This window comes from Xyrauchen texanus, chromosome 26 (assembly GCF_025860055.1).
Source record: "Xyrauchen texanus isolate HMW12.3.18 chromosome 26, RBS_HiC_50CHRs, whole genome shotgun sequence".
Taxonomy (NCBI): domain Eukaryota; kingdom Metazoa; phylum Chordata; class Actinopteri; order Cypriniformes; family Catostomidae; genus Xyrauchen; species Xyrauchen texanus.
In genome coordinates this window covers 36,928,356-37,000,444 of record NC_068301.1, presented here as the reverse complement: position 1 = coordinate 37,000,444, position 72,089 = coordinate 36,928,356, and the positions used below count along the sequence as shown (strand labels likewise).

General features: G+C 42.2%; 1 protein-coding gene across 1 annotated transcript; it reads left to right on the top strand.

Annotated features, from left to right (window-relative positions):
- The first annotated feature begins 24,955 nt into the window (after window positions 1-24,955).
- LOC127619539 (G2/M phase-specific E3 ubiquitin-protein ligase-like) lies at window positions 24,956-35,788 on the top strand. Its single transcript, XM_052092388.1, has 12 exons — window positions 24,956-25,002; window positions 32,130-32,261; window positions 32,370-32,447; window positions 32,984-33,031; window positions 33,118-33,243; window positions 33,401-33,571; window positions 33,681-33,976; window positions 34,064-34,374; window positions 34,504-34,682; window positions 34,805-34,977; window positions 35,087-35,301; window positions 35,467-35,788. Exons 3-12 carry the CDS (start codon window positions 32,430-32,432, stop codon window positions 35,718-35,720), a joined length of 1,791 nt encoding a protein of 596 aa, XP_051948348.1. The 5' UTR covers window positions 24,956-25,002; window positions 32,130-32,261; window positions 32,370-32,429; the 3' UTR covers window positions 35,721-35,788.
- Window positions 35,789-72,089: the final 36,301 nt, after the last annotated feature.

The following is a 72,089-nucleotide window of genomic DNA, read 5'->3' as shown; positions in this document are numbered from 1 at the left end:
TGACAGCATCATTTACAAAATATCTACATTTACCTCTCACCTGTCAAGAAAACATAAAAATTCAACTGAGGTAAATCTGACTGAATCCATTGTTACCACAGCACATGTGACTGAAGCTGAAAGCTTTCAAAATATTGACAGTGATATGATAACCGATGAACATATTGATGTAGTTGGAAACAGAGAGCATTTGGAGGTTAGTCCAGAAAATATTGATGAGACATTATTTTTGAAGAATCTTGCTCTGTTTTATCTGAAATTACAGGCAAAGTTACTGCTTCCATCTTCAGTCATTCAGACTATAATTGAAGATATGCAGTCAGTTTATGATGTCAACCAGTCACACGTACTTTTCAAACTAAACGAGAAGTTGGTTACACTTGGGGTTCCAGAGGCTTCAATTAATAATGTAATGGACAGTCTGAAAGCAGACGATCTCTTACAAGATGCTAAGCGCTATGGGGAACAATCCTAGTTGTGACCGAGCTGAATAATGTGTGTAACACGTCAATGAACATTGACCGGAATTTATAGCCTCGGCTGATGTAATCATAGATGCACCTGCGGCCAGGCTATAAATGGATACGTCACCAGGTGTCGTCAGATACTTCTTTTTAAAGAGCAGTCCTGGGACATCCCAGTGCGGCAAAGAAGCGCAGCATCTCGTTCCGCTTTTTTCAGGGAACATGGGTTACACATGTAACCCGAGACGTTCCCTTTACAAAAAGCTTCACTATGATGCTGCGCTGCTAAGCGCTATGGGGAATGCAATACCCACGCCGCAGCACTTGGGGCTTTCCGGACCCCTACGGTTGTGCGGTGTACTCACAAAAACGCAAGAGGTCTCAGACATGAGCTTGAGATGTCGACTCAAGGGCATAAGAGCCCGGAGTAGCATAAACATCTAAACCATTACATTTTGAAGAATGTGTGCAGAGAGGACCAGCCTGCCGCATCACAAACTTGTTTAGGCATGGGCTGAGATGTCGACTCAAGGACATAAGAGTCCGGAGTAGCAAAGCATCTAACCCATAAAGGTGGGCACCCCGCCCACCAAGCTGTGGCAAACCGCAGTGGCCACATAGAACCTGGCAGTGGCGACTCGGGGAGAAGTAGAGGAGAAATTGCGCTATCAACAGAGGCAAAGAGGTCTTCTTCTGCCCTGTAAAATCTACCCAGATCAGTTCCAAGTGGAGGGAGCCCTAGCACTTGAAATGGTCTCGATAACCTCAAGAGAAAACCCTGTGAACCTCATTTGGTACCCTTGGGGGCCAGACATGAAAGGTTTCACAATTCGGGCTAAGGATGAGAAGGTCCTCCCTGTTCGGAATCGCCCAAGGCGAGCTGTCGAGGAGAGGAATTAACTCCGAGAAACATATCCTGTTCGGCCAGCGCAGCGCCATTAATAGGACTGTAAATCTGCTCCCATATACGGGCATCCAGACCCTTGCTGGTGAACATTGCTGTAGCGTCTGGAGGAATCAATGAACGGACAATCATGGACTCGGCTATTTTGGAGACAAAAGAGCCTCTGTAAGATCACGGAAATGGTCTGTGTTAGTACAATGAACTGTTGACAAAGAGGACAAAGAACTATTGACAGAGAACCGCATGTGACATCCGCATGCTCACCACGTGCTTATCGTGTGGAAATAAAGGGGGAAACTTTGAACGTAAAAATGTGTGTGTCTTTCTTATAAAGCCTAAAAGGGCTTATTTTTAATGAAATATGTTTTAATCCCTGTGTACTGTGTATCTTTGGTGTTAGATCAAAATTAGTAGAATTGTTTAGTAGTGTAGTAAAACTCATTATATTTAATAAGAGGCTTTATATTTAATAGCCTGAGTGTAAGAATGTTAAACCCACTTTTAAAGGTACCAAATATACTTTTCTTGGTATCAAATTAAACCTTACGACTTGCCCTAGCCGAATATAAATATAAGATCACCTTAGAACTGTGTTCTGTTAGGTTTTTACCATCTTTTGAGTCATTCAGCCCAAAATCTCTTACTGTCATAAACCCGGTCATAAACATGCAAATGAGCCTTGACAAAGGAATCATTCTCCGGCCCCAAAGGAATGTTAGAGAGTGCAGACTCTCACTGCTTTCTTACTGAGAAGGAGAAATGAACACCTTTTAATCCTATATATTCGATATATATATATATATAATCCACGTGATAAAAATATTGACATGTATCTAATGTGCCATCTCACATTTTCCCTTAAATGTGCTTGATCTATGTTTTCTTGCAAACTCTAATGGGTTAATGTTTCAGACGTTGCATACTCTGGTTAACCGAAATCATATGTGTGGCATATTTGGTCTCTATAACTTGGTATTTTGAAGATTGAAATGACTGTGTACATGATATGTCGATAACAACAACATATTAGTATTACAAGAAGATTTTCTAGTTTATTCATCGGCTGCCACCCCTCTCAGAACAAAGGGGCAATAAACCAAATTCCCGCCTGAAACTTCCACTCTTCTTATTGGTCGAGCCAATGAGAGGTGGGACACATTTTCTAAGGGCATAAATTGCACCAACAACGGACCTTCGCGCTCTTCTTCGAACGCTCCGATCTTCTTCCTCTCTCTCTCTTGCTTCCTGCACTCTTGCTGAATGATGCTGAACTAGGAAGCCCTCAAGGACTCCCAAGCGTGCGCCAGGCTACGGCCTTGTCTTTCCAACTCCAAACTTCACTTCTGGACCTCCCTTGGACTTCCCCTGGATCTCTTCAAGCCATCTCACACTCTCTCACTTCTTCTCCCGATCTTCTGCAACTCCCCGGAACACTCGTCAACTATTCACCTCCACGCTCTGGAAACACCGCACCGAAGTCCTCTGTCTCAAGAACGCCACGAGGACACGCAGTCTCGCTCAAGCAACACAAAAGGTCTAGTGTGCAAGTATGATTTCACCTGAAATTCCAACGCGTTAAAGTGTGTAATTCCAGTTGCTGGCTCTTAAAGGGTTAATTGTTGTAATAAGTTTTGCCATACCTCCAATAATTCTTCACTTTCCCTTACTGCATTTATTTCGTTTATTTTATGCTTATTCTGTGTTATATGTATGTTTGTCAATTGTAAGTGATATATCATAGTGCCTTGTATTAAACTCAATTATACGCGTAATTGTCTGTGTGTGTTGGTTACAGAACAAAGCCTCTTTAATGTGCGATTTTAAGCTACGAGCTGATATTATCAAAGTGAGTTAACGTGCTTTTGATGAGTAAGCTTATAACTAGGAATAACCCCTCTGGAGAATTGATCAAAGTACCGAATAAAGTGGTTCGGCGGACGAACTGACTGGTTGCGTTAGCCTACGGGTCAATTCCATTACGGGGTTATTAAAATTAATAGCCTGTCTGCATAGAATATATATTCCTAATTAAATATAATTCATTGTGTTTAATTATCTATATATTTTTGAAGCAGAATCTTGGACTATATAAGCCCGTTTGGGGCGTTTTTACATGTATGGGTGTTCGGGTCACACTGTATGATTAATCATTGATTTCGATCAGTAATATTAATTGTACATTCCCCAAACCTGACCTGTTAACACCCTACATTGCTAAGACTCCCAGGAGCAGAGAAACCGGGGAAAGAAACGCATAGACGCATTCTGGGTCATGTATGTGTCTTAACGTCCAGACCCAAGGGGGCTGGGTGATTTCAGGGAGAAGTAGAGGAGACATTGCGCTATTCATAGAGGCGAAGAGGTCCTCTTCTGCCCTAAGATCTCACCCAAACTTGTTCCAAGTGGAAAAAGCCCGGCATTTATAAAGGTCTCGATAACCTCAGGAGAAAGCCCTGTGTCCCTCAGTTGGTACCCTTAGGGGCCAAACATGAAAGATTCCACAATTCGAGGCAGGGATGAAATATTGCCCTGTGCCTGAGATAGAAGATCCTTCCTGTTCGGAATCGCCCAAGGCGAGCCGTCGAGGGAAGAGATTAGCTCCGAGAACCAAGCCCTGTTCGGCCAGCGCGGTGCTATCAGTAAGAGGCAAAAACCCTTGCTGGAAAACTCTGGGCAACTACTACCTTAGGGTGGATTTCTTAACTCCCCCGTTGGTATTTTCTGTCTGAACCGTAAATCTGCTCCCATATACGGGCATCCAGGTATATAACTCACCTGAGTGACAGGAGCTTGTCCTAGGCCCTAAGGAGAATCCGATGTGTCAGAAATACAGCTGACAAGAACGTGGGTCTCCTTGATGATTTATGTAAGAGGCTACCGCTGTATTGTCCACCCGCACCAAGACATGGCAGCCTCAGGAGGAGGTATTTCAGGGCCAGAAATACAGCCATCAACCCGAGACAGTGACTGTGACAACCGAGCTGACGACCCTCCTATCCCCTTAAGCTGGACGACCACTTAAGGCCGCTACCCCGCCCGTCAGGTAGGCGTCTGTCGTTAGCAGCCTGCGACAACAAGACGGACCTAGAGTGGGACCCAAGGCAGAAAACCGGGGTCTGAACCACATAGAAAGGGAACGAAGCCTGAGGCACGTAACCCTTTTTAGCCTAGGGGTTTTGGCCCTTGGAAGAAATCCCCTGGCTTTTGGCCAAAACAAAAACGGTCTCCTTGACCTAGCCTGACTTTGCTCAGGGTGATCTGAATGGACTCAATCCTAGCGGGAAACAGTTGTGCCCGTATTGTGATTGAACTCCATACGATGCCCCGATAGACAGTGTTCTGAGTGGGAGAGAGGACGCTTTTCTTGGCGTTGAGCCTCAACCCCAGGGAAACGGATGAGCTTAGACGATGTCCCTGTGCTGAACTGCCAGTTCCTGGAACTGCACTAGGATCAGCCAGTCGTCTACATAATTCAGAATGCAGATGCCCCGGAGTCGCAAGGAGCCAGCGCTACATCATGCATTGTGAATGTGCGGGTAAAAAGGGCTAGGCCGAGTGAAAGAACCTGACACTGGAAGACTTCGCCCCCGGAAGCGAACCTCAGGAACTTTCCATGTTGTGGCAGAACTTCTAAATTATGTATAGAAGTGCGTCATAAGATCGATGGTGACCAGCCAAACGAGTTGTAGGGCTTGAGACACGACCGTCTTGACAGGCATCATCTTGGGCAGTTCAAGCTTTAAGATCTAAGCCAGACGCCACCCCTCACCCTCCATGGGAAACGGGAAGTATTTAGTGTAATAACCTAACTCTCTCTCTGGAAGGGGAACACATACCATGGCCCCTTTAACCAGGAGATTGAGTTTTTTTTTTTTACATAAAAAAGAAATCCGGTTTACGGTAGTGAGAACACGGAAAAGTGGTGAGTGAATTAAATCCTGACGCCCTTATAAGACCCACAGAAAAGAATATATCTGGCAGAAGTTTCCACGCTGCCAGGATCTCTGAGATGGGTATTATATTTTAACACTTCCTGTTGAGGGGTTGTCGAGTGTTTCGCGTCCTGAATAAAATGCAGGAACAGCGAAAACACCCAATTTTGACGGAAGCCTCTGCAACCCGAAACACCAAGAGGTGGCGGGAATGGAGGTGCTTCGAGGGGGTACCGGGAAGGGTGAAGTGAAGCACGCGCCCCGTCCCGAGGGGAGCTACCCCCTAATCTAGGCGCAAGACCGTCAGGGTTTTCTCTTACTAGAAATTATAGTCCTGAGGTCTTGCTTCGGGGGCTGGCGAGGGCGGCGAGACTGTCCCCAATCCCTGGGAGGAGGAGCACGACTCGCCACGCTTTGCTTTTGAGCCTCCCTTCAGACAGAACCGAGGCGAGTCTGAGGCTTGCTCGTCAAGCGCAGAACCCACACTCAGGTCGTCCAGGAGGTCGGCCTGGTACGCCTGTAAAACAGCATAGTGTGCAGAGCAGCACCAGCCTGACCTGCTGCTTGATAAGCCCTTCCCACTAAAATGGAGGTTGTCCTACAAGGCTTTGAGGGGAGAAAGGGCTTCTTAAGTGACGATGCCGAGCCCGGCGAGAGATAGCCCGCAAGCGTCTCTCTGACCAGCGGCATCACTGAATACCCCCGTGCCTCAGCACCCACGATAGTCGAATATAATGACGTCGAGAGTATGTGAACACGGGAAGAAAATATATATATATATATATATATATATATATATATATATATATTTTTTTTAGGGGTTCCTCCATGAGCGAAAAAGCTCTTCATGGAGGTTATCAAAGAAGGAAGGGACTCATGAGGCGTTCCATTTCTTAGACTGGAAGGTAAAATCTATCCCCTAATTTGGAGGGTTTGGGGTCTCTTTTTCGCGTGGCCGATCCAATCTGGCAACCGCACGAGTAACAACATCGAGCAATTCCTCCGTAGATTTTTTATCGCGGACGGACAGCTCGGAGGCAGGAAGAGAATCGCGATCCTCCTCATAATCTGAAGAAGCGTCGGAACGCGCTTCGAGATCATGTGAAGGACCAGCTGGGTTTGGGGAGAAAGCGAGAGAAAGGGATCAACCCGTCTCTTGCTCCTCAGTCAAATCCATGCAAGAGCCCCACGAACGATTTTTTTTTTTCGTGAGTGCTGACTCCCGGAAGCATGCGAGGCGAGCGCGTAGCACTTTGCCTGTTAAAGCAAATCGCAGTGCTCGCACCCGCCCTGCTGCAACGCGAGAGCAGCGTGCTCTTACCTCCAAACAAACAGAGCAAAAACTTATGCAGTGTTTGCGGCTTTCAGTCATTCTCTCTTTTTTTTCTTTCCTTTTTTTAGAAATATATATATATATATATAATATTTTCTAAACAGAAGAGAAAAGAGAAAAACTTTTGTTTTTTGTTGGAGTGGTGGTGGCGTAGTGGCTAAAGCACAGGGCTGTTAATCAGAAGGTCACAGGTTCTAACCCCACGGCCACCACCATTGTTTCCTTGAGCAAGGCACTTAACTCCAGGTTGCTCCGGGGGGATTGTCCCTGTAATAATTGCACTGTAAGTCGCTTTGGATAAAAGCGTCTGCCAAATGCGTAAATGTAATGTAAATGTAAAACGTTCACTGCACACTGTCTATCCAATTCTAACTCCTAACAGAGGAAAGAAAGTTTTGACAGGGTTTGTAAAACACACAGAAACAGAATCGCTCTGCAAAAAGAGTTTCTGGTGATGTATCCATTTATAGCCTGGCCGCAGGTGCATCTAATGATTACATCAGCCGAGGCTATAAATTCCGGTCAATGTTCATTGACGTGTTACACACATTATTCAGCTCGGTCACAACTAGGATTGTTCCCCATAGCGCTTAGCAGCGCAGCATCATAGTGAAGCTTTTTGTAAAGGGAACAGACAATTGAGGCACTTTTTCACTGTGAGTCTGTGTGGAAACAGTAGAGAGAAGTACACGACCGTTTGCAGTTGAAGGATATTTTTGAAGATGTGTGGGATGGTGAAATCATCACAGAAAACTTGGCCCAGACAAAGAGGTCCTCTTTAGGCTTGATACTTTATCAAGATTCATTTGAAGTTGTGAACCCACTGGGGTCAGGAAAGAAAAAACACAAATTTCTGGCTATGTATCTCACACTTGCAGACATACTGCCACACAACCGCTCAAGTACTGACCAGATGCCAAGTATTTTGGATGAGCGCAGGCAATTTAAAAAAAGAAAATCCTTTTTTGGTCTGAAAAATAAAGAAGGGCATATGGCGCACACCAAGGTGAGTAAATAATGACTGATCCATTCGTTTTTCTTCAAATTAGCACAATTAGCAAATTTAGAAATGACTGTCATTATAAGATCAAATTGAATCTTTGGCCTATCTAAAGATAGATGGAGGATAAAAAACCACCAGTCTGGCTTTTTATCCTCCACCAACATGTTCCATATATCGTTTCCCAAAAGGAATACATTTTTCTTGGAGACGAGGTCTTTGAACGAATCTGATATAATAAGAAGAGTAAAGTTTAGCCTACAACTGCTACCAATAAAGTGACACAATAACGCAATTAAATAGTTGAAAGTGTACACAAGAAATAAAAAAACAGGCTGCCAAACAGCAGGACTTTAGCAGGCACCGTCTTCTCCGGTTCTTTACGAGTAGGCCATTTTATTTCTGGCCAATTATCATCTCCATCAAGGTCAGGTTTTGACGTAACTTGACTAAGCTGATCTATATTAGCTAGAAGGATTGATGTACTCTCCACTTTTAACGACTTACAATTAAGCAATAAATTGCAAATTGGAACGGCATCGTGTCTATGTAACGTCTCCTGCTGCAAATCCTCGTGTTAATGCGGGAGCTTCAAGTGAAATGAGAAGCATCTGCAGCTCTGCAGCACTTGGCTGAATTCAACACTATGACACTTGATTGGGCACACACCTTGGCACCAATTTTCTCAAAATCAAACCCGTAGAATACAGTAGAGTACCCTGAAATCATCATGGCAACAAAACGAAAGTATAAGACACATTTGAATTCCAGGAGGTGATCTCCGTGCGCAAAATAAATAAATAAATATATATATATATATATATATATATATATATATATATATATATATATATATATATATATATATAAAGAAGTTATTCACGCTGTGAATTATTATTTTTTTTCTATGCTGCTGAAGCGCCCAGGGGTGTGTGCTCAGCACAACGTAGTGTGCGAGGGGGAGAACCGCTGGAAAGCACCGTAGATCCAACAGCGTGGCGAGATGAATGGATGCAGAGGAATTCAGCTTGTGGCTTGCTCGCTTGGCTCCGAAGAAGATATCTGATGTGTGTTTGCAGCGTCACTCCTTTTATACCCGTATGTCCGTGGGAGTGGCATGCAAATTTCACACGTCAATTTCCATTGGCCTTTTCTCAATATCAGAGATGTCTGGGCTCCACAGGATCGACCCCTAGTGTCAACTCATCGCCACAATGTCGAGTGAGTGAAAGACAGGGAACAACGTATTTAATTTAGTTGAATGAACTAAAGAAATCCTAGTAAAGTCACTATTACATACTATAAATATACATTTACAGTTTACTTAATGTTATGTTGAATTTACAAACATTTAGTATGCAATAAACTTTTGTTATGGATTTCATTTACATTGTAATTATAATACTTTGCCATACAAGTGTACAAGAAAACCATTAAATAATCAGACACATATTTTGCAGAAACAAATTGCTTTTTATTTGCAATACAGCCAAGCCTTGTAATAAATCGTTTTTTAAAAGAACCCCAAATACCCCAAAAAGTTGTTTTGAGCCCTTATTAAAAGGTACATTTGTGGCATGTATTTTTGATCAATAAAATAAAAGACTGTATTAGCCATGTCTCTCTCAGCTTTCTCAAAGTCGACTTCCTAAAACAAGGAGAAAAACAACAACAACAACAACAGTTAAAGAGTTTTCATTTTATTGATAGAGTTATTAATTAATCTACTATTGCACATCATTTCTTCTTATGTTTTTATTCGTCTATCATGATGTGTATTCCGAGTATATAGTGTTTTGTCCTTTAGTATATTTTCATTTATTTATTCATTCATTTAATAATTTCAATAATTAAATTAATATGCTGTAACTTTAGACTAAAATACTGTCATTATTCACTGTCCATGCCCCAAACCTGTATGATCTACCTCTTTAGTGAGCAAGGAAGCTCGAGAAAAGAGTTCAGTTTTGGTTTCAAGCTGTTTTACTGGTAGATGACAGTGTTTGTGTACATTTTAAAGAAAGAGATCAATTTATTAATAGAACATTATTTCATGAAAGAGAACTGAATGTTGACTGGCACTGTATCAGAATGTAAGTTGGGTTTCAAATACAAGTGAAGAATTGACTAAATGATTACTTGCAAGAATATAAGGTAATAGGTATGTGGATTAAAATGACATATCACAGTCTAAAGTTTTGTCATGTTTTCATTTTAGGGTGAACAATCTGTCAATCTGTTCCAAATCACAAAAGAAATATTATTGTAACAGAAACAATGGCTTTGTTCAACTGATAGTCTAATCAATAGATCATCGAAATGTAAACTAAATGACTAGATTTACTGACCAACTTATTTGTTACATAATTACTTACTAAACATTATTATTTCAAAACACAATGTGCATGATGTTCTGATTGCTGATGGGTACCAAGTTCTGAAGTAATTCATCTAAACATTAAAAGAATCATTATCCCAAAAATAAACATACTGTCATTAAAATTACTGGCAATTTTACAATTTTAACTAACAACCTACAGGGCTGAAATATCATTTTTTGAAAATACGTTCACACTTCCGTATATCTAGTGGATAATGAATTTTCTATGATTAGAAAGAATGCCTGAGAGGACTTACTATATATTCCTTCATGAGCTTCTCATTGTCTTCATGAAGATACACAGAAAGTTATTTGAGAATGCAAGCTCTCCGAGTTCAGGTAGTGTCATCCTGTAGAAGAGTTTGGAGAGACTAAACAGAAATCAGATTTTGCGTCCTGCAGCTCCTCCTTTATCCTGAAGACGTTTGCCAGTTTTTAGTGAAACCGTCCAGTTTTGACATATGTCTGAATGGAAGGGTGGTGATTCGAGTGAACTCAGTCGACATCTAGAGATTAAAAACACATAACAATAAGACGTAAGGATAATGTAGCTTTTAAAATGACACCGATCGTTAATCTATAGAAAACAACATTTAGCCTAAATGAGCAAGAAAAAAAGAAACATAATGTGACATCAGGGAGGCTAGTTACTATTAACAGAGTAAATCCAGTAATTCTATCAAACTTGCCTGATTTTCACAAAACAGAGCTGGACATCTGCTTTTGAATTCGGCAATGAAGGACATGTCTTGAACTACTTCATGTCGTCTGTAGGCAAACGTTTTGTCCATTTTATGTTTAATAGTTTGATGGTTGTCCTTTTTCTGGATTTCAGACAGCAGTGCCAATCTCTCTTTCTCTAGACTTTCTTTGTCTTCTCCAGCTGATAGTCAGGATAGAAATGAACTTCTGCTTTCTTGAACTGAATTGAATGTGTGCATTCACCATCTGCTCTACTACGATTAAAATAGGCATGCATTAATCTGTAATGCTTCAACAATTGAGATCGAGATTGCACTGTTATCCTACAGTCCTTACATTGCCACGTGGTCTTGAAAATTTCACATAACTGATTCAAATTGAAAAAAATTCATAACCTGAAGTACAAAAACTATTTGGTCTTCTGCATCAGTTTATTGTTATTTTTTGGCAGTATTTGTCAGGATGTCAAAATATTAATACCTTACAAAGTTTCTGAAATAATCTGTTCAATCTGGTTCATCTGTTTTACACAGCTCATCTACATGCACAATGAAAGAACATGTACAGTGGGTACGGAAAGTATTCAGACCCCCTTACATTTTTCACTCTTTGTTATATTGCAGCCATTTGCTAAAATCATTTAAGTTCATTTTTTTCCTCATTATTGTACACACAGCACCCCATATTGACAGAAAAACACAGAATTGTTGACATTTTTGCACATTTATTAAAAAAGAAAAACTGAAATATCACATGGTCCTAAGTATTCAGACCCTTTGCTGTGACACTCATATATTTAACTCAGGCGCTGTCCATTTCTTCTGATCATCCTTGAGATGGTTCTACACATTCAATTGAGTCCAGCTGTGTTTGATTATACTGATTGGACTTGATTAGGAAAGCCACACACCTGTTTATATAAGACCTTACAGCTCACAGTGCATGTCAGAGCAAATGAGAATCATGAGGTCAAAGGAACTGCCTAAAGAGCTCAGAGACAGAATTGTGGCAAGGCACAGATCTGGCCAAGGTTACAAAAAAATTTCTGCTGCCCTTAAGATTCATAAGAGCACAGTGGCCTCCATAATCCTTAAATGGAAGACGTTTGGGACGACCAGAACCCTTCCTAGAGCTGGCCGTCTGGCCTAACTGAGCTATCGGGGGAGAAGAGCCTTGGTGAGAGAGGTAAAGAAGAACCCAAAGATCACTGTGGCTGGGCTCCAGAGATGCAGTCGGGAGATGGGAGAAAGTTGTAGTAAGTCAACCATCACTGCAGCCATCCACCAGTCGGGGCTTTATGGCAGAGTGGCCCGACGGAAGCCTCTCCTCAGTGCAAGACACTTGAAAGCCTGCATGGAGTTTGCTAAAAAACACCTGAAGGACTCCAAGATGGTGATAAATAAGATTCTCTGGTCTGATGAGACCAAGATAGAACTTTTTGGCCTTAATTCTAAGCGGTATGTGTGGAGAAAACCAGGCACTGCTCATCATCTGTCCAATACAGTCTCAACAGTGAAGCATGGTGGTGGCAGCATCATGCTGTGGGGGTGTTTTTCAGCTGCAGGGACAGGACGACTGGTTGCAAACGAGGGAAAGATGCGGCCAAGTACAGGGATATCCTGGACGAAAACCTTCTCCAGAGTGCTCTGGACCTCAGACTGGGCCGAAGGTTCACCTTCCAACCTTACAATGACCCTAAGCACACCGCTAAAATAACGAAGGAGTGGCTTTACAACAACTCCGTGACTGTTCTTGAATGGCCCAGCCAGAGCCCTGACTTAAACCCAATTGAGCATCTCTGGAGAGACCTGAAAATGGCTATCCACCAACGTTTACCATCCAACCTGACAGAATTGGAGAGGATCTGCAAGGAGGAATGGCAGAGGATACCCAAATCCAGATGTGAAAAACTTGTTGCATCTTTCCCAAAAAGACTCATGGCTGTATTAGATCAAAAGGGTGCTTCTACTAAATACTGAACAAAGGGTCTGAATACTTAGGACCATGTGATATTTCAGTTTTTCTTTTTTAATAAATGTGCAAAAATGTCAACAATTCTGTGTTTTTCTGTCAATATGGGGTGCTGTGTGTACAATAATGAGGAAAAAAAATGAACTTAAATGATTTTAGCAAATCGCTGCAATATAACAAAGAGTGAAAAATTGAAGGGGGACTGAATACTTTCCGTACCCACTGTATATTGTAATAGAAAAGCAGAGCCAGACTATGACATAAACTTATATCCTGAAGTAATAAACATATATAATGTAGTACATATGATTTTATTGGCAGTATTTTTCAGGATGGCAAATGATTTAAACAAAATATTCATACCTTACAAAATCAGCAATTTAATCTCCTCAATGTGCTTCACACTGCCAGTGTTGCCAAATAGATTCAATGGAAAGTAGCTAAAGCCTGCTCAAAGTCGCTAAATGACGTCATATGCTAATTAACTGACATTCGTGACGTCATCGTGTCTCATTTGTATTTTGCATAGTGCACGACCTTTGGACTTCTACAGTAATTTTCTTCTTACGCCATATGAACAACGATAACTTTCATCGTTTAATGATGTGCAGTGTTCATTTGTGAGACGTTGCAAGAAAACTTTCTTACGCTTCGAATTCCCTTCTATATTTGCTATATTAATTTATATAATGTCGGAGAAGAGACCTGCAAAGAGCAAAGACAAAGCGACGCCTGGGCGTGTAAAGGTGTCTCCTGATCAGATGGACGTGCACCCATATGCACGTAAAAGTGATAATACAAGTCTCATACCCCTGCCTGAATCTGAGCCTTGTACTCCGGACTCTAAGAGAAGTCGGCCTAAACCCACACTCGGGGAGGTACAAGATAATATCGTCAAGATATTAGTGGAGAAGATGAGTCAGAATACTGCTGTTCGTAATCAAGAAATAAAGCAAAACCGAGAGCGTGTTAATTCTTTGAAGGAGGTTACAGAATTTCTTTGATGTAAAGGCAGACAGCTCCAGTATGAAAACAATGGCTGAAGACCATCAGAAACGGATAACGGAACTGGAGGACAAGCTCAACGAATCAGAAAGGTACCAAAGAAGATGGAACTTGAGGTTGTATGGACTGGCAGAACAGGAGGGCGAGGATGTTAAAGTCCGGGTGGTTGAAATCTGTCACTCTGTCATCCCAGAAAAGGAGGAGGCCTGTACAAAGCACATTGATGTTAGCCACAGAGTTGGTAGGAAGAGTGCAGAGAAGATTCGACCAGTTATCATCAGGTTTGTAGTCAGGTCAACAAGAGATCTCATTTGGAAGAACGCTACAATATCGGAATAGTTGAAATCGAGAAAGCTGCGGTTTGGGGAAGACCTGACGATAAAAGATAAGGAGGCTCATAACAAATAATGGCCCCAAATCGATGCTGCACGTAAAGAAGGGAAAAGAGCATTTTATGTGGGAGCTAAAGCTATAATCGATGGAAAAGAAATTCGAGTATAGTGAGCAATAGCTGCTCTGTACGCTGTACATGTTTGTTAAACATTTTATCTTTGTTTGAAATATTCACCTTGAAGCTCCTGTATGGGTTTTTTTTTTTTTTTTAATTTTTTATGAGAGTTGGACTCTAAGGTAAACAACATTTATTATGTCTCACATTTCTTTGATAGACATTTATGGTTATAATAACAAAGCTGAGAATCAAACTTTGTTGCAGAGTTTTGAAGAGGAGATTTCAGAAATGTTGTTAACTTTTTCTAATGCTAATTTGATTTTGGGTGGAGACTGGAACACCATCAGTTATCCCTTATTGGACAGTCACGATATGTTAGACAGTATGTTTATTTGTCTTGATGAATGGAGAAATAGGAATCCTGGTAATAAGGATGGTTCCAGACAATCCAGAATTGATTTTTGGCTATTTTCTAAAGAATTGGCACATAAAGCTAAAAAGATTGATGTAAAGGGATCAATGGAAAGGAGGAGGCGAGAACCGGCTTGACAATATAAATAATAGTTTTAATAATAAACTGAAACAAAGGGCAAACACACACATGACGGACATGTCCGTAAACGATCTCTCTCTCCCGCACGATCCTCTGCAGTCGACCTTTATCCCTCTCGGAGGCTTAATTAGCCTAATACGGGACCGGGTGTGTAGGATCACGACCCGGCCCCACCCTCCGGCCCTGCCCTCCGCCCTGCCACAATTGATAGAATACCTTCCATTCTTACTGATCTTAAAATGATTAATGTTATGATTAGTTTTGATAGTTTTGCTGAAAAAAGATCTGGGTTTTATTATTGGAGGTTAAATCTCATTGAAAATGAACAATTTCAAAAAGTTGTTAAAGATATTATAACAGATTTTTATAGTAAGGCAAATTCTTCAAAAATGTATGGGAAGCATTGGGAATTTATGAAGTATTCAATAAGAATGTTTGTTATTAGGTTTGGAAAGGAAATTGCAAAAGCCAGAAGGGTTAAGGAGGATTCCATCATTAAACTATTTTTCACTAAAATATTTTTATATATGGAAAACTTAATTTGTCTCAGATAGATAAAGACATCTTAGTTAAATTACAATTAGAATTGGATCAAATATTTGAGAATAAAGCTAAAGGAGCATTTGTGAGGTCAAGGCGTAAATGGTTGGAAGGAGAGAAGAACTCAAAATATTTTTTTCAATTTGGAAAAGAGAAATACTGAATAGTCCTCTTTAAAGAGACTTCAATTTGATGCTAAAGTTTAAAGTTATACACAAAAGATGAAGGCATTGGAGATGCAAAATATTCTTGGATAATATTAAAATAAAATCTACTATAATAGACTATAAAAAATTTGTGATAGGGAAATAACAATGGATGAAATTCATAAAAATATTGCCAAACTGAAGAATAATAAATCACCGGGTAATGACGGTTTAACTGCCGAATTTTATAAAACCATTCAGGAAAATCTTTCTGTGTTGCTTTTACATGTTTTTCAGGAAATATTGGAAGCTGAGAAAATGTTGCCTACAATGATTCTAAGTTTAATAACTCTTATTCCAAAATCAGGTAAAGACCCCCTAACTATTGAAAACAGTTGCTTCGCCATGATGGTCACTTAATTTCATATGGAGAATTTCTAGATAGATTCAAACTTCCAATATCTGCAAAAGAGGCGGCTGACTACGCCTCTAAACGAGTGTGTCTATTGGTGTAAGATGGCGCCAGTGTGTTTGTCGGCTTGCCGTCTACTCTGTCTCATTTCTTTATTTTTTATCTGCTGTTTTATTTGTTAGATCTATGTTTGCCTTGTCTGTGTTATGCATATTGACGCTTTTGAGTGGTGTTGAACCGGTGATGACTTATGACCGGCAAACTTTAATCCAGATCAAATACTCTATGGAAACTCATCTCCTTGAATGCCCTGCTCTACACGATCGCCACAATTGTGGAGTCTATACATCAGCCTCCTTGGTGCATTCCCCTTCAAAGGAAACGCCGCAGGAAGAGGGGAAATCGTGGTGGTATTCACGTGAGGATTAGTAGGGCAGTGAGTGTTTCTCTTCTGTAAACTTCGACTGACCCTCCATTGCATAAAACAGTTTATGAGGATCTTCATTTGACTCGTCGTTCCCTGGATTTTAGATACTCATGCCATCTGGTCATTACCCCGGATTCGACTCGTCCACCTGTTCTCTCTGCTCCTCCACGGCCACGTATGCAAGGTGGAGGAATACATCTGTCAAATATTCGTCCACTTGAGTTTGTGTGTTGGCATCAGGCTCCGGTGCCTCATTCCTGTTTAAAGCTGGCGCTGGTAAACGCCAGGTCGGCATCCAATAAGACTTTCATTTTAAATGACTTTTTTATCCGTCGGGATTTGGACTTTCTATTCCTGACGGAGACGTGGGCTTCTCCTGGTGAGTCAGCAATTTTTGATGAACTTTGTCCATCTGATTGCTGTTTTATAAGTACCCCTAGGAGTGTTGGAAAGGGTGGCGGTGTGGCTGTGGTTTTTAAGAACTTGTTTAAACTCCAAACAGTTTCTGTCGGGTCATTCTCTACTTTTGAGCTGGAGTGTGTTCTAATGGAGTCTGCCTCTACATCTATTTTTTGTGCTCTGGTCTACAGACCTCCTAAGCTGGACAAGGACTTCATAGTAGAATTCTCTGAATTCTTATCTCCTATAGTCTCACTGTATGACCGTATGTTGTTGCTGGGGGATTTTAATATTCACGTGTGTTGTCCCGGTAGACCATTGGTTACCGAATTTAATAATGTTTTGGACTGCTTTGGTTTTAACCAGCATATAACGAGCCCCACTCATGTTCTTGGACATACTCTTGATCTTATTTTGTCTTATGGAATTCCCGTTGATAATATTGTTATAGAAGATGCATGTTTTTCAGATCATAAGCCCATTGTTTTCAAGGCGATCTGTGACAAATTCATGACTTTTTTCCAAGAGAAAATTAATACCATTCGCTCGTCTTTCACCAATACTCTGTCAGGTATTGTATTTAATTCGGTTACTGGTTCTGCTGTTTTCTCTGGTTTTCAGCATGTCTCTCTCTCTGATCTTAGTAAAATGATTAGTGATATGAGGCCCACTACCTCTCCACATGATATTGTTCCATGTAATGATTTAAAAACAGCTTTCGCAACTATTGGTCCAAGTATACAAATAATTATAAATTCTTCCCTAGAAAATGGTATTGTCCCAGGATGTTTTAAACATGCAGCAGTGAAACCTCTACTTAAGAAACCGGGCTTAGATCAAAATTGTTCAAATAACTATCGGCCTGTTTCCAAGCTGCCATTTCTGTCAAAGTTATTAGGGAAGGTGGTGGTATCCCAATTACTTCCATTTTTAAAGTCAACAAAAAATGGAACTGATTTTCAACCTGATTTGAACCTCTACAATCAGGTTTTACAGCTTATCATAGCACAGAATCAGCTTTGCTGAAAGTATTTAATGATTTACTGTCTACGGTTGACTCTGGGAAAAGTGCTGTATTAATTCTGTTAGACCTTACTGCTGCTTTTGATACGGTGGATCATAGCATTCTCCTTGCGAGGTTGGAACATTGGGTTGGTATAAAGAGCACAGCACTTCAGTGGTTTAAATCTTATCTTACAGATAGGGTTTTTTCTGTTAGTATGGATTTCTGTCTCTTCATCTGTAGCTCCTGTTCTCTGTGGGGTTCCTCAGGGATCCATTCTGGGGCCAATTCTTTTTAATTTGTATATGCTCCCTCTTGGAAATATTATTAGGAGACATAATATTTTGTTTCATTTTTATGCTGATGACACACAACTTTATCTGCCATTGAAATCAGGTGATTCTGTTCAACACCTCTTGGAATGTATTGAAGACATAAAAAAGTTGTTATCGAGTAACTTTCTCCAGCTAAACAATGATAAGACTGAAATTATTATTTTTGGTTCTGCTGAATCTAGAATCGCTCTTGCTAACAAGCTTGGCCAACACTTCCACCATGTTAATTCGCATGTGAGGAATCTTGGTGTCATTATAGATTTTGACTTGGGCTTAGTCTGACAAATAAATTCAGTAGTGAATAATAGTTTTTATCAGTTACAAATGATTTCTAAATTTAAATCAGTTTTATCTTTTCAAGACCTGGAGACTGTTATTCATGCTTTTATCACCTCTCGATTGGATTATTGTAATTCTCTTTATGTTGGTCTTCCTCAATCCTCTCTTTTCTGTCTTCAATTGGTTCAAAATGCTGCAGCCAGATTTTTGACATCATCTAAAAAAAGGGATCATATTACACCAATCCTGGCCTCTCTGCACTGGCTTCCTGTTTATTTTAGGATTCAATTTAAAATACTGTTGTTTGTTTTTAAGGCTCTTAATAACCAGGCCCCATCATATATTAGGGATTTAATACAGCCATACTTTCCAACTAGGTCTTTAAGATCTGAAGACAAAATGTTATTGCATATTCCTCGGTCACGTTGTAGGCTATACGTAAGGGTGATAGAGCATTTGCAGTTGCTGCCCCTAGGCTATGGAATCAGCTACCACTTGACATTAGACAAGCTTCATCACTGTCTATTTTTAAACGTAGGCTTAAAACACATTTTTATTCTCTAGCGTTTTGCGGTATTAAATGAGATTGTTTTTTTGTATTTTTTTTATGACGAGTTTGTTTTATTAATGTATTGTATATTCAACTGTACAGCACTTCGGTCAGCTTTGCTGAGTTTGAGTGTGCTTTAGAAATACATTTTACTTACTTACTTTTACTATTACGCAATTGTGTTTGATGCCATACCTTCTGGATTGTTGCATGTTGCTGGGTTGTTGATTTGAATGTAACTATTCACTTTAACTTAAAATTGGATGGTATAAGTATTGTTGATAAAAAAATGCAACAATAACTTCATTAGACAGATCTGTCTGTCTTTTAGGGTACCCCCAGCTAAAAGTATCTGGAATTCATGCTTCCAGGACATTGAGTGGGAGGAGACTTTTATGGTTTCCAGGAGATACTGTGTCATCAATAAGATTAGAGAGATTTCATTTAAAATTATTCATTGTATTTATCCAGTAAATCAGGTTATACAAAGATTTAAGAAAGATATTGATTTGAAATGTGTGTTTTGTAATTTCAATGAAGAGAGTATTTGTCATCTTTTTTTTTTATGCATTTGCTACAGATTGTTCTGGTGTGATTTTAAGGTCTTTTTTAAGGAGATTTCTGGATCTGATATTACTTTGGAGGACAAACATATTTTATTTTTTTACAATAGGCCTTTAGAAAAGAAAGATTATTTTGTTCTTAATTTGTTTATTATTTTAGGGAAATATCACATTCAGAAATGTCGTTGGTCAAAAAGTACACCTAGTTTTGTACAATGGAAGTTTGAGCTTTGTCAGTATCTTATAGCATTGGAGGGTGTGAGGAACACTAAAGCTAAAAAGACTATAGATTATTATTGTAAAGCCTTGAAATATGATCCTTTTTAAGGATTTTTGTATTTATTTTGTAATTAGGGATATGTTTTTGATTTTAATACCCCTATGTATATAGATCTTAATTCTGTTATTTTGTTGTTAATTTATTTTATTTACTTGTAATATTTTGTATTAATATTGTTTTATTTTTATACTGTTCTTATTGCAATTATTGTTATTGTCATTCTGTATTTGATTATTGTGTGATTTTGATACCAAAAAAATAAAAATAAAAAAATAAATAAAATAGTGCATCACCTTTACATGTGTTTGCTTCCCTGTGCTTACCGTACATACTGTAATACCCGATTAATTCTCTATATACAAATGTAACTAAATGTAAAGTTTGTTATGTGTTTGAATAAAGTACAATGTACAGAGCTGTCTAATTAAGTGTCTGAATTCAGAAACAGGAATTAACAACCGTCTAAAAATCTCCTGTGATTAAGTGCATGAAAATAATAAAAATAAACAGTCAAATTAAACTCTTTAAATGTAAAACTAAAGGGAGCAAACAATACAGATTCGTGATTGGTCCTTCACAACGCGTTTGCACATGCGCAGCTCATTCACATCTACGTCAGCTGCCGTGTGATCAACTGATTGTGCTGCTCCTATGGCAAGCCGTTTTAACTTTTATTCATTTCCAGGATATGAATTTTTGATATCAACAATTAAATTCTTGATATCAGAAATGCTGATTGTTGATATCAGGAATTAAATTGTTGATATCAAGAATTGAATTCTTGATATCAACAATTCATATCCTACATGTGTTTTTAAATGTTAAAAGGGCGACAAATATGGCAAGCCGTTTTAACTTTTATTCATTTCCAGGATATGAATTCTTGATATCAACAATTCAATTTTCACTAGTTAAAATGATAGTTATTGATATCAGGAATTCGATTTCCACTAGTAACAATGCTAATTCTTGATATCAACAATTACATTTTCACTAGTTAAAATGCTCATTCTAGATATCAACAATTGCATTTCAACTAGTAAAAACTATAATTCTTGATATTAACAATTTATATCCTGGGAATGGCAATAGGCAAGCCGTTTTGACTTTTAATCATTCGCAGGATATGAATTCTTGATATCAACCACTACATTTTCACTAGTTAAAATGATAGTTATTGATATCAGGAATAACATTTTCTCTAGTAACAATGCTAATTCTTGAAATCAACATTTACATTTTCACTAGTAAAAATGCTCATTCTAGATATCAACAATAGTATTTCAACTAGTAAAAACTATAATTCTTGATACCTGTAATTGTATTTTCACTAGTGAAATGTCACCATAGGCTGCCATTCAAAATCAATTGTTGATATCAAGAATTGATTTCTTACTAGTTGAAATTCCAATTTCACATATCAGAAATACAATTCGTACTAGTAAAAACTTTTATTTTTGATATCAAGAATTCAATTGTCACTAGTTGATATGTCTATTCTTGATATCAACAATTGAATTGCTACTAGTAAAAATGTTCATTTTTGATATCAATAATTCCATTTTCACTAGTGACAATGTTCATTTCTGATATCATGAATGTGATTGTTACTAGTAAATAAGACATTTTAGATATCTGAAATTATGTTGATATCATAAATACATTTTCAGATATCAAAAATTTACATTTTTACTAGTAGCAATTTAATTGTTGATATCTAGAATAGACATTTTTACTAGTAACCACGTAATTCTTGATATCAAGAATTCACATTTTTACTAGTAACAATGTAATTATTGATATCAACAAACCAAGTTGATATCTGAAATTGCCATTGCAACTAGTGAAAATAGAATTACTGATATCTTAAATAATATTTTAACTAGTAAAATAGTATTACAGATATCTAGAAATGTAATTTTTACAGATAAGAATAGCTATGGTAATGAATTTATGAATATTAATGAGTAGGGGTGTGACTAGATGTGGTGCCACGAGCTCTCGCCAGAATAAAATGTGACGAGATTTCTCGTGGAGTGAAAAGCTATCGCCATGACAGAGAAATATCACGTTTCATTTGATTGGCCACCACCAGGTCAAAAAAATTTATGTTCTCATTTTTTGTCTTCAAAACGAAATAAAAAAACATTAACAAAGCATTAATTTAGCCTATCACATATTTTGCCCTTCTCGTGAACATTAATAAACCTCATGGCTTTTTTTTTTTTTTTCATTTATTTTGTTGTTTTCTTCACACTTTGTTCTAATGCATCAAATGAAAATACAGTACAACCAAAACGCATTTTTCCTTTCGATTAATAGGTCTATTCATTTAGGCTAAGTAGCCTATTCTTATCATTCTTTCTTCATTATATTACTTTTATGCAATGAATAGGGCTGTAGAAATGTACTTAACCAAGGTTTAAAAATGCTTTAAAATGATAAATTAATTTTAAATATATGTCATGTTAATATAGGCTATAGACAATATTATTACCAGTGTTACTGATATAACTAAGCAGGATAGACAAAGGTTTTCCAACTAATCTAACTTCTAGAAAAAACGATTTTTTTGTTTGCTTTCTCTGGCTCTTGGTGTTTTTGTAGACAAATTTCAGTGCAGTAATTTAATTTATTTTATTTATTTATACTGAATATAACAGAACTCTGTATAATGTAAGGGTCTTTATTTAATTGTTTTTTTCATAACGAGCCGGAGTCTGTTAGACAGATTTAAACGCTACCCTTTTTAACAACGTGGTAAAGACAGAACATAATGTGTAGCCTAATGCGTACAAATTTAAAGCAGTTTTACTGGACAATGTTTCAAGGCCGCTGCTGGCCAAATGGGTGCCCTAAGCAGCATTGTAGCCTGTGGGGCTGTCCCAATTTAATTGTATTTTCTCTATTGAAATGTCACCATAGGCTGCCATTCAAAATCAATTGTTGATATCAAGAATTGAATTGATGATATCAAAAATTGCCATTGTTACTAGTAGAAATCGAATTCCTGATATCAATAACTATCATTTTAACTAGTGAAAATACAATTCTTGATATCAACAATTCAATTCTTGATATCAACAATTCAATTCTTGATATCAACAATTGATTTTGAATGGCAGCCTATGGTGACATTTCACTAGTGAAAATACAATTCTTGATATCAACAATTTAATTCTTGATATCAACAATTTAATTCTTGATATCAATAATTCAATTCTTGATATGAACAATTTAACCGTCAGCGGTTTTCCCATCAGATGCTCTCACTTTTGGCGCCTGAAAAGCAGTCCGTGTAAGATGGAGGAAGAAACAGCTTCATCAGAGCAGGTAACGCTAGATGCGGCAGTTTCTGCCTTTGAAAGAATTTTTAATGTCGCAAATAGAGCAAGAATGGAACTTATGCAGAGTTCATCGAACGAGAATTTGCTTGCTGCTACAAGGAGGCTTTTTCGACGGTCTCGAAATCGACATTCAGGTAAGTAGGCCTTTTGCGAAACATGTTTCTGAGTTTCGAAAAGCTTTCTTTTTTTCAGTTGCTAGCCTTCCATTCATACACATTGGGATGCATAGCCTACGCTTTTTCTCCATTCAATCTCATTACAATTTGATGTTGGTTTTTTGTTGTTGCTGGAGACACTTGACATAGACCTAATACTATAATATTAAATGTACCCGATTATGTCAAGAATTTGGTAATTGATGTGCAAATAAAAAATAGTCCCACAATTGTTTGAAAATGATTTTTAAAAATCGGCATGTTGTGAATTCCCAGTAATAGGCTTGACCAGGGGCGAGTTTCCAAAGCATTGCAAAGTTGTACGGGAACACGTCTCATTTCGAAAGCTGTTGCTACGTAGTACGCAACCTCTGCAGGCTAAAGTAAAAGTACAAGTGCCCTGATGAGTCTTCATTGGTGATGATGAGGGCTTTCGAAGCTTCGAAAACGCTTCGAAACCTTTACGAATATTTGTTTTCGAACAAGTGATTCAGAGCCCGTATCAAACTGCCAAAGTCACGTGATTTAAGTATAAACGATCTCTGAAACCATGAGCCAGTGTCTATATTATTTTGTTTATAAGTTACCTGATCTCGGATTATAAATGTGTTGACATTCAAAGCTAAGCCGAAATCTCATTGACCAGTGTTAAACTAAATAAATAATAATAATAATAATAAAAAAAATTAAAAATCGTTATTCCTTTTCAAATAGGATATCAAACTGGTAAAATGTACACGTTGATCAGAGGGTTTTCTTATTTCATTTATTCAGTCTTTAATGTTCTGTTTTATAGGTACAGCCGGAAGACGAGAAAACCTTTGTTGGAATGTTGGCCTGTTTTTGCTTCCTGGCCCAACCTTTACAAAGCTACCTACAGTGACAGAACGCAGAAAAATGACACAAACTGGATTTGGTAATGGCACAGTGAATTATGAGATTTTTTAAAATTATTATTATTTTTTATAATAATACAGTAATATTATTTTTTTTTCTTTCAAAACATCTTTAGGTAGCCCTGTGGATGACACAGGTAAAGAAAAAGTCTCCCAAATCCAAATGAATTGGAGTTTGGCAGATTTCAAACAATGTATCTGTCAAAGTTTCCCAGATGTCAGCCTGAATTTGATTGGATATGAATTAGCCAAGGCTGACAGAGGAAAGAAATTACAGAAGCTTCAGGTTACTTCTGTCAAAGAATTAAAGCAAGCTCTTGGCCGAAGTAGGCTGTACATTCTGCCATTAGCAGAATTATACCAGGTTTGTAATAATTTTCTTTGATAATGCTAAAATGTAAAAGTGTGTTGTTGTGTAAATGACAACAATTACTGTAGTATATTTTTTATCAAGTTAAATTGTTGTTTTATACCACAGTTATGTCTGAGGAGCAAACATGCAGTTTACTGTGTGTAAAGGCCTGTGACGTGATGAATGTGTGCTCACATAGGTTTGACTATTTGACTTTGTGTGCAGAAACATAAATAGCATTACTTAGGGGGGAGAATTGATCTCTTCCAAAGGACATTCTGTTACTTCTTAATATGGTCAAGACCAGAGTCAATGAAGAGCATGATAGATAATACATGTAAGCCCCACCTTGTCTGAGGAGATGTATTTAAGTAAAACCAAACCAGAGATGCTTTAGTTGTTGTTGGTACTGTGGTTTCACCGTAGGCAACTCGGCTTTATTGTGTGATAATAAAGTCTATTCTTCTGAAATCAAAACCCCAAAGATGCTGGAGTGATTTTTCACAAAATTGGCATGAAAAACTACTACAATTGGCGCCCGAACAGCGACAGAAGAGAGCAGAGTCGTTACATCGCGGGCTGGCTGGGAAAGCAAACACAAACACGGTGGCCACCATTAAGAGGTAAGCATATTTTGCTTATAAACGTTTGTGTTACTTGCCAGTTTGCCTGTGGTGGTAAGAACGCTCAAAAAGCTCTTCTAAACCAATAAAGAAAGGAAAATAAGAATAAAGGGTTTTGATTCCAGAAGAAATAATTGCATGCAATGATGCATGCAAATAAGCTGTTGCATGCAATGATGCATGCAACAGCTTATTTGCTGTTAAGGGCTTAGATGAAATAACAGTAAATAAGGGCAGATAAAGTTTAAGAAAATATTAATATAGGCATATGCGGATACCGCTCTTTGGAAATATTAATATAAGAGGTCTGAATAGGCATATGCGGATACCGCTCTTGGGAAATATTAATATAAGAGGTCTGAATAGGCATATGCGGATACCGCTCTTGGGAAATATTAATATAAGAGGTCTGAATAGGCATATGCGGATACCGCTCTTGGGAAATATTAATATAAGAGGTCTGAATAGGCATATGCGGATCCCGCTCATGGGAAATATTAATATAAGAGGTCTGAATAGTATGCGGATACCGCTCTTGGGAAATATTAATATAAGAGGTCTGAATAGGCATATGCGGATACCGCTCTTGGGAAATATTAATATAAGAGGTCTGAATAGGCATATGCGGATACCGCTCTTGGGAAATATTAATATAAGAGGTCTGAATAGGCATATGCGGATACCGCTCTTGGGAAATATTAATATAAGAGGTCTGAATAGGCATAAAAGATTAAAAAGTAAATAGATAAATTACTAATAATAAATCCTGCAGGTCACCTAAGAGGGGTGAAAAGTTGTCGTTCACTGTGTTAAGGAAGTGAATCAGTGATGGTAAAATAGGGGTGTTTTAGAATTTTAGTGTATCTTCTGAGAGCTCTGTGTTTATAAAGGCCTTGTGTTTGTAATAAGTGTAATATTTCTGTGCTTGTAAGAATAATTGTGGTTCAAAGAGTGTGCAGAGTGAATGTGTATGAAAAAGTATGACTGAATAAAAATATAAGTTCGGTACAGGGATTGGAATGTGTGATTAGTCGTTGACCATAAAAGGAACACTGTGTGGATGTAATATGAGCCCAATAAATAAATAAGAGACAAAGCGAATGGAGTAAAGTTGTTCAATAATGAAAGTGTGTCATTTATATGTTGAATGAATGTTTGAAATGAAAGCTGTCTCATAAAACTGTGGAAGGAAATTTCCGTTGTTAAAATATAGAAAACTAAAAATGTTCCAAAATATCAGCCTGTGCTGCATAAATGGTAAGGTGTATATATGCAATTTACAGCAGGGAAAATATATTTGGGCTATTTTCAACCTTCCATCAATATATGGAGGCAGAAGAGAGCTGATAATTACAGGCAGAGAAGGCACCTAATAAATATTCTAAATATTGCAAAGTGGAGATAAAACCAATGATAAGGATATATAGATAGAAACATAAATTTAATAAAGTATAAACAAATAATAAGAAAAAGAATAAAATAGCTGAAATAATATAGATGTAAAACGAAATTAGGAAAAAAGAAATCAAAAAGTTAACTTACAACTGGCTGGAAAACATTTAGTCTTGGCCGTTCTTAGTCTAGCAGCTGTTGATTGGAATGGGCTAGAACATAACTCCTAAACTAGACTGTAGCATAGAAATGTATTTGACTTCATGCAGATAATCTATACATTCAAGAGATATTGTAGGGTGTGTGACCAAGTTAGAGAGACTCAGCTTTGCTGCGTAGACAGAAAGTTAACTCTCAGCTTGTGAGGTTTTTTTAGAACTAGCAGCTGGCAGTGAAAATATGCTTAACTTCTGAACTGGTCAAATCACAGAAGAGAAGTAAACTTCATATAGAAAAGTTATGAAGTCAGAATAAATATCTGTGCTTAAAGTTTAACATTTCAAGCACAGGGACAAGTAACAATAAAAAATTGAAATTGAAATAAAAAATGAAACAACTGTAAAGTAATTAAAATCAGTTTGAGAAATCAAAAATAAAATAATAAATAATAAGAATAAGAATTAAAGCTTTAAGTCCAGTGTATTGCATTTAACTGAAGTCAACTAAGTAATTGGAATTTAAACAAAGGTTGTATTTAAGATAAGTGTTGTTATATTACATAAGGTAAAACTCCAGTGGAAAGAGTAAAATCTAGAAGTCCACTGTGTAAAATCTCAAAGAAATGAGAAAGCACAATAAAAGTATTAAAAAGTAAAGGTGAAAGAAATCGGGAAAATTGTTTCAAAATATTGCTGTTGAAGATTAGTGTAGAAGGAAATACATTTAAAGAAGAAATAAGAGACTAATTTATTCTCTAAATGTATTGATTTATCTAAATTAATGGTGCTAAAATAATTTTTCATTTTTATATGCCAAGCAAAAATGAAGAAGGAACAAGTGGAGAAATAAGAACTAAAATCTAGATGAAAACCGATCCTAAAAATTGACAAACATATAGGAAATGTATTCATGTATGGGGTATAATAATTCATATATTAGAAGAAGATAAGGAAAATGATTTAGAAAGACATTTAGATTAAAATGTAAAAAAATAAATAAAAAGATAAGAGTAAAAACTAAGAACAGGAAAAATAAAAAGAATAAAGTAAGAGCTATATCCAGAAAATTTAAAATTCACTGAGGAATATGAGACAGGGCAGAGAAAAAGCTGAGAGATGCAGAGGAGGGTAAAAGGACAGGGTTCTTTTTAAAAATACCTCCCTATGTGACCCCAAAGGTCAGCTCCCAAAGGTCAGCTCCCAAAGGTCAGCTCCAAATACTTTGGATAGAATGTGGATGTCATTTCACGTATTGTGGCCAGTAGTTATCAAAGCCACAGAAAATGGGAAAGGGAGATTAAAAAAAGGATTTTGAAATTGGAATATGAAAAGTAAATCAAATTCATGTGTCTGTTTTATGTTCTGTCTAGTCCAATATGAGAGAATAACATTTTTAACATTATTAAATTAAACTATAATGTCTTGATATATAAATGTTATATAAATGTATATAAACCCATGATTATATGTTTTATTTTTGATGTGTTTAAATATGTCTGGAGAACAATGTACATGTGTGTGCAACTTTATTGGTGTAAACTTGATCAACCAACAAAAATAAAACAGATAGTGTTTATTATTTTTGCTAGGAATGTCTGACTGGAGAGATTGAGTGAAACCTAAGTGCTCTTAATAGAAACCGATCCTGCACTCTGTAAGGAGAAAGAGCAGGAGGGGTTCAACCTGGTGTCTCTCATGGTGTCTCTCATAATGTCTCTAGTCAAACACAGGGGGCCCCCGAATTTAGGAAAAAGAGATAGCAGATTCTTTTGAGATTAGACATTTTTCTTTTATTTCTTGTTTTATATATACAGTGTAGGCATTGGTTGATCATGGGTACACTGAAAGGTGTCACTGAGACTAGAATTAAAGAAAAGAAATTTAAGAATGATTTAAATCATTTCATGTTCTCTACGTTTCAAATTTACTCAGATAAGTTTTTTCTTGGGTTTGTTCTATGACCAGTCATGCTAGATAAAATTGAAATAAGTCCCAATATGTGGTGTATTTGATTGAAAAAATATTGATAATGCTAAGGAAAAACTGGAAATTGGTACTGGGTGAAACTCATAGAAAAACATTAAGATTAAATTGAATATCATGAATAATTTGATGTTCATGTGTCTATTCTGTGTGAAATTGATGCTAACTATGTTTTACTCTCTCTGTTGTCAGCATTGTGTAAGTCATTTCAATAACTCATTCTGGAACCAGTCTCTCACCATTGCAGATTGCTGGGCCAGATGATTTATTGAAGAAGCTTATGTTACAGGAGACAGTCCGGAGAAAAGAAAAAACTGAGAAATACAGTATGTGGGCGGTTATATGATTGGCCCTCCTACTATCATGAATGCTGGTAATCATTACTGAATTGACATTTCAATTGTGGATTCAAATTTCTCTTGATAAGTTGATTTCAGTCATATATGACTAATTGGATGTTTGATTCTCCAAATGCCATCCATGGGTTCAATATCCATGTCTAAATTGTTCTGAGGGTCTAAATTTCAATCCAGCATCTAATTGCGAATTTGTTGATATGAAGGTTAAATATAAAAACTTAATGGCAAAGTAAGAGTAACATATTGGATTGTTTACTCCCCTAAATTTTCCAAAGACTACCCTCACTTTAAAGAAAAAGATTAATCAGTACTACAAGGTGTTAATTAAGTGTCTATCTCTAGTAAGCTATTTTTATTTTGAGTTAAATCCATGAAAATACAATTTAAGAGGTATACAGTCTATGAACAGTGACATCTGTCTCTATTATTTAACTGAATAATTGATCATGAAATGCTGATAAGTATTAGACGATAATAGCTGAAAAATCATATTATTAAAGGATGATAACATTAGGATATAAAAATGAGACTAGTAAGAAATTCACAGGACATAATGTATTTCACTGATCAATTATTGCAAAACACAAGATATATGTCTGAACTTCCATTGTGCCACTTTACTATTTTATTTTGTTTAAAATCTTCAATTTATTTTCTGTTAATTTAAAAAGGTGATTTATGTTGGTTTATTTGACATAATGAAAATACCTTCTCCAGAGAAAGAGTAAGAAAAGGGAGAAAGTAATCATAAGAGAGTTTTAAATAAAAACTTAAATTTCTCAATGGTCTGAATACAAATGCGCATTAATTTTATTGCGCAAGGAGGGAAGGGATAAGAGAAGTAGAAATTCTAGAAGTTTTCTTGAAGATGGTTTACAATGGCAAAGGTTGAAAGCAGATAATATAATAAAATATATTTGATTATATCATTTTATTAAATTACATTTATCACTATTCTCACTGTTGTAGAATTACAAATGTGTTATTGTGATTTTCTAAGAAAAAAAGGAATAACTGTAACAACAGTGTGAAGGAGTGCAATCTCTCTCTCAAAATTCTTTCCCTCTCCCTCTCAGTTTAAGTTTTTAAGTGGGCTAGAACCATATCACTAATTTGTTTTATTTTCTTTTGATTTTATTTTCTTTTACATGGAAAATGATGTGATTTGACAATAATGTTAGATACAGTAATATGAAGGAAAGGTTCAAACAGCTTTCCTCATCATGATTAAAGATTTGTTATTTTCAGAGGGCAATTTGAATCTCATACTAAAGATAAGATATTTGGTTGAGTGTACATCTGGATGAATAAATGTAGGTTCTAAAACTACCTAGAAATTATTAAATTAAGTGATGATTTAAATTAAGCATCTTAGAAGCTTGACAGAGGCGATCCTGTATTTTGATTTGTTCTGATGGATAGTCTTCACCAAGAGACAAAGTCTTTTATGACCTTTGCTAAATGAGAAAATATAACAACTTGAATGGAAATTAGTGAACTGTAAATGAGTTCAATTGTTGCATTTTACTTTTCATTTGGACAATTTCAATAGATTGTTGAACTGTGAATAATGCTTTGTGAATTTAACCATGTTTTGGACTGTCTCAATGTTTGAGCAGTTGTAGATGGCTCCATTGGCTGTGATGGTTCTCAGGTGATGCTCCCTGAAGCAAGGGAAAATGTTTGTTTACAGATACCAAATTATTAAAGATTGGATAATAAGACTGAGCGGTACCGAGACCAGAGACAAGAGATGATGACCCAATAATGGGTAAAATTCTCCAGTGGCAAGAGGTGACGACCCAATGACGGGTAAAGACTCTCTAATTGCAAAATGAGAGCTGCCTAAGACAGGGCGCCACCGCCCTGGAAACATGCCCAAGAAGGGTGAACTGGGTTTAAGGAAGTGGATGGATGCTTTAAGGAAAGAAGCATCAAAAGGGAGGTCTAGAAGAAACCTGCCAGAAGTTGTGAGTTCCACTCAACCTGACAGTGTCTTAATAACCGCTTTATTAAAATATTTTATCACAGTGATGAATAACAAGCATTCTATCACTGTGTTATCAGGGATCACACCCTGTGTAGAAGACCAATTATAGATTGATTTTGGAGGTAAAGCTTTGAGAACCGTTGCATACAAAGAAGTGCCTAAATTATTATTAAGCAAACCTGGGACTGTTTGCATGATGAAGGAAAATTATTTTTATTTATGCTGTTATTGAACTCATATACATTTGAATAATAATGAAGAATGGAAAAGAATATATGGTGGTGACTAAAAATGAACATGACCTGATTGCCAAAAGAAATGGGGTACACAATTAACTAAAATTAATATAATATCTGGATAATAACATTGTGGAAGGAATAAGATTCTGTGTGATCCTTAGTAAAATAATTTTGGATTCAAGCAACAGTAAAGCAGATGACTTTGATTGATGTGAATGGCCCAGTGCAATGGCAACTACCCTGAATGGACAGAAAGACCAAATTGGGAGGAAATTGATTCCTTCAATGCATATATAAGAAGATATGAAGAACCATGCCCTGGGTGTAAGTGCTGGTTAACCTCTCCCCAAAGGGTGATCCTCTACGATGCGCAAAGCATCTGGGTTGAAGACATCTACACTACAAGCAAGAACTCTTAAAATTAGGATGAATATTTTGTTTAATGCAATCTACATAACTGTGACAACCAAAAACAAGACCAAACCAGGAGCACGTACATGCTTAAATATGTTAATTTGTGACTATAGAAAGTCACAGAGGAGGGAATATGTAGTATATTTTTTATCAAGTTAAATTGTTGTTTTATACCACAGTTATGTCTGAGGAGCAAACATGCAGTTTACTGTGTGTAAAGGCCTGTGACGTGATGAATGTGTGCTCACATAGGTTTGACTATTTGACTTTGTGTGCAGAAACATAAATAGCATTACTTAGGGGAGAATTGATCTCTTCCAAAGGACATTCTGTTACTTCTTAATATGGTCAAGACCAGAGTCAATGAAGAGCATGATGGATAATACATGTAAGCCCCACCTTGTTTGAGGAGATGTATTTAAGTAAAACCAAACCAGAGATGCTTTAGTTGTTGTTGGTACTGTGGTTTCACCGTAGGCAACTCGGCTTTATTGTGTGATAATAAAGTCTATTCTTCTGAAATCAAAACCCCAAAGATGCTGAGTGATTTTTCACAAAATTGGCATGAAAAACTACTACATTACCCGCACAGGAATCACCACCTCCTTTGTGCCAGTCACAAAGTGCACCTGAAGCAGGAGCCAATTCTGAGAGAACTCCATCCGTGGTGATTGACCTTACTGATTTTAGTGGCAACACAGATGATACTGCAGACAGCACAGTGGTAACTAAGAGTAGACCTATAACGTTTTAAACCAATATGTACCAGAGTCTGTGTTGATCATTTGTTTCTCATAATATTTAAGTCAGATATTTTTTTATGTGTTAATAGGTCTTGCAGCAGTGGCGATCTTTGCGGCAAGAACAAAACAAAGAATTTGAACAATCTTTAATGGCAGACAGAGAAAAAGTAACTGTATTATTTCACTGCAACCCAGCAACCACCTATCTTTTTACTTTCTAAATTTGCAAGTATACATCAAAGAAACATGATAGTAGCATACTGTTAGTCTTGTAATACTTCAGCTAATATGTGTAAATGTCTTTGATTAAGAACATTATTAAAATCCTGCATTAAGCTATATATAAACTGCATTAGCTGTATATATATAAACTTTTGAATGTTGAGGTCCTCTTTACTAATCTTGAGAAAATCGTGTTTGTGACCAGTTGCAAAACATGAGTCCGGGGTGAAAGACATTTTTAATTTAAGGAAGATTTGAACCCATTTAACCTTTAGTACATTTTCTGAATTGGCATTAAGGTCTGGATGGTATAAGAAACTTAGATGGTTGAAATACAAAAGAAACAATTTATTTGAGAGTATGGACACTAAACTGCTCTGTAATGTTTTTTTATGAACATACTAGTTCTAAGGTATATCAATAGGTGTAAATATACATTTCTATTTAAATAGAATCCACAAATTCTTTATATTATAAACAGGAGATGAGACGCCAATGTTTAGAGGCACAGGAGAAGAGTCGACTACAGGTAAACGTTATTTAAAACAATATAACTAATGATTTGTTTGGTTGAAGTAAAAGTACTGCATTCATGTAACCTTGGTTGCATAATAGGCAATTGAAGACAGACGGAAGAGGATTGCGAATTACGAGGAACCCATTGATGCTGTGCCCATCAAATTCAAGTTTCCTAATGGAGTGGAAAAAATTCGAAAATTCATCTTGTCAGACACAATTCAAGTAAATGACTCCCTATTTTTAATAAAAGTATAGACAATAAGGATAGAAAACAGTCATGATTTAAAATGTGTTTGGAAATAATATAGTAAATGGTATAATAATAATTGTATAATAATGTCACTAAGTGTAATCTACCTATGTTTCATGTACTTTTCAGATCTTATTTGACTTTGTTGGTCAGGATGACCTGTCCAGTGAAGTGTTCTATGTTCAAGATGCGATCTCATCTACACCTCTTGAAAATAACCTTTCAGGAACACTTAATGATTACAACATCCAGGGTCATTCAACTCTTTATGTTATTTGGGTTTCACCAATGGATGCACACGTGAGTAACCCTTCTATTTATAGTCTCTGCAATTATTTTAGGAGTATATCATTTTTTTCTTATTTTTTTTTATATATTTTTTATTTAAAATATTGTTCTATATGTACAGGAAAGTCAAGATAAACAGAACGAGGCAAGCATTCAAGTGAATTCTGGTGAAGTTCATTTCACCTCATCCTTTTCCAACCAGTCACTTCCATCATCATCACATGAACCGATTACTTCTTTGCCACTGAATGATTGTCATTCCCCAACACCCCCAAACTGGTCACCTGCTCCTTCACCTGCGCATTGGTCACCTGCTCCTTCACCTTCTCACACATATCATCCTTGGTCACCTGAACGCTCTCTTTACACTCAACCGTCCTCTGTAACAACTGACAACTGTGAAATTATTTCAGATCAGTATGTTATGTTATACTTTAAAGGAATTTAAAACTAAACTTTTTCAGACACATAAAAGCTAAATTATTTTACTCCTTTGTGTTTTAGAGTTGAGCTACAGATGATTTTGAAGAAGCTTCATAGCAGAGTTGATCTCTCATGTTGTCCCACAAGCAATCAAATTAATGTAAGTCGAGACAACATATTACAAGGTAGTCTGCACACTTTCAAACGGAGGCGCTTCAATCCAGAAGCAAGGCTGGATGTGATTTTTGTGGACTCTGATGGGGTTGGAGAAGGAGCTATAGATGATGGTGGACCAACCAGGGAATACCTACGCTTGCTGATGAGGGAAATCCAGATATCCAAAATATTTGAAGGTCCGGAAGATAACAGACTACTGGCTCTTGATACTCATGGTGAGGATTATCTAATTTCCTTTTCTTTTTTTCTTATGAAATATATTTATATATATTTCACCACATTCACTAAATATATATATATATATATATATATATATATATATATATATTGTATATGTTTTTCAGCCCTTGAGAATGGCTTGTACACGACCATTGCAAAAATGATTGCAGTGTGCATAATTCATGGTGGAGTTGGCCCTCGTTTTTTTTCTGATCGTCTCTTTATGCAACTCTGTGGCACATGTACACTTCCTGCCTCCCTTGAGGAAATAGCAGACCGCTGCTTCAGAGAAAAACTATCAAAGGTGATTATAAACTTTAGACTTTTACATTAAACGGTCTCATCTATGCAGGGATTTTTTATTTTGTCATTTGCAATGGATGCTTTGTGATTTCATGGCATAACGTTCTAATGATTTACTTGTAGATTAAAGAAGCAGACTCTGTTCAAAAAGCAAATTCTGCAATCTCAGATGCTGGGGACAGTCTGAACATGATGGGAGCACTTAGGTACATCTCATCACTTGAAGAGAGGGATTCCCTGGTCCAATCTGCAGCAGAATACTTTGTGAATGGGCGGACAAATTTGGCTCTCAGACAGTAAGTATCCATAATGAGATCCATGTAAATGCCTTACAAAGGAAAAATGTAGTAAATGTAAATTTTGGATGTGACTAAAATCTCATTACGACTAAATGTCCTGTGACAGATTTGAAGAGGGTTTCAAAACGTTTGGTCTGATGGACGAGCTAAAAAATCATGCTGAAATCTTTGAGGACCTGTTTGTCAATGCTATCAGACCACTGGAGGCAAAAGATCTGACAACTCTTTTCGAAGTGGACTTCTCACCCCTTGGCAGCAACAAAAGGCAGCTGGAAAATAAGACCATCTGTTTCTGGAGAGACTGGTTAATAGATGTAGAAGGTAGTGTTTTTAGTGCTTTATCATTTAAAAAATTAATTAGCATTTAATGTGATTTTGAGTGACACATTAAGGTAAATTTATTTCAAATAAAAAAAAAAAATTTTATATTCAATTTAACCCTTATTCTGCTTTTTTGTGTGTCTGTCTGAATCTGTGTGGCTACAGAAGGTGACTTCAATCCGTTGACACTGGAAATGGTGCTGCAGTTTGCTTCTGGAGCCTCATCTGTGCCTCCTCTAGGATTCCCCCGTCAGCCAAAAATTGAATTTTTACATTCATTTGGTCAAGACACCAGAATATTTCCAGAGGCCAACACATGCCTTATTGTTCTCAGACTTCCAATTCACAGTACCTACGAATCGTTTAGAACCTACATGACTGAAGGTATTCTGCAGTCGCCAACTTTCGGCACCATGTAGTACCTTGTTCATGTAAGGGTGATAAAATAAATACTTGAAATAATTGTCTTAACACTTATCCACACTTATGCCAGCTCAAACACACATTTTACTGTTACTGTGTTTACTGTTATTGTTGTACTATTCTTACCTTTAATGTTTGATTTATATTAGCACATTTTGCTTCATTTACTCGATTTATCAACATCAGTTTTAATTCCTCTAAATTGAAAAGTAAATAACAGCAATTTGTGATTCAAAACAGTAATCCATCTGACATCTAAATGTTTCACTGTATAAATGCAACAATAAAACCTGAATTTGATTGCATTTGTCTGAATCCTTTTTCACATTGGAGTCTAGTAATCCTGCTAAAAACATTTTGTCAGAGCATGAAACAGACAGTGTGGTATTTACCTGAAGGCATTTAATAGATTTATTTAATGGGGGGGGGGGGGACCTTTGAGATCCTAGCATCCAGAATACATCAACATTTTTATCACTCTGATGGAGCGTTTCAAGAAAAAAACACGCTGTATCACAAATTGTATCTCAGCTATCTTGTAATGTGTTTGCAATTTCTCTGCAGCATGTCTGGTACTTAGCAGTAGTATCTGAGATGGTCTCAATTGCCTGCATAATGTTTTGCTGCTGCTGATGGCTCAGATTGATTCTAGGTTGCTCCACAACTACAGCTGGAAAATGATCTTCGTCATCATCAGTCACAGGGAAGTTGTCTATACCATGTTGTGCCAAAAGCTCTTGTAGAGTTTGTGTGCTGTAAGGATCTTCACCAAAAACATTGCTGATGGCTCTGCAGTTTGTCTCCATGTTGGCAAGCATTCCTGCAGTCCATATTTGGACAGGTGTTTTATTGTTCTCCGTTCTGATTTTGTGGTGATTCCATCCATTCCTAAATAGACCCAGTCTCTTTTGTATCTCTGGAAGGAAGACAATTTGCAGGGACATCTTGTGGACATCATCATCTGGATCAAGGACCTCAGAATCCTCAAGAGTGTAGAACAAGTTGTAGAAGTACTGGAGCACATGCAGGAAAACATCTCTCCAAAGCCGCTCTATGCGCTGATTGTGAACAGATTCTCCCGTTATGTGACTCCTCCGTTCCACCCCTTGAACAAGATTCATGAAGAAGGCGATTTGTGAATTTTCTCCTCCATGGTCAGATCGCACTTGCGAAGGAAGGCCATAAAGACATGTGGCCTTCACAAACTGGGTCAGCACAGTGGAGGCACGGTTATTTGTGTTGCAGCTCAGGTAGGTTATAAGGCGAGATTTCCCATCGATGGCTCCATGTACAACAAAACCCCACCTTGTATTAAAAAAAAGGCATAAAAAAAACACAAGGTTAATTAATAAAAAATAAGTGCATTCATAATATCTTAAATAGCACTAGTAGCTCCTAACCATAAATTAAGAAGGGGCAGATTCTGGATCGTAGTGATAGATAATGATTAAGTGCTTGTGTTATAGATTAGCGGAGTGTGATATTGACAAATTATTTCTTGATATTTTTGGGGATTTTGTCAATAACGATAATAACACAATATTTGTACTCTTTTTATCATGAAAAATAACATTATTATAAAAACCGCATTATATAAATTTGTGTTGTTAATTTTATCCTTTAGTAATGATACCAGCTGACAGGTTTTCCTGTATGTTTACAGCATTAGTTAAGAGATTTATTTTTTTCTTGAGAAAATTTAAACATATTTATCCAAATTAATTGGTATTGAATTAAGATCGGAATCAAATCGCAAGCTTATCATGAAATTTGTGTCAAGCACTTAATAACAGTAGTCTACCCGTCATGTAAACATAACATGTTGTCACTAAATTTAATGAAGTTCTGTTTAGTTACCAATTGTTTTGACAACCACAATATTGTGTTGCAAGGTTTTTTTCCTCAAAACGAAATTTGCATTTCATGTGATTTCTTTTGCTGTTCACACTAGCTAAATAAGATCAGATTCCAATAAGATATGCACAAAAATTGGGTTTGGACTGACAGTCTGAATAAGGCTTTTTTGACAAGATTTATGCCAGAAGCCCTTCCTGATGTAACCCAGCACTGGAAGTGCACTAACTTGTGCAACCCCTAGTACTACTAGGGCCCTGTTTCCACCTGTTATTAAGATGTGTTTTGGTCGATCGGATCACAAGAAGACGAGGGAGACAAATTCCCGTTTACACCTGGGGTTACATCAGTCTCTTTTGTCTCTTTTAGTGTTTCCAGTCCACTGAACCTGTGTGTCTTTGTATTGGGGAGGGATGAATAGTGTATTACCTAATCAACCGCATATTTCCATCTATGTGCCATAAACTGTTCGGATGAGGAACATGGTAGACTCTTCTGGCAATGGCATTACTCCACCTGCGTGCAGTCGCAGTGGGATCGATTAGGGTAAGGGCTTCTCGGACCCTGCACCGCTGGACAAACAGCCCTTCTCCACGTAGCAGCCCCCTCATGATCTAAGAAGTAATAATAAAAGCAAATGTTTTAATTTGACAGTATGGTTGTGGTTGACAGAATAATGAATTTGACTTTCCTTTGCCTAACACACCTCACTTCCTGTGTTGGGATAGAGACTGTGAAGTCTTCTGACATGCTGAATGAGCTCTTCCTCAGTCACTTGTGTTTGCAGTTTTCGTACAGGAATTCCGAGCTGTTTAGTTTTCCTATAAATAAATGAAGATGAGCAGCCCAGAATATTGGCCATCTGCTTAATGTTGTGTCCTTGTTTCATTAGAAACTCAATTTGCTGCTTTGAAACATTAATGGAAGGTCTTCCACATACACCTATGACAAGAAGTAACAAAGAACAATTGAACAACAATTAACAGACACTGCTGAGGCCACACGGGCATTCATAACAGTGTGTCTCCACTGGTCGCTCTGCTCCGCACCGTTATGAATGCCTGTGCGGCCGTGCGCATTTTACTTAATCTAGTACGTTTTCAATCTATTAAGTAGTCTATCTATCTAAGTGTAATCTATTAAATGTAAAAATCACAATTTAAATGATTAAATACAATTAAATATGAAGTGTCTGTGTTCCTTTAATAATTTGTTAGAAAAATTCTAGGAATTTTCAAAGTTGGGAATGGGAATTAACGATAATACATGGGAATTAACGGCTTAATTTACAAAATTGCATGTAAGCCTATAACAGGGAATGCAGTTGAAAATAATCTTTTTTTAAAACAACCAGATTTAATGCCAATTCAGCAAAAATTCTACCCTGCACATTCCTCACTCACTTCAGGGCTATTGAGGCCAAACCTCCTGGATGCACTGTGCATCCTGCACAGATAATTTCTATTTCATTTTACATTTTAAATGGGACTTTTTTTTTATACAACATTCATGCTTTTCTGTTATTCAAAGAAACAATCAATCAAAGTTGTACTCACAAATAAATATACCCCGAGGTGACCTGTGCAAAAAAAAAAATCAAAGAGACTTTCGCGTGCGCACGAGAAACTGTTTCCGGTATGTGTATAGCTCTTTTCCGATTGCGTCATTGCCATCATTCATTTACTCAAAGATACTGAGAGCATGGATGCGCATGAATTTATAGAGATATATTTTAAACTTGGCCTTAAATACAAAGACATTACTGTCTATGACATTTGTAATACTGTCATGGCTGAGACACGCTTTGATCTTCCAAAGGACACTAATCAAGCAATAGACTTGTACTTGCATTTAACACTAACTACCGGAATTCTAGAACTACTAGAATGGCCATAGCGGTCATTCTGACTGTTCATACTAGACTGTACCAAATGTCATGTCATATTTACATTCGACACTTCTATTGAGGTTTTAGAATGAAGCTTCTAATGTCTGTCGTCATATTTTATGACGTCATCACCCTAAAAAATGTAAAAATCCTCGAACAAAATCCTCAATTTGAATAAAATAGAATAATATGGATCAAATGGAGGATGGAGCGCCAAGCGAACGCAGACAGTCCTACATAATACGATCTTTTTTTGTAATATTACTATACACATACATTTTTGATATTTTTTTTTTGCACAGGTCACTTCGGGGGCTCGGTAACTTTGCAACCCTAGTTACAAAAAATGTATCTACTATGTAAAACTGCTCAGAGGTCAGGTTAAAAAAATAAAATAAATAAAAAATACTGAAAAACGCATTAATGAGTTAAAAAAGATCGCTCCCTGCCGACAAAACATTTAAATCCCCCAAAGTTATGACGTGGTTAAAATAAATTTGAACCTTTGCGATTGTTGCCGGTGGGCTTAAATGGGTTTTAATGGCATCAAAGAGGCCAGTCTGGGGTATTTTTTGCAGTAAATAGCTCATTCGAACCAGAGACGGAGCGTCGCCACATGTTCAAGAAAGACGTAGCGACCCAAATATAGCCTCGTTTAAATAATTTATATGTTCTCAATTAACAGGTCTAACATTTTAATAACTTAGAGAGAACAACAATTTTACTCACCTAAATGTACACGTCCGGCAGAGTAGGCCCGGTCTTGCTCTACATTTTGTACCAGCAAAATCCTTCTCAAGTCGATGAGCGAGTCTTTAAGTTCGTCCGCTGTCTCTGTTCTTAACAGACTGGCAATTCTTGACAAATTTCTGAGACATGCCTCTATGGCACGTAGATGTCGTTGACCACAAACGCCATTGTGGTACGTCCTTTCAATGGCATAACATTGCCTCCCAATTTGCCTCAAAACCTCCTCCGCCATTGCCAGTTTGTTCACAGTTCATTGCAGTTCTTGAGCACTAAAAACATCACGCTCTTATTTGAATATTTATTAGCAGTCGTCATTACTATGCACATATCCAAAAAGGAATTCATTATAATATGCACATATCCAAAAACGAATTCTTGATATCTGCAATAACAATTTTTACTAGTGAAAATTTAATTTTAACATGTAAGAATTAAATCACAGATATCAAGAATTAAATCACAGATATCAAGAAGTATGTTTCTTACTAGTTGCAATTTCATTTGTGATATCATAAATGTATTTTTGCGAGTGATGACGTAATTTTTGATATCAACAATTAAATTCTTGATATCAGAAATGCTGATTGTTGATATCAGGAATTGAATTCTTGATATCAACAATTCATATCCTACATGTGTTTTTAAATGTTAAAAGGGCGACAAAACTATTACAGATATCAAGAATCTATTTCTTACTAGTTATAATTCCGAATACACATATCAGCTTTGTATTTCTTACTAGTAGAAATATCATTTTTGATATCAATAATTACATTGTTACTAGTAAAAATGTGAATTCTTGATATCACGAATTACGTGGTTACTAGTAAAAATGTCTATTCTAGATATCAACAATTAAATTGCTACTAGTAAAAATGTAAATTTTTGATATCTGAAAATGTATTTATGATATCAACATAATTTCAGATATCTAAAATGTCTTATTTACTAGTAACAATCACATTCATGATATCAGAAATGAACATTGTCACTAGTGAAAATGGAATTATTGATATCAAAAATGAACATTTTTACTAGTAGCAATTCAATTGTTGATATCAAGAATAGACATATCAACTAGTGACAATTGAATTCTTGATATCAAAAATAAAGGTTTTTACTAGTACGAATTGTATTTCTGATATGTGAAATTGGAATTTCAACTAGTAAGAAATCAATTCTTGATATCAACAATTGATTTTGAATGGCAGCCTATGGTGACATTTCACTAGTGAAAATACAATTACAGATATCAAGAATTATAGTTTTTACTAGTTGAAATACAATTGTTGATATCTAGAATGAGCATTTTAACTAGTGAAAATGTAATTGTTGATATCAAGAATTAGCATTGTTACTAGTGGAAATGTAATTTCTGATATCAAAAATTGCCATTGTTACTAGTAGAAATATAATTCCTGATATCAATAACTATCATTTTAACTAGTGAAAATTGAATTGTTGATATCAAGAATTCATATCCTGGAAATGAATAAAAGTTAAAACGGCTTGCCATACTGCTCCGCCTTCTCGCTGGCTCACCTCTCTCAATTCAATTCAATTCAAAAATGTATTTATTGGCATAACTGTACACAATACAATATTGCCAAAGCTTGGAATACATAGAATAATTATAAAGACATCAAAATAATAAAATATTATAACATTAATTATAATATTTTATAATTAAATTTATTGTACAAATTAACAGTGTAACAAATTAAAATAAAATAAAATAAAAATATAATTAGAACAGTTTATGAACATTTCAAAAATCTGTGAACAATGTAGAGTTCAGTGTGTAAGTGTTTGCGTGCGTGTTTGTGTGTGTGTGTGTGTGAGCGCATCACTGATTAGTCGTCGACTCTCTCTTTTTGTGACAAGCATCAATGTATCTTGCTGCTAAAATGATACAATCTCTTTTTTCACCTAATAAATGTTGAAATTGTGTTTTGTTGTCTAATTTGAAAGTATTTCAAATTTTGTATAAAAAGTCACTCTAATGTCCTCATAGTTGGGGCAGCTGGTGAGGAAGTGTTGCTCTGTCTCCTCTTCTCCCTGGTCACAGTATGGGCAGATGCGTCTCTCTCTGGGCAGCCAGTTCTGTCTGTATCTGCCCGTCTCTACAGTCAGAGTGTGATTGCTCAGTCTGTACCTCGTCATCCTTCTTCTTAATTTACAGTCTTTCACTGTACTCAGGTATTCTGTGCTTGTGTAGTCTCTATTTAGGGCCAAATAACATTCCAGTTTACTTTGTTTTTCTGTTGATTCAGTCCAATAGGTCAGGTAATTCTCTTGTTGTGCTTTTATCATGTGGTTGGGCCGGATTGTGTGGATGAGGGTGTCCGTGTCCTGAGGCTGAATATTGTTAGTCGTGTTAGTCTGTTTGTGGAGCCTCAGGACCAGCTGAATGATGGGACTCTTCTCAGCGTTCATTTCATGGTTTTTAAGGGCTTTAAAATTATAAGAGTTGGGGTCACTCAGTTTTAGATGTTTCCAAAATTTGATGGCACGTTTCTCAATGTGGATTAGTAGAAGGTATTGGCCTAATTCTGCCCTGCATGCATTGTTCGGTTCTGTACTCTCAGGATACTCTGTCTCACTGAACAGAGTGTGCCTCCGAGTCTGGGCAGGAAAGCAAGACCACGCACTCGGGGGTCAGTATTTGTGACTTCTACGGAAGTAGATAAGGTTTCTCCAAAAAGTCACTAGATTTGTTGCTAGTTGCTTTTTTGAATAAACGTTGCTAAATCTAGTGACAAAGTCCCTAAGTTGGCAACACTGGTACCATCCCCTTTGAAATCAACGCATTCGCAGCATTCTATGACGCAGCATAAACTCTAGTCAGTGTGAAGGCAGCCTAATGTGGAGGACAAAGTGCCGCTTGACGCTGGTTTTTAGCGGAGCTTTGACGCTCAACTCATGTGAAATGCACTTTACAATGATGAAGGAACATTACTGAAACTCAATATTATTTTTATTATCCTTTTATTGTTGTCTTTTCTGATAAAAGTCATGTTCAGCAGTTTAAATACTGTAGGAAAACGATACAATACATTTGTATGCTTTGTTTTTATAATGCTTAAACATTCTACTGATGTCTGTAGATTTGACATGCAAATTTTAATAATGTAGATTAGAACGTAAGGACATTATTTATACTCATTATTATTATTAGACTATTATTGTTGTCTTTTTGGATGTAAAGTCATATTTGGCCATTCACAAACTGAATGGAAATTATAGTTCCCCTTCTGTCGCTCTCTCCACGTTGTGTCAGAGAAGCGACACTAGGGGTCTCTCTTGAGCGGCGATATTCACCTCTGAACTATGAAAAAAGGCCAATGAGAGTTGGCACCCAGTATTTGCATGTTCCGCCCCCGGACATACGGGCATTTAAGCGGCACAAATACGGGAGTTCATTCAGAAAATTTCTTCGGAGCCGATGGTCGTGCATGCAGTCTGCTGCGAGTTACACACCCAGTTCCTGTTTAATCCTCTGACGCTCTGCATGCTGTTGGATCTGACGGCGCATAACAGCGGCTTTCTCATTCGTGCACGGCTGTGCATTCTTGCCCCTGGGCGCTTCGACAGCGCAGACAACTCGAAAAAGTTATTCTAAAAGAGTGAATTTCGCTCTAAAAGAGCAAAACACAGCGGCGTTGAACGTCCTTCTCAGGACGCGTCTTTTTAAACACGATATTTCCGCCCCTGTGTAGTTTCTGGATGTGGTTGATTTCTCCCCACCTCTGACGGCCATAAAAACTGCCTTGCATTCCTGGGTTGCAATCACACGCAGGCAGCGTTTTTATGAATGGTCTATGTTTTCAGTACGAGAACATAGCCATGACAGCATTGCGGTCGTAGGCTTTTTCTTGTAGTGAGAAAAAGCCGCTTCAGCCGCCCCCCCGCGGCTCGCCTCCTTCCTACGGGATTGAGGCAGGCGCCGCGGGCGATGAAAACGATCTGGGGACAGTGACGGGCTCCGTTTCGCCGGGTGAACCCCCTCGAAACCCCCCGCCTCCCCGGCACGCTTGCTTGTTTCAGCCGCCCCCCGCGCCTCGCCTCCTTCCTACGGGATTGAGGCAGGCGCCGCGGGTGATGGAGAACGGTCTGGGGAGAATAACGGGACGCTTTCGCCGGGTAAATCCCCTCGAAAACCTCCCGCCTCCACGGCACGCTTGCCTGCTTCCCCCGAGCTCGGGATTAGTGCGGTCCGCTTAACAGCCTACCGTCCGGTCCCTCGAGCTCCCCGGCATTGGATGATGACATCACCGCTGCATCGGAGAGCATAACAGCGGCGTCAGATGTGGATAACTCGCCTGGGCCGCCACCTTCGGGTCTCCGCCCAGTCTGAGCCTGACGCAAGAAGGTCCGCTATGCTTCCCCCGGCTTAATTGGTTCCGCGGGCATGTGCGCCGCTCACAGCCGCGCCCCCCCCCCCACCGGATTCCTTCCCGGACATGCATGACGAGCTGAGCAAGCCCAGCTTCCTCGCTCCTCCGCTCTCGCCACCCTCGGTGGTAGAACGGTCCCAGACCGCTCCCCCCTACACGCCATGGCCCCCTCCTGCAAATCCACCGGGCCAGGGCACTTCAAAATCTGCACTTGGGTGGTCCTGTTCTTGACGTGCTGCAGGAACTGCACTCAAACAAGCGATGGCCACTCCGTGGTCCAGAAACGCAACGATGGACAGGCAGTACGGGAGGCAGACAAAGCACACTTTCTCAAACGCCCCCATCTCCCAGCTCCGTCCATTCGGCGACACCACTTGACGACTTCGCCCAGCAGTCCTCAGTGGTGAAGAAACAGACGAAGGCTATTTTCAAGCAAAAAAAGCATCCTGCCCTGCTGCAAACCTTCCGCCAGGGGCCATGCCCTGTCGGCTCGCCGAGGGTGTCCTCCTGCGGCTTTCAAGAAAGAAAGAAAGTGGTGCTCCGCCTCAACTAACAAGTGAGTGGGCCCAGCTCTCAGCCCCAGCGTTGAGCCCCCCGCAGAAGTTGGACGCCCATCGTCTCACGGACCCCCTTGAGGACCCAGAAGGCTCCCAGGCGCTCCTGAGATGATAGGCCCAGAGACCGAGACGTTAGCTCCGGAGCTGGTAAGACCACTCCGTTCCCCGGTGGAGGGCCGGGAGGAGAATTTTTTTGTTAAATTCTTTACACTCTATAGAGCTATTTCCTTGTTGTCTCTGGGGTCACCTGGCCCGCAAATGCCGTTCTCACGGCACTCTGCTTTCAGGCCTCAACAGTCCTGGCTCCATGGACGCGGTGTCCCCACCTTCAGCCTCACGACTGTTCCCTGGCCGGCCGGTTCAGACGAGTCCAGAGGACGCCAGCATCAGACCTCCTCCTCAGTCATGAACCCACCCCCTGCCGGGTGCGCGGAGCAAGGTAAGTGCTTTGAGTTTATTCTCAGCACCAGAGCCTCGGGACGCCACGTTGCCTCCCGACGCCACATTACCTGTTCCGCACCGCTGCGAAGCCCCGCCGGGTACGTCCAAAAAACTCGTCCCCTTGGTTCCCCTAGCATGGAGCTTAGAGGCGTGGCTTTCACTGCCCAACCCGTCACGCTGGCTGCACCGGACCATTCGACTCGGTTACGCAATTCAGTTTGCCAGGTCTCCACCCCCCTTCGTGGGCGTACATTTTTCCACAGTACACGGCCAACATGCCCATTCACTGCGCGAAGAAATCGCCTCCCTTCTATTAAAGGACGCGATAGAGCCTGTCCCTCCAACCGAAACGAAGAAGGGTTTCTACAGCCCTTACTTTGTTGTACCCAAGAAAGGCGGTGGCTTACGACCGATCCTGGACCTGCGAGTTTTCAATCGGACCTTGTCCAAACTCCCGTTCAAAATGCTCACCCAGCACCAAATTCTATCTGGCGTCTGGCATCTAGATTGGTTCGCAGCGGTATACCTGAGGACGCGTACTTCCACGTCTCAATTCGCCCTCGACATCGACCCTTCCTACGGTTCGCGTTCGATGGCCAGGCGTATCAGTACAAAGTCCTCCCCTTCGGCCTGTCTCTGTCCCCTCGCGTCTTCACGAAAGTCGCAGAGGCAGCCCTTGCCCCGCTCTGAGAAGCCGGCATACGCATACTCAATTACCTCGACGACTGGCTCATACTGGCCCACTCCCGAGAGTCACTATGCGCACACAGAGACCAGGTGCTCAGTCACCTCAGCCGTTTGGGGCTTCAGGTCAACTTGGAAAAGAGCAAGCTCTCCCCGGTCCAGAGCATCTCTTTTCTTGGTCTGGAGTTAGACTCAGTCTCAATGACAGCACATCTCTCCAACGAGCGTGCTCAGTCAGTGCTGAAATGCCTCGCTTCCTTCAAGCCAGGCGCCGTGATCCCGCTAAAACGTTTCCAACAGCTCCTGTGGCATGTGGCATATGGCATCCGCCACGGCGGCCGCGCCGCTGGGGTTGATGCATATGAGACCACTTCAGCACTGGCTCCCAAGTGCAGTTCCTGCAGCACGTCAAGAGTGACTCGAGTCCCAAGACGAGCATGGCGCCACGGCACGCACAACGTAAAAGTTACTTCTGCCTGCCACCAAACCTTCAAACCCTGGACAGACCTCTGCTTTCTAAGGGCAGGAGTACCCTTGCAGCAGGTGTCCCAATGCGTTCTGGTTACAACCGACGCCTCCAAATTGGGTTGGGGTGCCGTGTACAATGGGCACGCAGCCACAGGCCGGTGGAACCGAGGCCCGCTGCGTTGGCGCATCAACTGCCCAGAGCTGCTGGCTGTTTTCCTTGCCCTGAGGAAGTTTCTCCCATTAATTCGGGGCAAGCACGTCCTAGTCAGGACACGCAGCACCACGGTCGTAGCCTACATAAATCGCCAAGGCGGAGTATGCTCCCTCCACATGTCACAGCTCGCCCGTCGTCTCCTCCTTTGGAGTCAGCAGCGACTGGAGTCACTGCACGCCACTCACATCCCCGGCAACCTCAATGTGATAGCGGACGCACTGTCAAGACAAAGCTCGCCCGGTGGAGAGTGGAGGCTCCACCCCCAGTCGGTCCAGCTGATTTGGGACTGGTTCGGCAAGGCTCAGGTAGACCTGTTTGCCTCCCAAGAAACCTCCCACTGCCCGCTCAGGTATGCCCGGACAGAGGCTCCCCTCGGGAGATGCGTTGGCACACAGCTGGCCCGCTGGGCCGCGCAAGCACGCATTTCCCCAGTGAGCCTTCTTGCACAGGTGCTATGCAAGGTCAGGGAGGACGAGGAGCAAGTCATTCTGGTAGCCCCCTACTGGCCCACCCGGACTTGGTTTTCGGACCTCACGCTCCTCACGACAGCCCCTCCCTGGCGAATTCCCCTGAGGAAGGACCTTCTTTCTCAGGGACGGGGCATGCTCTGGCACCCGCACCCAGACCTCTGGAACCTCCACGTCTGGCCCTTGGACGGGATGCGGAAGATCTAGCCGGCCTACCATCAACTGTCATAGATACAATCAATCAAGCCAGAGCCCCCTCTACCAGGCATCTTTACGCTCTAAAGTGGCGTCTGTTTGCGGACTGGTGTTCTTCCCGAGCCGAAGACCCGCAGAAGTGCGCAGTTAGGTTAGTGCTCGTGTTTCTTCAGGAGAGGCTGGAGAGGAGGCTGTCCCCCTCCACCGCTATCGTGGCCCACCACGACACGATAGACGGCAAGTCTCTTGGTAAGCATGACTTAATCGTCAGGTTCCTAAAAGGTGGTCGGAGGATAACTCCCTCCCGGCCTAACCTGTTCCCCTCCTGGGATCTCTCGGTCATCCTTACGGGACTCCAGAGACCCCCCTTCGAGCCGCTTGACTCAGTAGGACTCAGGGCCCTCTCTCTTAAGACCGCCCTGCTGATCGCGCTCGCTTCCATCAAGAGGGTCGGGGACCTGGATGCGTTCTCTGTTAGCGACGCTTGCCTGGAGTTCGGTCCGGCAGACACTTTCGTGATCCTAAGACCGCAACCGGGCTATGTGCCCAAGGTTCCTACCACACCCTTCAGGGATCAGGTGGTGAACCTGCAAGCGCTGTCCCGGGAGGAGGCAGACCCAGCCCTTTCACTGCTGTGTCCAGTACGTGCTTTACGTATTTATCTGGACCGCACACAGAGCAGCAGACGCTCTGAGCAGCTCTTCGTCTGCTTTGGGGGACAGCAGAAAGGGAACGCTGTCTCCAAGCAGAGACTCACCCACTGGGTTGTCGACGCCATTTCCTGGCTTATCACACCCAGGCCGTGCCCCCCTTGCCCCAGGAGTGTTAGCGTCCTCATGGGCACTGGCTAGGGCACTGCCCTAGCAGACATTTGTAGAGCAGCGGGCTGGGCAACACCTAACACATTTGCGAGATTCTACAATCTCCGAGTTGAGTCAGTATCGTCCCGTGTTTTCTCAGGTACCGAGCCCGTGAGAACTCTCGGTAGCACGCCACGATCTGACCGGGTGAATCGCTTGCACCTAGCCCTTCCCCTAACCAGGGGAAACAGTGCGCCTTCATTCCCAGGAGATCCCAGGTTTGGGACACTGGTTGATTCCTCCCTAGCCCTCGTGGGTCGCAGTTCAGCGGAGGAACTCACGGACCCAAGCCACTGCGGGTACTGCAAGCTACCCTGTACTGGTATAGGTGCTCCACAGGTAAGGCCTCCTTCGGACTCCCCCTGTGTGTAACACCACGGTTCTGTCCCCTCTGGCGAGCGGACTCCCGTGTTTCCCTTAGGCAGTCACGGCTGCCTCGGTTGCCGTGCTGTATGTTCCCCCCTCTATGAGGCTGGATCCACCACCGCACCAACTTTCCACATAGGCCCTAAGTCAGGCCTCTGATGGTTTTGCCACTTAAACTTGCCTCCCTCTCGGGTAGGCGTGGCCTCCGCAGGGTCTTCTCCGCCCTGAATAAGGGCTAAGACCCCTTCCCTCAACGCGTGTAAGGGCCCTGGCCTTAGTTGCTCTATCGCAGAAACATAGAGAGAAAAGAGGCCCGGCCAGGCTTGGCACGTTCCCAGGTTGGCGGCCACCAACTTGTTCCCCCCTCCAGGGTAACGATAAGGAATCCTGATGGCTTAAATGGGGTATTGGGGAAGGGTACGTGCAGCCTGATACAGTTGGTCATCCTGCACGTAAGAATACCTGCTCGCTCCTGTATCAGCAGTTCACGTACACGGCTCAGCGCATGGCACTTTTATAAGTGGACCCCTAGTGTCGCTTCTCTGACACAACGTGGAGAGAGCGACAGAAGGGGAACGTCTAGATTACGTATGTAACCTCCGTTCCCGATGGAGGGAACGAGACGTTGTGTCTCCCCTGCCACGTCGCTGAGCCGAGCCACTGTTGTGGCCGGACCATTTCCGGCTCCTCAGAAAAATCTTGAATGAACTCCTGTATTTGCGGCGCTTAAATGCCCGTATGTCTGGGGGCGGGACATGCAAATACTGGGTGCCAACTCTCATTGGCCTTTTTTCATAGTTCAGAGGTGAATATCGCCGCTCAAGAGAGACCCCTAGTGTCGCTTCTCTGACACAACGTCTCGTTCCCTCCATCGGGAACGGAGGTTGTTCTTATAACGCTTAAACACTATAAAGTCTCATGGCAGATTTCAGTCCTGAACATTTCAAATGATTCAATGACTCGCTCATAGCACATTAGACTTTCATTTGTTGCCACCTAGTGGCATCTCCAGAAGGGGTCACTAAACTAATCAATTACACTATGTAACACAATTTTTGTTCCTGGGCAGTAAGTGTTATATCCTAATTGCTTATGCCTCAAAAGTATAGAATATGGCTATTATTCCCCACAAACTTTGCTTTGGTGCCAGGACAGTGATATTTTGAAATGTACAGAAAATAAGTCAGAAAAAAGCAACATATGAATCCAAATTAACATGTATTTATTCTAAAGTTATACAAAAATGACTACAAAAGATTTAGAAGTATAGGAATGGGCATTCATCAAGAATTTGGTATTCGAATATGTAAGCTCATAAAAAACAAATATTTGAATATTCTATTATTTAAATGAAGGTAATTAATTAGAAAGAGACGTTGTAAAATAATTTTTTTAGTCATAAAGGTTGCGTCACCATTAAAAAAACATGCTTCTAATTATATTCAAAACAAGCTTATATCATGTCCTATGTTTTTTAGATTCCTCCGTAAGGAGGGAATCTATTGTATTTGTCAGTTTTATTATTATTAGATTCCTCCGTAAGGAGAGAATCTATTGTAATTGACAGTTTTATTATTATTATTATTATTAGATTCCTCCGTAAGGAGGGAATCTATTGTATTTGTCAGTTTTATTATTATTATTATTATTATTATTATTATTATTATTATTAGATTCCTCCGTAAGGAGGGAATCTATTGTAATTGACAGTTTTATTATTATTAGATTCCTCCGTAAGGAGGGAATCTATTGTAATTGACAGTTTTATTATTAGATTCCTCCGTAAGGAGGATTTTCTGGTCAAAAATGTTCTAATTTGGTTCTAATGTTCTTTTTGGATGTAAAGTCATAGCATTCTCTCTAATGGGTTATGTCTTCAGTGTGAGAACATAACCGCGGCAGCGTTGCGATCTCTCAAGAAGGTCCGCTATGCTTCCCCCGGCTTAATTGGTTCCGCGGGCATGTGCGCCGCTCACAGCCGCGCCCCCCCCCCCACCGGATTCCTTCCCGGACATGCATGACGAGCTGAGCAAGCCCAGCTTCCTCGCTCCTCCGCTCTCGCTACCCTCGGTGGTAGAACTGTCCCAGACCGCTCCCCCCTGCACGCCATGGCCCCCTCCTGCAAATCCACCGGGCCAGGGCACTTCAAAATCTGCACTTGGGTGGTCCTGTTCTTCACGTGCTGCAGGAACTGCACTCAAACAGGCGATGGCCACTCCGTGGTCCAGAAACGCAACGATGGGCAGGCAGTACGGGAGGCAGACAAAGCACACTTTCTCAAACGCCCCCGTCTCCCAGCTCCGTCCATTCGGCGACACCACTTGACGACTTCGCCCAGCAGTCCTCAGTGGTGAAGAAACAGACGAAGGCTATTTTCAAGCAAAAAAAGCATCCTGCCCTGCCGCAAACCTGCCACCAGGGGCCATGCCCTGTCTGCTCGCCGAGGGCGTCCTCCTGCGGCTTTCAAGAAAGAAAGAAAGTGGTGCTCCGCCTCAACTAACAAGTGAGGGGGCCCAGCTCTCAGCCCCAGTGTTGAGCCCCCCGCAGAAGTTGGACGCCCATCGTCTCACGGACCCCCTTGAGGACCCAGAAGGCTCCCAGGCGCTCCTGAGATGATAGACCCAGAGACCGAGACGTTAGCTCCGGAGCTGGTAAGACCACTCCGTTCCCCGGTGAAGGGCCGGGAGGAGAATTTTTTGTTAAATTCTTTACACTCTATAGAGCTATTTCCTTGTTGTCTCTGGGGTCACCTGGCCCGCAAATGCCGTTCTCACAGCACTCTGCTTTCAGGCCTCAACAGTCCTGGCTCCATGGACGCGGTGTCCCCACCTTCAGCCTCACGACTGTTCCCTGGCCGGCCGGTTCAGACGAGTCCAGAGGACGCCAGCATCAGACCTCCTCCTCAGTCATGAACCCGCCCCCTGCCGGGTGCGCGGAGCAAGGTAAGGGAACTTAGAGGGTTGGTGGAAAAAGTCCTATTGAGATCAACAGCCATTGTACGTTTGACGGATGCGAGGGATGGTGACAGGTCCGTGTACCGCCCTCCTGTAGACTATCTCATGGGACAGATGGAGCCTATCGGTCTGTGGATGGCCAAATTTCCACGTAGCCTGTGGTCCGGAATACATGCCCGAATGGACACACATAGAGGGTGCTGTAAGCTGCGGTCAGACCCCCGGCGTCCCACGGTCCCACTATCTGCCCGCTGACCACTCATGATGACCAGTGACCACCCTGGGGGGGCGGGGCTGTCCACGGACCCATTATCATCCCCCTGACCCACTATTTTACCCAAACTGACCAGTGAGACGCCCTGACCACCCTGGGGGGGTGTGGCTGTCCACGGACCCATTATCATCCCCCTGACCCATTATTTTTCCAAAAGTGACCAATGAGACCCCTGACCACCCGGGGGGGTGGGGGGGCTGTCCACGGACCCATTATCATCCCCCTGACCCACTATTTTTCCAAAAGTGACCAATGAGACCCCCAGACCACCCAGGGGGGGCGGGGCTGTCCACGGACCCATTATCATCCCCCTGACCCACTATTTTTCCAAAAGTGACCAATGAGACCCCCAGACCACCCAGGGGGGGCAGGGCTGTCCACGGACCCATTATCATCCCCCTGACCAACTGTTTTTCCCAAATAGGTTTTTACGCTCTGGGATTTCACAGGCCACGCGTTTGGTGGCCGGGGTACCCGCCCACACCCTCGAAATGGCATATTTTGAAACTGAAAAAAAAAGAATGGTAGGAGGTGTCTGCCCTCTTAGTATGTGATAGAGGGGCACCAGGTGTGCAACCGAGTGAAATTTCGGCTCCGTCGGAGCTCGGGGAGCAAAGTTAGAGCACATCCCAAGTACGATTTGTACCTTGTATTTACACAGCGGGTCCGTGTACACGACCACGAAAGGTCCAAACGGCTCCAAATTGACAACAGTAGCTTCTCAGGGGCCCCTGAGCCAGGTCCTAAATTTTGGAGGCCCTTGGGGCTTGCTAAGTATTAAAACCTCTGATGAATGTACTGTTGCACACAGGCCTAAAATGCAGCCTGTCTCATTGATTCCTGTGACAGGCAGAGAGATCTGTTGAAAATAATGAAAAATGCTTGTTTACATCCTAGACCTTAGTCCTCTTAGTATGTCGATAAGGGGCTTTTGACGTGTCACCGTGTGAAATTTGGGGTCCGTTGGAGCTCAGGGTGCAAAGTTAGAACACGTCCCACTGACCATTTGTACCATTCATTTTCACAGCGGGATCGTGTACACAACTCCGAAAGCTCCAAACGACTCCAAATTGATATCAGTAGCTTCACAGGGACCCCCCTAGTCAGTGTGCAAAGTTTCAAGTCCCAATGGCTTTGTTAAGTGCTTAATTGGCTGACTAATGTGTGTAATGTGACAATAATTTTCCTTAACTCTGAGGGACACACCTTTTTAATATGTTGTTTCTGAGGGCCCAACAATGAAGCATTGGAAGCCCCCAGACCACAGCTGTAGAATTGCATTGGTTCAATGGGCAAGTGGGATTTCTTGTAAAAAGAGGTCAAAAGGTCGCAGAACCTGGAAATTTGGGATTCTGGAGCCCCAGGGACCCCCAAATCAGTGCCTAAAATTTGGAAGCTCTAGACATTTTCCGAATGCACTCTTTCAGCTCTAGACCTTAAATGAACACCCAAATGACTTTGCACAAGCAAGAGGCTCTTTCTGGCTTTGAGAGCAAAAGGCCTGTGAGGTTGATTCTCGCATTCATGCCAAAAAAAAATGGAAAATAAATTACATTCTAGAGAGTTGCGCTTTTAATACGACACTCTAGGGGCCCCGGACTACCAGCACGTGACGTTTGGGGCCCAGAGGAACTTTCTAGAAAAAGTCCATCTGCCATTAATTTCATTAATTTTCTACAACGTGTCGATGGACGGGGCACCAATAGGTCCAAACGACTCATAAACAACATATTCTCGTCGTCAGGGCGTCCTTAGACAGCGTGGGGAGTTTCGTGACCTTTTGCCCTTTTTTTCCATTCATTTGGCCCATTTAGGGACGTTGTCCACAAAAACATTGTGAAAAATGCATCGATTCAAAGGGATAGTGGGACGTCTGGAAAAGAGGAGTCAAAAGGTCGCAGGCTCTCGAAACTCCCGATCCGCGAACGTCCGGTCCACACGAATCAGGAACCAAAGTTTGGGGTCTCTAGAACCTTCCTGAGCTTATATTCAAACCCTAACCCTAGTGGCCTCACATCCTTCAAGAGGCTCTTTCAAGCTTTAAGTGCAAAAGGATTTTGAAGGAATCTTGCACAAACTCCCCAAAAAAAGTTTCCTTTTTTCTAGAGCCACGTGTTCTCGGTATGTCTTTCGGGGGACGTCAGGCTACCGCCGGATGAAATTTGGGGGCTGGGGGAGCTTTCTAGAAAAAGCCCACAGGCTATTTGTTTCATTGGTTGTCTGCAACGGGTTGGGGGACGGGGCTCTGAAAGGTCCGAACGACTCGAAATTGACATATGCGCATCGTCGGGGCGCCCTTAGACAGCGAAAAAAAATACTTTTTTGCACCCTAGGCCTTCCCACAAGAAGGAGGACAGGGAACAGGTGTTCAGCACAAGGTAAGCTTTTAATTCTCTCTATTTTTATAATACACAATATAATGCAAGCGCACTGAGTTGGCTTGTCGTCTCTCTCTGACTGGAGGCTCGGTGTCTGCTTTTATGCCGCTCTCCTCGTGCTCACTGGAATTAGAGACAGGTGTTAGGCATAATTTAGCTCAGGTGTAAGCGCCCTTACTGCTTTCCTCTCCGGACGGGCGCTTGACCACGCCCCGCTGCCACATACCCCCACCGCCCGACTCAGGCCGGGCACCATCCGGCCTGCCTACCACTCCCCCATTTCTGGAGAGAAAGTCGGCGACAGCCATCTGCACCCCGGTCTGTGGACCACCTTGAATTTAAAGGGCTGGAGAGCCAGGTACCAACGGGTGATCCGGGCGTTAGTATCTTTCATGCGGTGGAGCCACTGGAGTGGGGCGTGATCCGAGCAGAGGGTGAAGGCCCGCCCCAGCAGGTAATACCGGAGGGTGAGGACCGCCCACTTGATGGCCAAACACTCCTTCTCCACGGTGCTGTACTTAGTCTCCCTCAAAGAGAGCTTCCGGCTAATTTACAGCACTGGGCGCTCCTCTCCCTCCGCCACCTGCGAGAGTACGGCCCCCAGCCCTCTGTCTGAAGCGTCCGTCTGCAAAATAAAAGGGAGAGAGAAATCAGGTGCATGAAGAAGCGGCCCCCCACAAAGTGCGGCTTTAATCTGCATAAACGCCTGTTGACACTGCTCAGACCATTGAACCGGATCTGGAGCCCCTTTTTAGTGAGGTCAGTCAGCGGGCTGGTGACGTCCGAATAATTAGGCACAAACCTTCTATAATAGCCAGCCAGCCCCAGGAACTGCCTCACCCCCTTTTTGGTCTTAGGTCTAGGGCAAGTCGCAATCGCCGCGGTCTTATCAATTTGGGGATGCACCTGGCCATGACCCAAGTGGAACCCCATATACCGTACCTCCACACGCCCAATCGCGCACTTCTTAGGGTTTGCTGTGAGCCCCGCCCGCCGCAGCGATCTCAGGACGGCCCTCAGATGTTGCATGTGCCGCTGCCAATCATTGCTATAAATGATAATATCATCTAAATAGGCAGCGGCGTACGCGGTGTGAGGTCTGAGGATCCGATCCATGAGTCGCTGAAACGTGGCCGGAGCCCCAAACAAACCGAAAGGAAGCGTCACAAATTGGTGTAATCCAAACGGCGTAGTGAAGGCTGTTTTCTCACGGGACATTGGTGTCAAGGGGATCTGCCAATAACCCTTTGTTAAATCCAAGGTCGAATAAAATCGAGCAGTACCTAACCGATCGAGCAGTTCATCAACACGGGGCATTGGGTACGCGTCAAATTTAGACACCGCGTTGACTTTTCTGTAATCCACACAGAATCGAACAGACCCATCACTCTTGGGAACAAGAACAACGGGGCTGGACCAATCACTGTGGGATCCCTCTATTACGGCCATATCAAGCATCGCATCTAATTCCTCCCGTACTATTTTTTTTTTATGTTCGGGTAAGCGATAGGGGCGGCAACGCACCACCGCGCCCGGCTCGGTCTCGATGTGGTGCTGTATGATGTTTGTACGGCCCGGTAGAGGGGAAAACACATCCGCAAATTCCTTTTGTAATTCGGAAACCTCTGTGAGTTGCCGCGGTGAGAGTTGGTCTCCACAAGTAACCGGAGTGTTAAGATTGTAGTTTTTGTTTACCTCCGGTCCGAGCTCTGCCCTCTCCGGAACTACCGTGGCCAACGTCACAGAGGCCGCCTCCTCCCTCCATAATTTCAGGAGGTTGAGGTGATAAATTTGACGTCGCCCCTCTATCGGTACCTTTAACTTCATAATCGAGATCCCCTACTGGTCGTGTGACCTCAAAGGGTCCTTGCCACTTGGCGAGTAATTTAGAGCTTCGATGTTGGGAGTAATACGAGTACCTTATCTCCCGGTGCGAATTCCAGTAGCCGAGCACCCCTGTCATACAGCCGGCGTTGGCGTTCTTGAGCTTGGAGCAAATTCTCCTGTGTTAGTCAGCCCCAGTGTGTGGAGTTTTGCTCTAAGATCAAGAACGAACTGAATTTCATTTTTGCTATTAGAAGGTCCCTCCTCCCACGCCTGCGGATGACGTCAAGGACCCGCGGGCGTCGCCCGTACAGCAGCTCAAACGGGGAGAACCCTGTGGAGGCTTGCGGGACCTCTCGTACTGCAAACAACAGGGGGTCTAGCCACTTATCCCAATTCCTAGCGTCATCGTGTACGCAATTCTACGAATCATGTTCTTGAGCGTTTTATGAAATCGTTCCACTAGGCCATCAGTCTGCGGATGGTAAACGCTAGTGCTGAATCGATTTAATGCCCAAGAGCTCGTAAAGTTCGCGAAGTGTTCGTGACATAAAAGTCGTGCCTTGATCGGTGAGGATTTCTTTCGGAATCCCAACCCGGGAGATTATCTTGAAGAGTGCCCCTGCAACACTACGTGTGGAGATGTTGCTCAGAGGCACTGCTTCCGGATATCGCGTTGCGTAATCCACTAGGACTAACACGAAGCGATGTCCGCGTGCTGACCGTTCTAATGGCCCGACGAGGTCCATCCCAGTTCTTTCGAAGGGGACCTCGATTAATGGTAGAGGGCGCAATGGCGCTTTTGGGGTGGCCGGTGGGTTTACCAGCTGACATTCACGGCACGCCGCACACCACCTGCGGACGTCACCGCCAATGCCCGGCCAATAGAAACGGGCTATTAGACGGAGAAGTGTTTTCCGTTCCCCTAGGTGACCGGCCATAGGATTATAGTGAGCCGCCTGGAAAACCATTTCCCGGCGGCTCCGTGGAATCAATAATTGTGTTACTTCCTCCTTTGTTTGAGCGTCCTGCGTCACTCTATATAACCGATCTCTAATCATGGCAAAATATGGGTATGCAATGGCGATGCCCGGCCGGAGCGGTTGACCATCAATTACTCTCACTTGGTCAAAAGCATTTTTAAGGGTTTCGTCCCGCGACTGCTCTAGAGGGAAGTCCCCCTCAGGGAATTCCCTGAGAGGAGGGGCGGCCACCTCGCCCCTTCCCTCGTCATTCCGAGCAGCCGAGGACGGCCCTGGCTCCTCCTCCCCTGCCAAAGCATCGCACACCGCACACCTCTTTATGCAGGACCCATCCGCACAAATACCCTCTAAAATATCATTAAAATTCGGCCAATCGGTACCCAAGATTAGCGGATGGGTGAGGCGGGAACTAACCGCTGCCTCCACACTATGGTTTTTTCCCCTGAATTTAATCGCCAAAGTCACCATGGGATACTTGTGAACATCCCCATGCACACACCTCACCCCCACCAGTTTAGCTAAACCCAAAGCCCCGGGTTGAACCAAGCGTTGGTGGATGGTGGTCTGATTGCAGCCGGTATCCAGCAAAGCTTGGTAAATACCCCCCCTGATCCTTACCGGAATCCGGTATGCTCCAGCCAGATAGGGGGCAGCCTGCGGGACGTCGGAGACCCGCACCACCGTCCCCACCTCCATCAGCAGACACTGATCCCGGAAGTGGTCCGGGTCTCCGCACCTCCAACAGGCCGGCCCAGGCGTTGCGGCCGCACTTGTGCTGGCGGGCGCCCCCACCTGAGGAGGAGAGCGGCTGAAAGACGGGGAATGGGAGGGTACATTCTCCCAAGGCCAGGAAGCTGGTCTCTGGAACCCTCCACGCCTGCGCGAGGCAGGAACGGGCCCTGGGGAGAGAACAGAAGGAGAGAACAAAGGGGAGGGGGCGAGGGCAGGGGCAGACACAAGGGAAGGGGAGATAGAGAGAGACGAAGAAGAGGGCTCGTCCGCCCTCGGGATCGGCGCCAGATGGTCCTCTGCGAGACGAACGGCTTCCTCCAGTGACGCCGGGTGGTGGCACTGGACCCACTCCGGCGTTTTCCGGGGCAGCCGTTGACTAAATTGCTCCAGTACCACCTGATCGATAACACCCTCGACGTCGCGGTCCCCCGCGAGCAGCCACCTCCGACAGGCGTCCCGGAGCCATTGGGCAAATGCGAACGGGCGATCGGACTTTTCCAACTTCATGCCCCGGAAGAGCTGACGATTCTCTTCCGGCTCCGACCGACCCGTTGCAAAATGGCTCTTTTTAGGTCTGTATAGGCCAGGAGGTTAGTTGCCGGCAGTTGTTGAGCCGCGAGTTGAGCTTCCCCGGACAGGAGAGGAACTAGGCGGGCTGTCCATTGTTCATGCGGCCAGCCCCAGATTTCTGCCGTTTGCTCAAACAAATCAAGAAAGGCCTCAGGATCGTCTGCTACCCCCATCTTCTGTAACGTGGGCGGGGGCAGCGTGGAGCGGGTGTCCGGGGTCGCGGCTGTGGCCGGCGCGGCCTCCTGGCTAAGGAGGCTCCGGATGGCGTGCCGGTCCTCTGCCTGAGCCCACATGATCTAAAAAAAACGGCAATCCTGGTCCTGCCGGAGCTCAAGCAGGGATTGTTGGTGGCTCTGGTGTAGTGTCGCGAGGGACTGGAGGACCTCCGTCAGCTGGGAGGACTCTACGGGGCGACCCATCTCCATACTTGGATGAACAAGTCCCGGGTTTCGGCACCAGTGTAACGCTTCCCACAAGAAGGAGGACAGGGAACAGGTGTTCAGCACAAGGTAAGCTTTTAATTCTCTCTATTTTTATAATACACAATATAATGCAAGCGCACTGAGTTGGCTTGTCGTCTCTCTCTGACTGGAGGCTCGGTGTCTGCTTTTATGCCGCTCTCCTCGTGCTCACTGGAATTAGAGACAGGTGTTAGGCATAATTTAGCACAGGTGTAAGCGCCCTTACCGCTTTCCTCTCCCGGACGGGCGCTTGACCACGCCCCCGCTGCCACAGTCCTCTTAGTATGTCGATAAGGGGCCCTTGACGTGTCACCGTGCGAAATCTGGGGTCTTTGGGACATCGGGAAGAGCAATCCCACTTACAATTTGTACCATTCATTTTCACAGCGGGACCGTGGACATGACTTGGAAAGGTCCAAATGGCTCCAAATTGAAATATGTAGCTTCTCAGGGGCCCCTTAGTCACTGTGAAAAGGTTCAAGTCTGAATGACTTTGTTAAGTGCTTCATTGGCTGACTAATGTGTGTAATGTGACAATCATTTTTCAGGAATATTTTTCTTGATTTTTTTTTAAAGTACTTGCTTAACACCGAGGGACTTGAATTCGTTACATGTTGTATATGAAGGCCCCAGGAAGGAGTACTCGACGGCTGAAGTTGCTGGCATATGCTTCAAGGCTTTTTTCACCGAATCATACAGGAAGTGCCCACTTCCAACTGGTTTGAATGGCACCAAATGCATGGGTCGTGGGAATTAGTTTTTTATGCTCATTGTGCATGTTTATGAGTTGATAGTTGCATCAGCTTGTTATATTAGGCTGAGTTGAGTACTATTTCATAAAGGAACATAATAAAGCATACTGTTTCCCCCCACTACAACCTCTATTGCATGTTTTGGCTTGTATTTGGATCCCCTCTCCCATCTCCATTTTCAATCCAGTTTTAATGGTTCTCCAACTATAAGACAATTACAATGGTAATGATTAATCATTGACCTTTGAGTCTCACTCTGAAGCTAATTGTGCATGTTTATGAGTTGATAGTTGCATCAACTTGTTGTATTGTGTATTCTGAGTGCTGCCAAAGGGATTTTGTCAATAAAACTGCATGTAAATGTTAAGTGTTTCAAATGAATAGCCCATAAACCTGCTGTTGAGTCTCCATAGGACAAAATGCTTATGGACACATTCATTATTTAGGCAAATGATGCATGTTTATGAGTTGTAAGTTGCATAAACATGTTGTATTTGTGTAATCTGTACAGAATACACAAATTCAAGGGCTTATGTGTTTCAGGGGGCTTCACAGAGTCACCTAAATGTGATTTTAAGTCAAAAATGTGATCCTGGAGTTATAAAAATGAAGTTCACCAAGTGATGATTTTTGACCCATTCAATTGATTGGAAGTGGGTGTACCCACTTGCCATTTATTTGCAATGGCTGAAATCATCATTTTTGGACATGTTTTTTTTAACTCCTGGATCAAATTTATGACTTAAAATCACATTTAGGTGACTCAGTGAAGCCCCCTGATCAACCTGAGCCCTTCAAAATAAAAAACTGTCACTGACCACGAAACCTTTATTTCTCAGAATGGGACTAATTGTACGTGGGATGTCCAGATCTCAGCTCTGGACAGACTTTTTGTGCTCAAACCTCTGTTTCAGTGCTTCTCCAAGCCTCCTCTTTCTGTCTTGTGAGTTTCAAGAAAATCTGAGGAAGTCGAAATTTGCGCGCACAAATCCTTAAAGGGATACGCACGAAATTTTCGACATCCTCTGATCTTAATGAAATTTATACCATAGAAAGAGGAGGCTTGGAGAAGAACAGAAATACAAGTTTCAGCTTCCCAAGTCTGTCTAGAGCTGAGATACGCACATCCCACAAATTTAATGTGGGTAGTCCCAATTCCAATCAATTTAATGGGACAAATTGTACATGGGATGTCCAGATCTCAGCTCTCGGGCTACGACCTCGGGACTGACCTCGTTCGAAAGGGCTGCCTGAGACCTTTACAACGAGCCCAGCTTCCTCTCACTATCCCACCAGGAACATAAAAAGGGCCCATGGTGCTGCCTGAGGGGGAGATAGCCTCTAAGTGGTGCTGAAAGGAAAGCATAATTTGCCAATGCATTTAAATTGCACGTGGGCAGTCCCACTTCCAATCGATTTAATGGGACAAATTGTATGTGGGATCTCAGCTATCCCCGTCTGTGATTCTGTGCTAAGAAATCCACATTTTAGCACTTTTGCACAGTGCAGTTCTCAATATGTCTAATGGGACAAATTGCATGTGGGATGTCCAGATCTCAGCTCTGGACAGACTTAGTGTGCTCAAACCTCTGTTTCTGTGCTTCTCCAAGCCTCCTCTTTCTATCTTGTGAGTTTCAAGAAAATCTGAGGAAGTCGAAATTTGCACGCACAAATCCTTTTTTCGACATCCTCCGATCTTAATGAAATTTATACCATAGATAGAGGTGGCTTGGAGAAGAACATAAATACAAGTTTCAGCTTCCCAAGTCTCTCCAGAGCTGAGATCTGCACATCCCAACTCCAATTTGACCCATTCACAGAAATGAAGGTTTCGTGGTCAGTGGAATTTTGATGTTTTGAAGGGCTTATGTTGTTCAGTGGGAGTCCTACAGTCACCTAAATATGATTTTAAGTCATAAATTTGATCCAGGAGTTAAAAAAACCATGTCCAAAAAGTGATGATTTCAGACAATGCAAATAAATTGCATGTGGGATGTCCAGATCTCAGCTCTGGACAGACTTAGTGTGCTCAAACTTTTTTTCTGTGCTTCTCCAAGCCTCCTCTTTCTATCTTGTGAGTTTCAAGAAAATCTGAGGAAGTCGAAATTTGTGTGCACAAATCCTTAAAGGGGCAGGCACTACATTTTCGACATCCTCCGATCTTAATGAAATTTATACCATAGAAAGAGGAGGTTTGGAGATGAACAGAAATACAAGTTTAAGCTTCCCAAGCCTGTCTAGAGCTGAGAAATGCACATCCCACAAATTTAATGTGGGTAGTCCCAATTCCAATCAATTTAATGGGACAAATTGTATGTGGGATCTCAGCAATCCCTGTCTGTGATTATTTGCTAAGAATTCCACTTTTTAGCACTTTTGCACAGTGCAGTTCTCAATATGTCCAATATATGTCTATGTATGTATGTATCTATCTGTAGGATGTTTGTATATCTGTCTGTCTGTCTGTCTATCCTTTTAGCCCATTACTTTGAGTCCCATATACAGTCAAAAGAATGGGCAGTGGTCTATTGGAGGACATATATCTATACAATCAATTGCTAATGGGCAGTTAGTCTGTTGGTGGACATACAGCTGTACAATCAATTGCTAATGGGCAGATAGCCTGTTGAATAAATTGTACGTGGGTAGTCCCACTTACAGTCAAATGAATGGGCAGTTAGTCTGTTGGTGGACATACAGCTATACAATCAATTGCTAATGGGCTGATAGCCTGTTGAATAAATTGTAGGTGGGTAGTCCCACTTACAGTCAAATGAATGGGCAGTTAGTCTGTTGGTGGACATACAGCTATACAATCAACTGCTAATGGGCAGATAGCCTTTTAAATAAATTGTAGGTGGGTAGTCCCATTTACAGTCAAATGAATGGGCAGTTAGTCTGTTGGTGGATATACAGCTGTACAATCAATTGATAATGGGAAGTTAGTCTGTTGGTTGACTCAGTTTGTGCAAAATAGATGGTTAGTGGGCAGATAGCGGGTCCGTGGACAGCCCCACCCCCTCAGGGTGGTCAAGGGGTCTCCCTGGTCAATTTGGGAATAATAGTGGGTCAGGGGGATGATAATGGGTCCGTGGACAGCCACCCACCCCTGGGTGGTCTGGGGTTCTCATTGGTCACTTTTGGAAAAATAGTGGGTCAGGGGGATGATAATGGGTCCGTGGACAGCCCCACCCCCCCAGGGTGGTCAGGGGGTCTCATTGGTCACTTTTGGAAAAATAGTGGGTCAGGGGGATGATAATGGGTCCGTGGACAGCCCCGCCCCCCCAGGGTGGTCTGGGGGTCTCACTGGTCAGTTTGGGTAAAATAGTGGGTCAGGGGGATGATAATGGGTCCGTAGACAGCCCCGCCCCCCCAGGGTGGTCAGGGGGTCTCACTGGTCAGTTTTGGTAAAATAGTGGGTCAGGGGGATGATAATGGGTCCGTGGACAGCCCCGCCCCCCCAGGGTGGGCAGGGGGTCTCACTGGTCAGTTTGGGTAAAATAGTGGGTCAGGGGGATAATAATGGGTCCGTGGACAGCCCCGCCCCCCCCAGGGTGGCACAGGGGTCCACTCCCCCATTAAAAGAACACATTGCAACAAATGGAACGAGTGAGAGCCCTGCCCCGAGAGGCGCCCGATTGCCATCGATATGAATGGAGAAGGAGCCCATTCATTCGAGCCAGAGGTGGGACGTGAGGCCGCCCTCACGTGGGTAAAGGCTGAACTGCACTGGAGAGGCTATATTCGGGGATCTTCCTTTAAACGCCCGTGGCGGGGGTCCGCTGCGCCCGAGGCGGTCCTCCGCGTCACAGACCTTCCCCGTCGGACCCCCAGAACGAACAGGCGCCCGCCCCGGGGCCCCGAAAAACTTTCTGAGGCTGGCGCGCAGGGTACAGGGACCCTCGGACTCGTTCCCATATCGCAATGGGCTATTGACCGCCTATTTGACGAGGTTTGAGGTGTTTTGACTTGGTTAGACTTGACTTCCCTTATGTAGGTTCACCCGGCGAAACGGAGCCCGTCATTGTCCCCAGATCGTCTTCATCGCCCGCGGCACCTGCCTCAATCCCGTAGGAAGGAGGCGAGGCGCGGGGGGGCGGCTGAAGTGGCTTTCTCTCACTACAAGAAAAAGCCTACAACCGCAATGCTGTCATGGCTATGTTCTCATACTGAAAACATAGACCATTCATAATAACGCTGCCTGCGTGTGATCGCAACCCAGGTATGCAAGGCAGTTTTTATGACCGTCAGAGGTGGGGAGAAATCAACCGCATCCAGAAACTACACAGGGGCGGAAAAATCGTCTTTAAAAAGACACGTCCTGAGAAGGACGTTCAACGCCGCTGTGTTTTGCTCTTTTTAGAGCGAAATTACTCTTTTAGAATAACTCTTTCGAGTTTTCTGCGCTGTCGAAGCGCCCAGGGGCAACAAAATGCACTATATATAGATGCCACTATACATTCTTGCTAAGGCTACAAGATAATCTAAACATTTTCGAGATTGGTGGGACAATCACCCTTTAAGAACAGAACATAACATGTCTCCAAACCAGTTCTGGGAATTGGGTCAAATTCACCATCCAGTCGATGATCCCCAAAATGCAGATGTGTTACTGTTCATGCAAATTTACAGCCATGTTTACATTTTAAGAAACATTAATTGCGTCATGAATTGAGAATCCAAATTTTACTGTATCTTTTGACATCACAGAACTTCAAAAATATTTTGTAATTTGTTGAATTCAAAACTTAATCCTCAGTATAAAAAGAATTTATTAAAACCAAGCTGTTGAAATGAGCATTCATTTCTCAGAGCACTCGTCAAATGAGCACTCATTGTCTGATTCCTAGTTTGTGACACAGTTAAATACATCAGTGCATGGCTGAATCCACAGCAACTTTCAAATATTTGCATACAATTTGCATAGACTGAGTCAGTTTACATGCTTATACTGTCACTCACTCAACGTTGTGTCGATGTTGTGACGCTAGGGGGTCGCTCTTGAGAGCCAAGAACACCTATTCTTTTGAGAAAAAAGGTCAATGAGAATTGGCAAGTGGAATTTGCATGCCTCTCCCCCAGGCATACGGATATAAAAGGAGAAGGAATGTACACTCTCATTCAGATTTTTTTCCTTCAGTGCCGAGCAGTTGTTTATTAGCGAGCTGAATACTACTACTGTTCCATTCACCTCGAAGAAGCATATGCTGTTGGATATATGGCGCATTCCAGAGGCTTTCTCTCCTTCTGCATATCTGGTGCAGATTACGCCCCTGGGCCCTTTGACAGCGCTAAAAGTGTGTATATTCCTGACAAGAGAGTATTTTATCTATTAGAGCAAAAAAAACTGACGTGAACGTCTGTTTAACGACACATCTTTTAAAAGATGCCTTTCCATCTGTTAGGAATATATTAGATCTAGTCGTGATCTCCAATTCCCCGGTCCCGTCTTTCTATGTTCGTGCCCAGTGAGGTGCAGTCGTGAGTCTGTGTCTCTGAAGACTTTGCGAAGGAAGTAGAAGGAACCACAACACAGACAGTGTCTATATTAAATCTACTGAACGTTTAATACAGCAAGCATGTTATTTATATTCTTCATGAGACAAAGAACAGCCAATAGTAAAGTGACGACAAGGCACTTATGACAGAGGAGGTGAAACTGGCTACACCGGAGTGATAAAGGAACATGACCATATACAGATGTCCCAGAAGGTTTACTACTTATAGAGCTGACCCATTCAACTCACGAAAATAAGCATGCTCCTCGAAATACGGAACATCAAAAAGAGGAATTTAGAGAAGAGGAACAGACTGCAATAATTAACGGCCATGCACACCCTGAGACTTGTGGCAAGCCTCTGGGGTCAACTGAACACACATACATACAGAGCAAACAAAAAGCAGAACATCATGTATAATTTCATGTTTTCTCATTTCTCACACCATCTTTGTGTAGTTCCTGGATGTGGTCGTTATCTCTCTGCCTCCGATGGCCACGGGCGTTGCTTCTCGTGTCTGGGCCGCGATCACGTTGAGGCAGCGTTCATTGATGGTTAATGTTTTTATTGTGAGAATATAACCATGGCAACTTGGAGGGGCAGCTGTCCCCCTCCACCTTAAGTGTTTGTGCCCGCTATTGCGGTGCACCACGACGCGGTGGACAGTAAGACCTTGAAGAATGACCTGATCATCAGGTTCCTCAGAGGTGCCCGGAAGCTGAATCCTCCTAAGCCATGCCTCTTCACACTTGACTGGATTTTGGCCTGATAGATTTTCACGTGATCCTGAGACCCCGACCAGGCTATGTGCCCTACGTTCCCATGACACCTTTAGAGATCAGGTGGTGATCCTGCAAGCGAAGCTGCCCTGGAGGAGGCAGACCCAGCCTTATCGTTGCTGTATCCGGTGCGTGCATTTCACACCTATTTGGATCGCAAGTGGAAGCTCTAGAGGCTCTTAGCAGCTCTCTGTCTGCTTTGGCGGACAGTAGAAAGGGAATGCTCTCTCCAAACAGAGGCTTGCCCGCTGCATCATGAACGCCATCGTGCTGGCATACCAGGCCAGGCCATACCAGCCCGTTTGGGAATACGAGGACACTATACAAAGAGTCTGAAATCCTCGTGGGCACTGGCCGGTGGCACCTCCAGCAGATATCTGCAGGGTTGGGCAACACTCAATACCATCGAGACTTTTTGGTCTCTGGGTTGAGACGGTTCCTTCCCGTGCATTTTCAGGTACATACAGTTAAGGTTACGGGACAGCTGGCCGGGTTTTTCTGCTTGGGTACAGCACTATTCTCCATGAGGCAGAGGCGTGCGCTTCTTTCCCATGCAAGTTCACAAGTAGTGGACACTGGATATCCTTGCTCCATAGCCCTTTGGCTCACAAATTCAGCGGGTGCCCTTTACTGGAATAGGTGCTCCACAGGTGCTGGTTACTCCGGTAACCCCCTGTGATGTATTTTCTGCGGTACGGTCTCCCTGTCTGCAGACCCGCGTCTCCCTTGGGCAGAGCTCTCTCTGCCCCCTGTCGCTGTGTTTGTAGAGCTCCTCCCCTTCGAGGCAGGACCTACCGCCGTGCCCCTTCTATGTGCAGCTGGTGAGCCCATGTGATGTATTGCCACATGTTAACCTCCCCTTTGGACAGGATGTGGTCTCCGCTGGGTCTTTTCCCCCTGAAAGAATAGGAAAAGAACACCTTCCCTGATGCGTACAATAGCATTAGATGGCCCCAGCCGAATCGAATACTCTGTGGGGAAATACATGGCGTCTTTTTGGGGCGTTGGGGAGGTTATGTGCAGACTGAGGCACCTGCTATTACGCACACAGCAGCTTGCTTGCACCTGCATCAGCAGTTCATGTAAAACGGTTCAGTTATATTCAGTTTTGGCGTTTTTCTATTGGGACCCCTAGTGTCACTATAGTGACAGAAGGGGAACATCTTGTTTACTGTCATAAACTCCAGGGAACAAGACGTTGTGTCCCTCTTGCCACAACGCTGTACTAGCCGCTGAAATGGCCGGGACCTACGGGTCTCGGCTCCTCAGCACAAAACCTCGACACAAACAGCACAAACAACGTTGAGTGAGTGACTGGAGGGAACGGAGGTTACGACAATTACCAAGACATTTTCCATCATCAGCAGAAATGGCGTGTGTATTAACTAATCAACAAAGCTAATTTCTGCCATAATACTGATTTTGCGTGGCATGTAAAAACCTTAATCACCTAGTAATCATAGAAATGTAATACTTTAAACTATTACATGATCTGAGACTGTATTTATACAGTAATGTTGTTCTTTGCTTACCCAGGAACTGAACATGGGGATATCAGTAGCTGCTATTGATTGGGACAGCAGTGGATTGGCTTCTAATGAAAGTGTTGGTGTTACTGTTCCTACTGTAGAATGTCCACTTACACCAGAGCAACTTGCAGCACTCAAGGACACAGTGGACCCCAGGTCACCATCACAATCCCATATGGGATAGACATTTACATGGCTGCAGTGCAGTTTTGCCAAGCACTTGAGTAACGCTACAGTACACATTAACTGCTGGAATTGAATGTCAATTTATTTAAGGGATAATAGCATTACATGTGTTTTTTTGTCTTTCACATAGCACTATGGATAGCTAAATTAGTTCAAATACAATGTAGGATATTAAAATGTAAAGTATTGCATGGGATCCCCTTCTCAAAAATAAAACAGCAATACTACATGAATGTGTAGCTATATATCTATGTCCAACAAGTCCAAAAACATAGGACTGTGGTACTGAAACTTCTTAATTTATAAATATGGTGTATTTTATTACTGTATTGGAATTCACATAACTAAACATGTCCAAAACCAACCTCAGAGGTGCCAATATTCTTAAGGAGTTCGTCCTTAAAATGGCTGAAATCCATGTAATGACCTGGTAAGCGTAGCATACTGAAGCAAGTGGAGGACTTTGGCATGTCAGCAATTTCCACTACCATATTTCCATCTGGCACTTCCCACCCCAGCCAGAATTTCACCAAGTCCTTAAGGTCAGAGCTGGATGAATAAAATAATAATAATAATTCAATCATGGGTAGTTCATCAAAAAAGATAGCATTCAGTAGATTAATTTCTAATACAAGTTAATGAGTTTCCAAACTGTCAGTCCTACTTGTTTCCTATTTCAGAAATGATCTAATCCAGATAATCAAACATGTACCCAGTGTTGTAAAATCCAGTAAATTGTATCAAGTATGTTACATACGGGCCAGCATAAAACAATGTCAAGATTTATACTTGTCTCAATGAACTGACGCAAATACCCTGAGATGCGGCATCTATCTTCTAGCGAACAGTCTTCGTCATCGCCATCCACACTGCTATCAGAGGGCCAGCAGATACAGGAAAGTAGCATCTGAAAACTATTTCATTGTATCTTTATTTTGCAACAGTACTACGTATGAATCACTTTTATAACAAAATTGAATTTACCGATGGGTAAGTGAAATTTCATGTTCCCTCGGAAAGTTATCCACATCTTTCCTTTCAATCAGCAGTGGCCACACTCTGGTTTCCTTTAGTCCTTTACGTATTTGTTTCAGCTGCCGTAATGTCCTTCCAAAGACCTAAAGTAGTGTACATTTTAAATGATTAGGTTACATGAAAAAAATAATGCTAAAGAAAGTCAATGTTGCAGTTTAAAGGTAAATAAAACAACTCAAAGCTCAGATAATAAAAGAACATTACCGCATGTGATAAAAGGCGCTCAAAAAGCCACTTTTGGTTTTCACTGGTTGGGCCAGGAAGATCCCAAGCAAGACTCAGGTCAAGAACAGCTTGATGTTCATCACTACTGAGTTCAGCCTCTCCATCAAGCTCCATGTAGAATAGTACAAATGCAAATTAAACAGTGCAATTATTAATTATTTAGTTTTAAATGGCAACTTATGCTACCAATGTACATACCAGTTGCCTTTACAAAAAGCTTCACTAGGATGCTGTGCTGAGAAAAGCGCTTTGGGGACAATCCTACATTGTGACCAGCTGTGAATATGTGTGTAACACCTGAATTTATAGCCTCGGCTGATGAGATCATTGGATGCACCTGTGGCCAGGCTATAAATAGATGCGTCAGCAGCGTTTCTATTTTCTTCAGAGCCATTCTGTCTGTGTGTGTCTCACAAGCCAGTCAAACTTTCTTTCCTCTGTTAGGAGTTAGAATTGGTTTGGCAGTGCACAGTAAACCTTTTCTCCTTTCTCATCTTTCTTAAAAAAAAAAAAAAAGAAAGAGAAAAATTGAAAGTCGGGGCAAACGATACATGTTCCTTTGTTTACGCTCTATGGCAGAGAGGGACACGCATCTGTTTTCCTTTGTTTGTTTGGGGGAAGAGCATGCTGCTCTCGCATTGGAGCGGGGCGGGTGCGAGCATTGCGATCTGCTTTCGGGCAAAATGCTTCGCGCTCCCCTCGCTTACTTCTGGAAGTCAGCGCCCACTCTTTCATCGTGGGGCTCTCGCATATATCTGGCTGAGGAGCGAGAGACGGGTCCGTCCCTATGGCTCGCTCTCTCCCAAGATCCAGCTGATCCTTCTCGTAAGCCTGAAGCGCGCCTCGGCGCCTCTTTGTTTCACGTGGGGGGCGCTGAACCTCTGTACATTCCACGCATAATAATAAAGCGGCTGAGAATTTATTTGAGGTGGTTACTCAGGCTGTGGCCAGACTACAGCTAGACTGGCCACGCGAACAAGAGACCCCCCCAAACGCTCCAAACTATAAGACAGATTTCTGTCTGGTGACCCAAAAAAAAAGGAAGGGAACGCTACATTAGTCCCTTCCTTTCTTTGATGACCTCCATGATGAGCTTTCTCGTTCATGGAGGAATCTTTTTACTTCCTGTGTCTTCGTGCCCTTGATGTCGATATATGTGACTATCGTGGGTGCTGAGACACGGGGGTATTCAATGATGCCGCCGGTCGAAGAGACGCTTGCCGGGCTCGGCATCGTCATTTAAAAAGCCCTCTCTCCCCGCAAAGCCTTGCAGGATGACCTCCACTTTAGTGGGGAGGGCTTATCAAGCAGCAGGTCAGGCTGGTAGCGTAGAAAATTCTGCCAGATATTTTGTGGGTCCTAAGAACAGTAGAAAAGGGCTACAGAATTTAATTCACTCGCCGGCTTCTGTGGTTCCCACTACCGTAAACCGGATCAGTTATGTCTACTGTGGGGAAAACTGCAAAATCTCCTGGTTAAAGGGGCCATAGAACGTGTTCCCCTTCCAGAGAGAGAGTCAGGTTATTACACCGAATACTTCCTGGTTTCCATGGAGTGTGAGGGGTTGCGTCTGGCATTAGATCTTAAAGCTTGAATTGCTCAGTCTGGGTGCTCAAGTCCATGATGCTGCCTATCAAGACGATCGTGTCACAAGCCCAACATCACGTTTGGCTGGTCACCATTGATCTTATGACGCACTTCTGCTGCAACACAGGAAGTTCCTGAGGTTCGCTTTCGGGGGCGAAGCCTTCCAGTATCTGGTTCTTTCATTCGGCCTAGCCCTCTTAACCCGCAAATTCACAAATGCATGATGCAGCGCAGTTCCAGCAACTGGCAGTTAAGCACAGGGATACCGTCTTAGCTCATCTAGTTTCTCTGGGGTTGGGCTCAACGCCAAGAAAAGTCTTCTCTCCCATTCAGAACACTTTCTATCGGGGGACCGTATGGAGTTCGATCCCAATGCGGGCACAACTGTCTCCCGCTAGAATCGAGTCCATTCAGAATACCCTGAGCGAAGTCAGGCTAGGTCAAGGTTCGGGCTTCATTCCCTTTCTATGTGGTTCAGACCCCGGTTTCTTACCTTGGGTCCCAGTCTAGGTGTGTCTCGTTGTCACAGGCTGCTAATGACAGATGCCTCCCTGATGGGCTGTATAGCGGCCTTAAGTGGTCGTCCAGCTTAAAGGGAATAGGAGGGTCGTCTGCTCGGTTGTCACAGTAACTGTCTCGAGTTGATGGCTGTATTTCTGGCCCTGAAATACTTCCTCCAGAGGCTGCCATGTCTTGGTGCGGGTGGGCAATGCAGTGGTAGTCTCTTATATAAACCATCAAGGAGGTTCACATCAGTTAAATTTGTGGCACGTCGGATTCTCCTTGGGGCCCAGGGCAAGCCCCTGTCACTCAGGGAAATTTATATCCCTGGATGCCGTATGTGGTAGCAGATTTACTGTCCAGACAGAAAATACCGACGGGTGAGTGGAAACTCCACCCCTAGGTAGTGGAACAAATGTGGGTGAGAGTTTACAGGGCAGAAGAGGACCTCTTCACCTCTATGAACAGCGCAATGTCCCTCTAATTCTCCCTGCGTCACCCAGCCCCCCTGGGTCTGGACGCAGTGGTGCATACATGGCCCTGAATGCATCTGTATGAGTTTTTTACCGGTTTCTCTGCTCCCGGGAGTCTTGGCCAGAGTTCGTCAGCAAGGGTCTTGCCTCTTACTGATAGCGCTGCGCTGGGCGAACAGGGTATGGTTCTCGGAGCTAATATCTCTCCTCGATGGCTCACCTTGGGTGATTCCGGACAGGAGGGACCTTCTGTCTCAGGCACAGGGGACAATATTTCATCCCCGGCCCGGATTGTGGAAACTTCATGTTTGGCCCCTGAAGGGTACCAACTGAGGGACACAGGGCTTTCATCTTTTCATCGAGGTTATCGAGACCATTCTAAGTGGTAGGTCTCCCTCCACTAGAAGAATCTACTCAAATAAGTGGGAAGTCTTTGAAAGATGGTGCAGTTCACATGATGCAGATCCAGTTAACTTCCAGATT

What these genes read in the sequence shown, in the direction of transcription:
- LOC127619539 (XM_052092388.1), top strand. An exon ending in TCTTGTCAGACACAATTCAA is followed by an intron (nt 33,244 to 33,400) that starts GTAAATGACTCC and finishes TGTACTTTTCAG; the next exon opens with ATCTTATTTGACTTTGTTGG. An exon ending in CTGGTTAATAGATGTAGAAG is followed by an intron (nt 35,302 to 35,466) that starts GTAGTGTTTTTA and finishes GTGTGGCTACAG; the next exon opens with AAGGTGACTTCAATCCGTTG.